General features: G+C 46.7%; 1 protein-coding gene across 4 annotated transcripts; it reads left to right on the forward strand.

The window, feature by feature from the left end:
* Positions 1–32,276: 32,276 nt before the first annotated feature.
* On the forward strand, positions 32,277–55,663 carry CHKA (choline kinase alpha). Of its 4 annotated transcripts, XM_086471965.1 has the most exons (13): positions 32,277–32,611; positions 36,594–36,718; positions 42,726–42,742; positions 43,750–43,803; positions 47,630–47,743; positions 48,366–48,499; positions 48,779–48,883; positions 49,258–49,316; positions 50,910–50,997; positions 51,926–52,034; positions 52,496–52,602; positions 52,940–53,021; positions 54,410–55,663. In XM_086471965.1, exons 1-13 carry the CDS (start codon positions 32,277–32,279, stop codon positions 54,467–54,469), a joined length of 1,389 nt encoding a protein of 462 aa, XP_086328091.1. In that variant the 3' UTR covers positions 54,470–55,663. The 4 variants fall into 4 exon arrangements, with proteins under 4 accessions (XP_086328091.1, XP_086328090.1, XP_086328093.1 ...); XM_086471964.1 differs by lacking the exon at positions 42,726–42,742 and having other exon boundaries at positions 36,594–36,705; XM_086471967.1 differs by lacking the exons at positions 42,726–42,742; positions 47,630–47,743 and having other exon boundaries at positions 36,594–36,705.
* The last annotated feature ends 14,955 nt before the right edge of the window (positions 55,664–70,618 follow it).

Below are 70,618 nucleotides of genomic sequence, written 5' to 3' on the forward strand. Positions count from 1 at the left end.
GGGATTGCTGTCGGCGGGTGAGAAGATGCAGGCTAGATAGGGGTGAGCTGGTTGCTTGCTCATGCCTGCTCACGTGTAACGCTTCTCTGTTAGGCTGGGCAGTAATCAGGCTCAGTAAAAGTGTTGTATTCGAATAGTGCAGGTTGTGTGTTAGGCTCATCAGTCATTAGTTCATACGTACATACCCCTTCTCACAGCTCTGTTGGGCAGAGCACGTGGATATCACATTGATGGCATCAAGCATCCCGTTAAATGGGATACTTCCCTGCTGGGAAATGTTTGGGTCATAGAGTCCTCCTGCTCCCTGCTTCCATTGGGGAATTGGGTTCCCACACCGCACTTCCATCCTGTGCAGCTGACCTGCGTGCAAGGTGCGGCTGCTGCACTGGAAGTGGCACATCTACAGAGGAGAGAGGAGTCTGGAGACGGGGAAAAATCACCCAACAGCTTGTTTCAAGGCCTGCAGAGCCAGCAGTCGGCAGGGGCCCTGAACGGTGCGCCCAGCAGGTGTTTGTGCCCACGCTGGTGTGGACAGTTGGCACCGAGCGTCAGCTTAGGGACCCCTGCCTCACTTGGACTGGGACCGTCACCCCTGGGCAGCTGCCGTGCGGTCGGGTCTCTCTGAGGCTGTACCGGCAGCACCGAAACAGTCAACTGGGAATTGAGATGGGCACCTCTTTGCTACTTCAGTGCTGAACGGGGGCACGTTGCTAACGGTGTTCATCTGTCCTGGTACGTTGGAGCTTGTGTGCTGCAGATGCCAGAGGAGGCAGGACTCTGGGAGAGGGAATGGAAGACAAATTTCAGCTCCGGTGGTGGCGTCTCTGCCTTCAGCACGCTGAAGTCTCAGCGGATGGTCCTCCCTCCCCTTCAGCATGCGGGGGTCGGTTCTGCCAAGAAGCTGAACGGCGCTCCCCTTGCCCACACGCAGTCGTGGTGGTTGATCGCTGGTGGGGAAAGTGAACCACCTGCCTCGCTTGGTCTGATTCAGCCCCGTGAGCCTGTACACAGAGGGTAACCTTCGTACGCCCCTCTGGTCCTGCTGCAGACAGAGGGACTGCTCAGATGCGTGGCGTTGGAACGACGCTTTGTGTAAGACTCTTTGGGGTAAGAACTGCTCTAACTGCGTTTCTGCAGCACAGTCAGATTTCTTCTGAACGTAACTTGAATTCTGGACATCCTGGATTTATCACTGTTGCTCTGAGAGAAAACAGTATTGTTCCTGTGGGACTTTAATACTTGGAGTACCTAGCCATAGTCTTAACCTCAAAATTCAGGTTACTGCATGCTTGATGGTGAGCAGTTTTCATGAACAGGATACTCACACCCTGTTCCTTTCCAAGGTGTTCGCAAAGGAATTCCTACCTTGCTACAGAAATATTTTTCAGAAGCTGCTTTTTTTTTCCTCTTAAGTTTGTGAAGAAACCCTGAAGCCAATAAAACTCAAAGCAATACTGTCTCCAAGCCAGCTTGCAAAAATATTCCATGTTATGAAAAGATTAAACCTAAATTGATCAACAGCAGTGCAAGATCTTTTAAACTGGCTTTGAAATGTATTTTCACACAGGAACAACCTCCCATTTTTGAGCAAACAAATATTTACATGAGGCTGACTCTGCTAAAGCCCTCCTAAAAGTCAGTGTAGAGAAGCAGGCATTTTCAGAAGTTCATTTGAGGCACTTTATATAATTTGACCGGATGAAACTTAATCCATCGTTCAAGTAAAAGCCTCAAAATGAACTTTAAAGAAACAAATAAAGAACTCAAACCCTGCTTTTCTTTTCCCCTAGCAAGCCAGCTGGCTTCTCTCACCTGCACGTTGGTTTAGGATAGCCGTATTTTGTGTTTTGCATTTGGAAATTGCTCTGGTTCATCTTCCACGCCTGTGTTACTGACCGGCTTCTCTGTTGCAAACCAGGCTCCAGCGTGGATGTCGGCAACGCTCCGCAGTTTTACTGTCTGAGGTGACACCTTGTTTCTCCCTGGACTTGTCTCTGCCTGGGACAGAGCTGACACCTCCGGCTGTAGCTGTCATGGCGCGCTTACAGCTGAGGTCTGACCTGCCCGGGGAAGGTTTTGTGCTGCTGCGTGGGGTCAGAGTGTATCTGCAACGAGCTGCTTGCTGTAGCCCACCTGGCCCTTCAAAAAGCAGAATCTACGCTGCAGCAGGACCTTTGAGAGTGATGCTGGTTGGTACCAGGAGGAAAGATCTCCAAACACCAAAACACTAATGCAGCCTTGCTCCAAAGATGGTTTCTTGTCCCCCTTTCCTCATTTGCTTCTCTGGGCAAGTTGGTGTTTCTCCGTTGATTGTTACCGTTCCCAGCACAAGGTGGCTCTCGCATTCAAGAGAGGGATTTCTCAGCCCTGCAGCCCCTGCTCCCTTTTAGAAACCAGTGTGTATTGGTTACAAGCTATTGGGCCATTTATTGCTTTTTCCTGTGTGGTAGCCCAGGAGTGCACCTGAATGATACCTGGGGGGAGAAAACAGCCAGCCATGACCTGGAGGGTTTGGAACCATCCAAGTGACGGAGCAAGGGGAATCGGGCAATGACTCGATGCTGCACGCGGCAGTGCCTTTGCTGGTTTTAATCCTTTTGCATTGCACCGGGAGGAGGTTCCCCCTTCAGCACTTTCCAGCCTTATCCATGCCTGTCCCTTGAGTTTCTGCTGTTTCCATCAGTCAGAACAACTCCTGCCGAGGGCAGGCAGGCTCTGTGGGCTGCTGGGCCTCGCACCCCACTGGTAGCTGCTTGCCACCCTGCTAAAGGTCCTCGGACAAGGGGAAGTACAGGAGGAACAGGGAGAAGGGTGCAGAGAGGCGAGCAGTGTAACATCCTCCTCTGTCCACTGAGTCTATAGGAATCCTTTCTTGGTCAAGATCCAGCGGTTAACACTTGTGTCAGGAATGCTGCACGCATTCTTGGGGGGGAGGGCTTGCTGGCTGGTCTCACAGCTCCCAAAATCAAGTGAGAACAAGTTGGCTGCTGCCTGTTCTGTTGCTATGCAGTGCTTTAAAATCAATATTTGCTCAGGGGTTGCACCTCCATGCTGTGTGCTATCAGCAGTAGGAAGATCCTGGCCATCTCGTTGCCATCTCTTTCTGGAATACTGTGCTCTCATGTTTGGTTTACTTTATAGTCTCCCCTGCACTGCAAGGTATTTATTACCTGAACTGACCTAGTAGCTTAGTTTGTGTGAAGTCTTAATGAAAACTGTGGAGGAATACAAATAATGAAGGATGCAGCCAAACACTGCCTGGTCTTCCTTCAGCCCAGGCTGTGGTGCTGTTTTTCTTTATTCTGTAGCCCTGGCTTGCTGCTCCCACAGAAAGCCTGGGATTAAGTCTCAGGACTCTTACTTTTTCACATGCCTTTTTTGGATCAAGAATTACCAAGAACAGTGCAGCAATAACCTACCACGTATCAGAATGTTCTATGAAGGAGATCAGAGTTACAGCGGCAACGAGATGGAGGCACTCACTGGGCCACAGAAACGTGAACTGGCTTCCTTAAGGGAACGCAGCAGAGAAGTGACGGACTCTAAAGTCACAGCACTGCTCTCCCAAACACTGCTTAAAGTGCAGAGAAAAGGCTTGATGCGTCACCTTCTGTGCAAGCTTAAGCATTCCCTGACGCTGATGGGCTAGTCCAGTGGGATGACAGTGGTCAAGGGTGCAGGAAATCTCAGTTGGGTATTAAAAGCTGTTTGTGTGCTCTTGAGCTGGGCCCCGGAATCCAGATTTTACTTCTGTAGAAAAAGAGAGCAGAACAATACCCAAATGTTGATCTGCTCTGAAAGTCTGGCTTAGGATGGGTGCTCCAGAAAGTCCAGTTGACACATAGAAAGGAAGGTGAGGAGATAGAAGGCTCTGCCAAATCTAAAGCACAGGTAGATGCTTTTAATCAGTGAAGTAGTCACAGGTATCAGTGGGAGATGAACTGATGAACTTTTGCAGAGCTCAGTGGGAGAAACGCCTCTGCCAGGCGCAGCAGGCCAAGGGCAGCAGAAGGGAACCTGCAGCCCCACCTCAGCCACCCGGTTTACGTACACGATCTCTGGCAGAGGTGGGTCGGGGACAAAGCACAGGGCTGTGCGCTGTGGGGTCCGAGGCACTGGCTCCATCCCGTGCCACAGCCCCCTCAGCAGAGATGGCCATCTGCAGGCAGGGAGCAGTTTGTTTGAGTGCCTGGGAATCAGACTGCTTGGCTGCTTTGGTCAGGGGAGGCTGCAATGGGTATTGGTTTTTTATAGTCTTGAACTTTTCCACCTTGTAGTTATTCCTTCTCCTGTTCCTGTGTGTCCTTCGCACTTGCCTTGCTTGTCACCAAAGCATTTGAAGTCTGGCTCCTGGTCTGTGTTCTGTCTGTAAAACAGGGATGACGCTACCTGTCACCTAATAAAGCCTATCAGTCTAATAAAGCTCTAAACTCCTCAGGGCAAGGACTCTTCCTAGTTATGCAAACTTTTATGTACGTATGTCACGGTTTGAGGCTGGGCCAGGCACTAACAAATGACAGACACTCTTTATTAACCCCTCTCCCCTCCTGAGAGGGAAAGGGAAAGAGAACAAGAGAGAGAGACTTTATGGTTTGGAAAAGAAAACTGAAACAATAACAGTAAAAGGAAAGATGATAAGAATAAGGAAATAATGAAATAGATAAATAGATACAAAACCAATACCAAACCCAGCTCCCCCCACCCTGATGACGTCACGTCACCACCACGCTGCAGGGCTGGCACTGGGGCAGTCCCAGGCTGGACTGGGCAGCTGACAGGGATGGGATGCAGGAGCTGGACTCAGGCACTGGATTCAGGGATGCACGGATTGGGATCGACGACAGAAGAACAGACAGAGTCCTCCTCAGACGTCGGCCGTCGAAGAAGAGAGATTGACCCTCGTGACCCCTCAGCTTTACACTGACCATGACATCTGTGGGGTGGAACACTCTGTGGGTCAGGTTTGGGTCACCTATCCGGTTCGCTTCTCCCTGCAGGGGCGACCTTTTTCGTGCTTGTAACCCTTTTCACTCCTGGCACCCCAACATGGGGTACAAGATTCAGTAGTGACCTTGATCACTATAAGACCAAGTACAAGCCAGGGCCTCTCTGCATCCCATTCCTTGGTGCTGGCTGTAAACATCAGGGGTTATCACTGCTGGGAGCAGTCGCTGTCTGGAAAAACGTGTTGCTGTTTCAGAAAGTGCCGTTAGTTAGAGGAGACTTGACTGAAAATTTAAAGCATTAAACCAAAATTAGTTCTGGTTTAGCCCAAACCAGGACAATGTATTATAAGTCTTGAATTAGGTAGCCATAACTCCAATGGTTAGAACGGTAAGATAATTAAAATTAAATTAATTTCCTTTTTTATCTTGTAGGCAACATAGGGCAACAGTAACTTTCCTCCATTCCTTGTCATCTTTTGGAAAAGGTCCCCCCTGCCCCAGCCTGGCATATCAGTAAAAGTGAGACTTGCACCCCTTTTGTGTTGCCAAGCAGCCGCAGTCAGTACGAATCTATTCAGGTTCATTAGATTTTGCAGATCCATTGTGGTTGTCTTGCTGGTGCCTGTAGACAGCAGACTGGTGTGCTGTGCCTGACCGCTGCGGCAGGGCTTCCCGGTCGCAGCAAGCAGGAGCGCTGCTGCACTTGACTGCAGGGTGGTGTAAGAAGGAGGAGTCTTGGCTCTGGCAAGCGGCTGTAAAGCCAAGAGGAATGGCTGTGCATCTTGTGACCTTTGCTGATGGCGTGATTGCCCAACGTGCTATCACATGATGACTCTCATAGATTATTAAGGATCAGGCAAGGCTTTTTTTTTCATCCTTGCATCACCAGGATGAAAGCTTCCACAAAGCTGGCGTAGCACGTGCAACTAGACAAGGTGGATGACTTGGGTCAAACTCCAGGGATTTGGAAGGTGTTGGGTTTTTTCACAGCCCTGCTACTGCTTCCTGCTTACAGGCAAACCTTTCCCCCTTTCCCCTCTGTAAAATTGAAATAATCCTTCTCTCATTTTCAATTGTGTGTATTTAAATCATAACTTTTCTACAGCAGAGGTCATCAACTGGGCGAGGATTTAGAAGGAAGAGGCTAAAGGCTCATTAGTTGTACACCAGTATCAGCCAGTACGGTATCTGCGCACAAGCTGTAAAGCTCAGCAGAGCCTTTTGCTTCTCCAGCGCTGCTTCACGTTGATATTTACTGGCTGCTGTAACGTGCTGGTTTTCACCAGCTGGTTCCAATTGCAAGCTCTCTGAGCTAGCTTCATTGTAAAGGGTGGGTAGGTGGTGAATATTTCTCACCGTTTTCCTTGCTCACAGACTCTGGAATGTATTTCTGTGGCTAAAAATGTCAGCCCGTACCAGCGCTCCTGACTGGAACTGATGATCTCTGTCCAGTTCCCAGAAAAGCAGTGTTTCCGCTCCAGCATTCACTGCAGAGTGCTTGCTGGTTCCTGGATCCCGGCCTATTGAGCCGCTGGGTAACTCCGCTGGTTTGAGAGTGGAGGATGGTCTGGGTGGTGCTTGGCAGCAGTGCCAGCGTAGGGAGAAGACAGTGTTCCTGTTGTCTGCAGGCCGGAGCGGTGCTTAGCTCTGCACCCGAGCCTGGAGGTTACAGCTTGCTTGACCCCCCTGGGCTCCTCTAGCCAAGACAGAGCCCCACTGGGAGGGCAGCAGGGGCGTCTTGCGCCCTGCCCTCTCCAACTGGAACCTGCAAGTGTGGGGGCTGCCTGCCTGTGAGCTCTGTGGGTGCGTTGTGTGTTTGAAGAAATGGTTTGGGTTGTGATTATTGTTATTTTTTTGGTAAGTTTTCCCCAGGAGAGGGAGCAGTCCACACAAGTGATGTCAAGGGGAATGAATCAGCTTCTCCAGTGAGGCTGCATTTGCTGCGGTGCTGTGGACGCCTTCTTCTTTCACACTCCTCATCTTCAACCGCTCTTCCTTCACCACCTGACTCGTCTCGTAACACTGCAGCGCCTTTGTCTATGCTGGCCCTTGGAGGCTGGTGTTCAGTGAAGGCGCTTGCACCTCTTCCCTTTCCAAACTGCCTTTCCCACTGCAGCGCACGCCAAGGCCGCTCCCAGCGCCCCGTTCCATCACAGCCCGCATCTCCATCGCTGGTCCCTGAGTTCAAGGCTGTTCCTTCCCAGCGCTGCGTCCTGGTCACCTCTGGCCCGCGATGGCCCAGCAGCAGCTCCCACGGTCACCGTGGTGACAGTGACGGGGTAAAAAAGGACGCAGGAATTTGGAGCTGCTTTGGTGAAAATCTCCTTTCGATCCGAGCAATAATTTCAGGAGGCTTGCTGCCACTTAGGTATCTACTTGGAGGTTAACTGTTTCCCTAGCAGTCCATTATATTTCCAGTGACACATGCATAGAAAACCAGAGGAAAATTAGGGATTGGGGAGTTCAAACCCACTGCTGCCAAAGTTCCTGTCTTCATGATGTCTTTTGTTATATCAGGAAAAGTTCCAAAAAACGGTAGCCTGGTTACCACTTAAGGAAGGGTTTGCAGTTTCTTGCCGACGACTTCTTTCTTTCTTTATTCCTTCCTTTCTTTGATTTTTTTTTTTTAATAACCAAGAGGGGATATAACAGAGTTAAGCTTGTGCTAATTAAGCCTCTGCTGCATTGTATCTGCATCAGTACATCTGATACAAAAATATACTGACATGTGCTGTGATTCTTCGTGCTGCTGTAAGTTGAACTGCTCTGGGAAAATTTCCAAGGAAAAATGGGCAGAATTCTCAAGGACAACATGAGGAGGATAGCACAAGGTATCTGTTCAACAGCAGTGCTGGGAAACTAGTGCGGAAGGGAGGCTGTCGTAGCAGTGACTGGCATGAATAATAGTGTTACTCTTTGTCTTGATGTGCCAGCGGAAGGATTTAAGAGATTTTGTGCATGGATAACCCTCAAATTACGGGCAAGACTTGAGTAGCGGGTTTTGCAGCAGACTTGAAGTTATACAGCTGTTAGGGGAATAAACTGTTTTTGCTGCAGTGAGCTCTGCAGCTGTCTGTATGGAGGTGGTCATCTCTGGTAAAGACATACTCTGAGACAGAAGTGGGCTTTTAAGAGCATAGCTGCGACAATGACATCTCTGCTGTGTGCTGCCTCTGAATGTTTGGTACAAAGAAGTCCACAGGCACACACTGTGATTTCTAATGCTGCTGTCAGCTGAACCACTCTGGGAAATTTTCTAGGGAGCATCGGGTAGAGTTCTGAAGAACGGATGGAGAACAGCACAAGGTATCGGTGCGAACAGCCATCCTAGGAGACTGCTGCGCTAGGAACATCGCCTGAAAAGGGGTGAACTCTTAAGTGTGTGGCTGCTTTGAAGTTAGTTCAAGCAGGCGCCATCAAGCGCTTGCCAACAGCTTGTGTTACGAGCAGCCCCCAGTGCTCCCGTTGATCAGTATTGAGGCCTGTGCTCAAGCCCCCTTTTCTGTACATACGTGGGATTTCAGTTACAAAGCTGTGTGCGTGGCCTTTCTTTGGGCAGAGGAGTGTATTACAGCTGAGCAGTGTTGCCATGCACAAGGCGGTAGTTGGAGTACGACAGTTTACTTCTCTGGTGTTGTTCTGTCGGCTGTTAGTGAGTGTTATCTGAGCCCATCAGACCATGGAGTTCATGTTGATTTTGGAGCCTGGTGGGTGATACTACCCAGTGGTCGGGGTAAACAGCTGCAGCCAAAGTTCACTCTAGCAAGTCTGAGTTGTCATCTTGGCTTCCAGTTTGCATTGACAAAATGGTGTCACAAAGGGAGGGGGTTAGTGGAAGTGGGTGAGGCAGTTTAACTCACATTGTTGATGTGTCCATTCAAAGGGCAACATCGGAGTCAGCTGAGCATGAGTAAATTCCCATTTACAAGGGCCTGACCTTAGACTCTGGACCTCCACAGTTGAAGAATCACTAAAGGGCTGCAGAATTACATGTCCACTGAAACAAGGATGACTTGAACTTCAGTAAAAATGCTATGTCCACCTCAGCTTTGTAACGTGCTCCAAGATAACAGTATGTCTTACTTCAGAGGAATCCATTTTGCCATCTCACATCAGACCTATTGGCTGGTACCATCCAAGGGCCAGTGCTCTTACAGAGCTTATCATCTCCAGGACTTTCTGTTCAGAAGACATGCCTAGGCCAGGAATTCCTGCTTCCTGCTAAGGCTGGCTGTGCAGCAGACTTTGTCTGTTGACATTGGCAAGTCTCTTCAGGCTTCATTTTAGTGTCTTTCTAGCTCTTTGCTTGAATGTCTCATTACTTCAGTTGTGTGTCTTAAGTTTTACAATTCTTTTCAGATGGTCTTTCTACCTGCTGGCACTGCACTGCCTGGATACGGCTGTATCTGGAGGCTCAATAGCAACACTTGAACTGTGGTAGTCACACACAGCAGGTCTCCTGGGATTTTGATTTCATTACTTTTTGCTTGAGTCTGGGCACCTATTTAAACAAGGCGAAAAGCTACCAAACAGAGTAAGCTGTTGTGAGGAGCTAAGCTCAGCTGAAGTTTTGGATGAGGTGAGGCCTTAGCTGGCTTCTGACAACTAGTGGGCTCTCTGACTTCAACTTGGATGCAGCTCTACATAGAGAAAAAGTTTCTGTTTAAAGGGTTGTGATTTTGTTCCTTTGTGGGAGTCTGGTTAAAGGGCAGATCTCAAAGTGCTGTTAGGGAGAAAATGGGATTTGTCTGGATAGCTCTTCTCCACTGCCCGTCCTCTCCATGGGGCTGTGGATGAAAGAAGTTTTCAATTCTACTGTGGGATAGAGAAAGCGGCTCAAGTTCACAGAGTCCAGGGGTGGCATTTTTCAACAGTACCAGCTGCCGTGTAAGCCAATGGCAGAGTTGTCCCTGACCTCCACGGCGGCGGCACTGGGCCAACATTGTGTGCTCCAGCAAATCATCCCCTCTGGCGCTGTAAATCCTCTGCCATTGTCCTGCTTCTGGAGCAGCAAGAGGACGCCCTGTGTCACTCACGCTCTGAGAGCAAACTTGGCAGCGACGGTGGCAACAGTGCTTTCAGCTGCTGAACTGGGTGGGCAGGGATGGGGCGGAATCCCTGACTGGGAAGGACCAATGACAGACACTGCCAGCGAGCGGGTGTCACATCCCTGGTTTGGTGTCTGCAGAAGCGTGTGCTGCCGCTCCAGCTGCCGAACACGGGGCTGTGGAAAACAGGGGTTTCCTGACCCGTTAATCAGAGAGAGAAATACAGCAGCTGACAATATGGGCTACCCTCAGCCTTGGTTGGAAATACTATTTGCTGTGGTTCAAGCTGAGCACAGCCTCCCAACCCTTTCTGCTCTGTCTCTCATCTCCTGTTACGTTTGGTGTGCCCAAGCTTTTTCGTTTGAATGGAGGCACTCTGTGAGAACACAATGTCTTCACCCAGAGCAGGTGTGCCCACCCAGAGAGGGCAACAAGTCTTTTTGCAGTGATTTCCACTTACAAGGGACAGCAAAAGCATTGGTGCTGTAGCCAGGTTTGAGGGATTTGGTTTCTTCAGCTTCTACCAATTTCCTTCTCTTTCAGATGCTCTGGAAATGGACCAAGACTCTATGAGTTAGCAAATGAGACGACAGAGAGGCTGAGTGGCACTTGCGTGAAAGATGGCAACAGGAGGAGGGGGTAGGTGGAATGAATGGGACAAGAACAGAGGTAAGAGTGACCTTGACAGGAGAGAATAACAGGCAGTGATGGCCCAGGAAATGGAAGTGAAAAAGGGGGGACCTTGGAAAGATTAACGAGACTAAGCTGTACTGAGGTGGAGGGACCTTGCACTGAGATTTCCAGGCAGCTGTACAAGCATTATCTCACACAGTGAAGGAGATAAACACGCGCACCACGTAGTAGAAAGCAGAAATCAAAGAATAAGGGATTTTTCTGTTTCCTCCCCCAATTTTGTGAAAAAGTTTGCCCTTTATCTAGAGTTGCTGATTTCTCTTCTAGAAGCTACTTCTTCAGAAGGCAGGGTAAATTTTGCAGTTCCCCAGAGTGTGGATTTTACTTACACATTAGTATGATGTTTGGAGAAGTGTTGCGCAAAACCAGAAGTCTACCTTTTTCACAGCTGGTAGAGAAATAATGATTGAAAGGAAATTCCTCTCTCTGTACGAGTCAAGGCATGCCAAATTCAGCCCTCCCCTGAAGCTTGTGTCACTGTCCACACAAGTGAGGCAACTAGTCTGAGCAGGTGACATTTCTCATCCGCTTTCGAGTCAGTGGCACATCAGACCCACCAAGGGACTGAGTGAAATCTCTCCTCCCAGCTCTTAGCAGGTTCACAGAAGACAGCAGGGTGGATGTCACTGCGCTGTGGTTAGTCAGACCTTGGAACTGCCCTAATTTTGCTGGTTTCATTCTGTCTCGGGCCCCAGAAGTGGCACGCAAGAGCTCAGGTGGCTGTTGCTTACCTTTTTCCTCAAGGTCACTCCAGTGCATGTGGAGGACTGGCCCTATGTTCCCTCTCACCATCTAGGAAGTGCCCCATCACTCAGCTTTGATTCAGCAAAGAGTTGAGAAGAGGGATTCTATTGCCTGCAGGAGCACAGAAGCAACATGAAGCAGCTGGACTGGATGCTGGTCACTGTCCATATCCAACATCATCTTCAATTGTATTTACAATCAGTCCCTGCATTGCAAGAGCTTGAGGGCAGGTTGACAGAGCCAGAAGAAAGCTGGGGTTCGTGCTAGTGCCTTCCTGCAGGAGGTGTTCCACACAGGTAACGGCAGCAGCTCTCAGCTTGCTCTGGTCTACGTGACACATACTGGCCACAAGCCCAATCCAAGATTTGCAACTTTTAGGCTGCCTTTGGCCAGATGCTTCTCAGAAGTAAGATCAGGAGGCGGCTTGTTGGATCAGAGTGACCTCGGCAAAGGCCTCTTAGCACTCAGAACAGACAGGCCCTCGGGCTGAAGAGCCTTGGCAGATGCTCCTGCTTTCACGTTCGCTTACTTTGTGCAAGAGGGGCTGCTTAAAAGAAGAGTTAAAAACCTGGCACTCTAGACAAGGTGCTTCTGATGCTGATTGCTTTGACCTTATTAGAAAGCTCTTTTCCCCCAAATCACGGAGGACTACCCCTGACTTCTTATATCCTCTCTCCTGAGTTTTGGGCTTACTTCAGACCTTGGAAGTCAGTAGGAAGGTTCCTGTTAATTTGAATGATTGCTAGATCAGGCCTTTTGCTGTTCAATGCCCAGTGCGCCCTAATCTACCGAAAGAGAACCACTGATGGAGGGTGCACTTGGCTGAAGAGGGATGAAGAGCTGGAATCCAGGCACTGCTGATCACCACAGGCTCTGAGAAAACTTGGCTGTGAATTGTCAAGTTGTGAGCACGAAAGAATAACATTGGCCTGACCTGCTGAAACTCACTCAAGTATTGTAGAGGAGCCCAGGACCTGAGGGGACCCTTAACACTCCACAGCATTGGCTGCAGGGAAAGTCATAAGTGCATGATGAAGTGTACATAGGATTCAGCACGGGACGATTAGGATTCTCCCTTTCTTATGCTGAATTGCACCAGAAGAGTGAGTTGGGTCTCTAGTACAGGATGTCAGAGCCCTGGGATACTTTGGGAAATAGCACAGGAAAGGGGGCTAGAGAAGGAAAGGCTGGAATGAAATGGTCTCCAAAGAGCAGACAAAACAAGGAAGGGGAAGACCTGCTCTAGGGCACAGAGAGATCAGTAAGCACTAAGGTGTGTGTGTTTTGGGTGAGGGGAGTTGCCTCACTCCTCTCAGCTGAGACCATGGAAGAAAAACAGCAAGAGAGTGGAGTAAAGAGTGGGACACTGGGAGAGAAAAAAATAGGGAAGCAATTGTACTCTGTAGGGCAGTACGGGAGGGTTGAAGGGCATACAGCAGCAGTGTGTAATCACAGCTAAACTGCTTTCGTCAGGCAGGTCATCTGCTTTCAGCCTGCTTTTGTTTTTCATCTCACTGTTTTCTTCCTCCCCCAGGTCTTGGGGTGGATGTTCTGTTTACAGAAGTGGATGTTTCCTCAATAAGAAGTGCGAAAGCTGCACATCGCTTTTCCTGGGTGCTCCCCTGTCCTTGTGCATTTGTTTAAGAGCAGCAAACACTTTTCATTTAGAGGTGCTGCTGTAGTTTAGAGTTTCTCTGGATGGGTCCTTGGCAGATGGATTTCCCCGTTTGCTCAGGACTTGTGTGTGACATTGGGTCCCAGAAAAGCAGCACCTGCACAGCCGTAGTCTTCTCTGTGCAGGGCATGCTCTGTATAGTCTGTCTCTGGGCACGCAGCAGTTGAGAAATGTGGCCAAGGCAGCTTGCACGGCATGCTGCAGTCCTAGATGTCCCAGCTGGAAGCAGCACCCCACCTCTCGCCGTCGTTGGGGCTGCAGCTTTGGTACATGGGCTCCTAGGCTGAGGCTGGGAGCTTTGGCTGCCTCACTGACACTGCTGTTCTTGAAGATCCCTGGTCCAGTTCCTTTGTCAGAGTCCCTTTCATTCTGAGCCCCAAGAAGTAGCAGCTTGCCTTAGGATGGGTTTCATCATACAGAAATGGAGGCATCCTGTCCGAAAAGCCTTCCTGTGCTCTGCACACCCGGGATGGATTGAGCTGCCCTCTGCCAGCGCCATTGATTGGCAGTGAAGATGAGTGGTTTGAAGACTGGAGGAGTTGCTCCTTTGAACGCTGAGGAGACTAGCTTTTAGTAGATTCCCAGCACAAAGACGACTTGCGTTAAATGAATTTATTTCTTTCCTCCTCTCATATTTGTGTGTTGAATTAGTATTTTCTATTCAGCAAGCCAATTAGCTGGGCCTGCCACTGTGCAAGAAACATTGGAGTTGAAGTATTCTTTCGGAAAGATCAGTTTATCCTGTCTGTATGCAAGGTGTCTGCCTGCGGCTCGCTTAGGGGACCTCGATGTGCGTGCAGTGACTGTAACGTATTTTGGAATAGCTGGTTGTTTGTCCCTGGTAGTGTGTTCCTAACACAAACCTCATGACTGGGGTGGACAGTGGGTGTAAACACTCTTTCAGAACTTTCAAGCGTTTGGTTTGGTTGATGGCATCTTGTCTTATGCGACACAAGTGAACTCAGAGACAAGAAAGGAGACGTTATTGACTGGTGTGTTCCCAGAGGTTTACACCACTGGGCTGGAAATTAGCCCTGCTTTCCCCTCCTGCCCCCAAACTGACACATCTACACTTCATGTCAATTTTAATGCCAGCTACAGCCATTTAGTTTTCCCTTCCAGAAGTGAAGTATCTTAACCAATTATAAACAAGCAAAAGATGTTTCTTGCCAGTTATTTTCTCTGTCCCAAAGTGGTAAGAATTAATCTGATGGACAGAGGTATTTCACACTTAGAACAGTTTGGGAATCTTGCAAGGAGATGTTTTCTGAGGAAAATACATGTCTTTGGGGGGATGATATTAAACAGGGCTCCAGACGGTATCTCCATCTTTCCCAGAATAGCCGTAGACACTGGAGTGCAAGTCCTTGCTGTTCTTGGTGGTACTGGTGGTGAGTGCAGGGCGGGTGGTTGGGGTGGTAGGGACAGCCGTTTTTTACCAAGCATTGCTTTGCAGAGGTGGGAAGTTTAAAAGACATGGAAAATCAGGAAAGCACTTGTCAGAAAATTGTACTTGTAATGTCTCCAAGGTGTTTCAGTGTTGAAGAGGTGGAAGAAGGTGAGGACAGCATAGGGATGATTATTACAAAACCAGAGATGATCGTCTTTAAAACGATGGCAGTTCCACCTGTGTCAAACAGGCAGATCAGCAGCTTCTTTTTCTGGCTCTTGGAAGCTGCTCAGCTGATGGGCTGCAGGCATTTGGCCTCGCTGCTGTGGAGGAGACCATCCTCTGAAAGCAGCCTGCCTTCCAGGGCCGTAGCCAGACCCACAGCATGTTTGGAAAGGCGCTGGTATTTGCTGATTTGTGGAATTTCCCTTTCCTGTGATGATTTGGCCGCAGAAAGGGGAGCTGGGGTTAAGGCTGGAGCTGGAGGGATTTTGATTTCTGTGGGGATGGCGGGGAGAAGAGGGGGACTGTTTTGGTGAGAAGTGCAGGCGTTTCCTCGAGCAGGCTGGCTGGAGTACCTGCTGGCTGAAGCATTCCTGGCATTCCTGTGCTCTGCTGCTAAGCTCAGGCTGCAGCAGCCTGGCCTTGGCAAGCAGTTCTCACCCAGTCACGGATGCTCAAATCCACTGCTCTAATTAGTAAATTTGCTCTGTGGAGTAGCGCTGCAAGCTGGGAATTTGCAGCTGTGAGAGAAGATGGATGTGACTTTAGCATGTTGCTGTTATGAACAGCCCTGCCAGAAGCAGGTGGAAGGACTTGCGGTGGGCTACCCACCACAGAGGTTTCTCCTAAATTTTCTTGGGTGCTTTTATGCCAGTTCTCCATAGCCCTTACCCCACCCGTAGTTGCTGTGTCAACTTGTGTTTACACCTACTATAAAGGGCAGAGATTCACACCATCTGAGTGTCAACAAGCTTGTAAATCATCTACTTAATATATTGTCACAGGTAAGATAACATATTAAATGCTAAAGGCACTAAGAAATCCTTCCTACCTCGCTCACCCTCCCCACCAAGTACTGAATCTTGTCCAAAGCTGCACAAACAGGATTCTAAGATAAAGACCTTGGGTAAGAATTACTAAAACAAACAGAGCGTGGAGCGATTTGTTAAGGGATTGGCCTTCTCAAGGCCAAAGGGTGGGTGTGGAAGAACACACCTTACCGAAGGAAAGCTAGGAATGTTAATAAAAATACATCTTGGAACAAACAAAGCCTTGCCGAGAAGTCTGTAATAGTTTAATTAAATTGATGTAGCATGGGAGGAGAATCATATAAGTACCATGCGCTCCATGCGAAGGATATTGTCTGGGATTTCAGCGACCAGCAGCACAAAAACTTTCTGGGAGCAGAGGGATCCTATTCTGCTTAGCACATTGCAGTGCAGCAGAGTTATTCAGAGTTAATGCAGCTCTAGCTCAGAGACTACATGCTCCACACGACATTTCTGTCTTTCCTTTTGTGCTGGTTTTGGCTGGGATAAAGTTAATTTTCTCCATAGCAGCTCGTATGGGGCTGTGTTTTGGATTTATGACCAAAACAGTGTTGATAACTCAGGGATGTTTTCCTTATCACTGGGCAGAGCTTGCACAGAGCCAAGGCCTTTCCTGCGCCTCACCTCACCCCACCAGCGAGCAGGCTGGGGGGGCACAAGGAGTCGGGAGGGGACACGGCCGGGACAGCTGACCCCAACTGCCCCAAGGGATATCCCAGACCGTGTGGCCTCGTGCTCGGCATAGAAAGCCGGGGAAGAAGAAGGAAGGGGGGACGTTTGGAGTGATGGGGTTTGTCTTCCCAAGTCACTGTTGTGCGTGATGGAGCCCTGCTCTCCTGGGGATGGCTGAGCACCCGCCGGCGATGGGAAGTGGGGAATGAATTCCTTGTTCTGCTTCGCTTGTGCACGTGGCTTTTGCTCTACCTGTTACACTGTTTTTGTCTCAACTGTTGTGGTTTAACCCCAGCCTACAACTCAGCCCCACACAGCCGCTCACTCACTCATCCCTGGTGGGATAGGGGAGAGATTGGAAGGGTAAAAGTGAGAAAACTCGTGGGTCTGGGATATCCCCTGGGGCCATTGGGGTCAGCTGTCCCGGACGTGTCCCCTCCCGACTCCTTGTGCCCCCCCAGCCTGCTCGCTGGCGGGGTGGGGTGAGGCGCAGGAAAGGCCTTGGCTCTGTGCAAGCTCTGCCCAGAGATAAGGAAAACATCCCTGAGTTATCAACGCTGTTTTGGTCACAAATCCAAAACACAGCCCCATACGAGCTGCTATGGAGAAAATTAACTTTATCCCAGCCAAAACCAACACACCTGTAAAAGTGCTTTAAGAGAATTTATCGATCATCTGCAAACTGCCTGACTGTGAAGACAGAGAAGAGCAGAAATTTGCCAGGTTACCTCTTCCCTTCTCTGCCATATGCCACAAACCCTGCTTTAGCAGTACAGTTCCTGGGGGCGCGTTAGTTCAGTCACCGTGTGGTGCCTGTCTATTGATGACTGGCTTGGTGTCAGGGTTTTCTTTCCTATTTTTGTTGCTGCATGGATGAAATCCACTGTTAGAGCCTTATCTGCTATTGATGGCGGCTACATTCCGATTTAAAGGCAAAAAACTCCAAATCTGTGGTTTTGCTAGCCTGTGATCAGGACCTGGGGGAGATATTTGTAGGTGGAACATGATGGACCACAGGACTGTAGTTTTGTGTCAGTAACGCCTCAAAACCTGTTCGTTTTGCAGTTTTTTCCCTAGAAGACTTTGTGTTCTATAGCTTTAGTCAGTGCGTAGGGGTAATGGCTCCATCCCCTTGACTTAAGGCTTGTTTAACTTTCCGATGCTGCTGCAGAGCTATTGTTGGTTTGCAGATAAAGGCAAGTGTTATCATTTTAGCACAGCCTAAAAGAAAAGGATAGGAGGGAGCTATTAGATTCTCCGCTGCATTATTCTCTGCCTGGTGGCAGGGTTGTCCTTCACACTGATCTCTCGAATGTGGTAATAACAGTAAAACTTTGTTTTTACTGGTTATCAGCCAAAAGCAATAGCTAGGCTAAGCCAGAAAATATCATCCCTTCTGCCTTTGCAGCCCATCTGCTGAACTGTTGTGCTGACGCTCTGGTACTTCTCTAGGTCTTTCCTGAGGAGACAAAGGGACACGGAGACCTTCATCCCTCCCCAAACAACCTGGCCTACCTGATCTTGGCCACCATCTAAGAACAGCCCTCCTGCCCTCTTCCCAGCAGGCTGACACTCTCCCGCCCCCACAGTGCAAATCAGCAACACCTCCCTTCGCCTCGATCTTGCTTTTGCTGTTAAGACATGGCAGGTTTTTTACAGCTGCCTCTAGCCATTGCTACCTCTTCTTCCTCTGTGTGTGCATGACAGTCTTCTGTCTTTTCAAGGGGGCCCTATCACAAACAAGTTGCCAAGTTTGAAACCAAGGAAGAGAAAGACCAAAAAGAGCCAGAACTGAGAAAATGCATGGACTGATGCTCGTGTGGGCAGTTTCTGGAGTGCAGATGCTCTTTAAGGATATAGCAGAGACTCTCTCACCCAAGGTGTTGAGGACTACACTGAATTTAGGGGAATCTAATCTCATTGGTTTGTGGAGTGGCTGTAAGGAAAGAGGCCCTGCTGCAAAGGTTCAAAGCAAAGGAAGTCTGGCTCTCCTGCTGGAAAGAAGAACGTGCTCCTGGCATGCTGACAGTGCATGGCTTCGCTTCCCCTTTGTTTGTGTGAACAGTGGGAAAATAATCAGGAGGTAAATCCTGTTCAGACAGAATTCAGAGTCAATTTGAATGGTGTTCATCTTCATTCTATATACCTGCAAAGTAGATGTGTACACCCAAGCTGCCCGGTCTGGGTTCCTTTAACAGCCGAAGGAAAGAAATCAGCACTCGTTTGTAAGTGAACCTTGCCTGTGGTGCTACTGACTGTACACAAGAGTTTGGGCTGAGCTGGGACGCAGCTCTCTGTGGTGAAATCCCACCCTGGGTGTAATAAAATCTTGGAGGAGATCCTGGGACCCAAGTTGTTCTGCACTGTGAAAGGAAGATGTGGAGCACAGGAAGATGGTAAACGAACAATCTATTAAGAAAAAGAAAGTCCTGTTAAGGCTGTGATGCTTTTTTACACGGAGATGCAAGTTTACATGGAGATGGATGGGTTCTGAATAGGGAAAAAGAAGTGTAACAGACCCTATAGACTCCAATATGGGGGACAAAACACCGCAGACAGCAAGTCATCCATTTTGGGGCTAGCTTGCTGGAGGGTGTAGCCTTAGGACGCTGACGGAAAGCCCCGGGAGGGCTTGCCAGCAAGTGTGAATGATGGAAATGGGATTTTCTAGGAAGGCAGGTGGTGAATGAATAGCACTTCTATTTTTGGTTTTTGAGGTCACTATTTGTTTTGAAGTCATCCTAATTCAGGGTTGGAAGGGGGCAGGAGTGGGGTTTTTGACCACAAACTTGGTTTGAACTTTAACTGAGCGGCTCCTTTCTGTGACAGCCACACAGCCACGAGGAAGGGTTGGAAGGGCAGTAAGAGGCAACATTGTCAGCGACCCTCGGCCTGTGCTGACAGACCGGTCATGCACAAGTGCCAGAATGGCCTGACCCAGGCAGGGGCCATCACTGCCGAGCCTCTGCCTCCCACTGCCCCTGGATAACAGGATAACTGTGCCAGGGAACACCTACTGCCAGGCAGGTGTGGGGACACTGGCATGCGTACTGTCTAAGGACAAATGCACAAAGTCCCACGCCAGACAGGCTAACAGGGAAGAGATGGCCTAGCTCCACTCCTCTGTTGGCCTGCTCCATGGTCGTGTTTTTATCTGTCAGGTCCTTGACAGCGGGCCTCTGGGAGGAGGGGAAGGGTCAGTCACAAGACAAGGGGGTCAGCAGTACGCTTCACAACATCTGCGTGGGGAGCATCTTACCGAGATCCTGCCCACTCTGCTTGTCTGTGTGCCGGGCAAGTTACTCTCATGAAGGCTTAAGTGGGCCTTTTCATCCATTCCCCAAGGAAAAGGTTTCTTGTCCACTAGCTCCCTGCTCAGCAGAAACGGTGGTTTCAAAGTGCCTTGCAAAACCATGTCTGGCAAAAGCTACGATACAGGAGTAAGAAAAGAAATTCTTGTGCTTGGAAAAGCTTATTCTTGTTTGAATGCTCTGTAAGACAGTCTCCTGAAGACCTCAGAGTGACAGTAATCTTACAGATATTGTGCTTGGAGTCACAATTAAGTTGGATTTTTTTTTTTTTCTGTTAATGTGGAGGCTTGTAATCACAATGATTTTTCATTTACATGGTTGACCAGCTAGAATTATCTCTCATAGCAGAGCCAATTGCTGAGATAGAGATATATTTTGGTGTTTTCTATCTCAAGCATGCCCAGAAAGCACACATCTTAACTCTTGTGTTATTATTTAGAAGCTGGGAGAAAATCCTCTAAACACAGTACTGGCTGTGACACTGGTACAAAATTGCCCCCTTTCCCTGAACCCAGCAGGAGAGAAGGGCTGAGAGGGAATTGCACAATAATTGACCACACTGGGCTTACAATACTTTCTCTGCTCTGGTGTTGCACTGAGAACTGCAAAGTGGCTGAGATCTTTTTTTTCTGAGCAGGAAAGGTGCAGACTGGGTCCAGAGCAGTGGTCCTCGAAGTTAGTTCCTAAATTAGTCAGTTCAGGGTATGACTGATGTAGCTGTCATTCTGCTGGGTACCACCCAGCTCTGGTTCCCCAAGCTGATGTTCACTGCTGCTGAATTTGCTACTGGCATTTCTCTGAACAGCAGCACAAGCTTGCCCAGGCAGCAGGGGTGCAGACCCCATAGTAACGCGCGAAAGAACAAGTGCTGTGGCCACTCTCATCCTGCCCCAATGCAGCAATGAGTCACCGTGTGCATTATCTGATGGCTGGCTGGGGGGCGTGCCACACTTCAGTGGGGTACATGGCTGAGATCTCTGATGTGCCACTGGAAGTCACATCAGAGAGGTCCCACATGCTGCTGGAGGTCCCGTGCTCTTTCAGGGTGGGTAGATTTGCCAGGCCCATGTCAGAGCCTGCAGAGAAGCTGAGGCAGATCTCCAGCCTGCCAAATCCTGTCCCGAAAACGAGGCTCCATTTGAAGAGGACTGGCAAACTGCATTCTTGGGCAGGTAAGGCAGCTTCTGCAGGGCAAAAAAAATGCAGTTAAAGACCAGTCGGGAACCAACAGAAGTTTGTTTCAGCTGCAGCAGCTAGATTGCGATAGCAAAAAAGGTCCTTAACACTAACTCGTTTGTCAGCCAGCAGACAAAAGAATTTCTTGCACAATGCAGAGCAATATGAGAGCTAACTCATATGTAAGGAAAGGGTTTAAAATTGCACAACATGCTGAGGAATGATACAAGTGGGGATTTGGTCTCACAGCTATTGGCAGTTAGAAGGAACGGAGAGATAACTGAGTTCGCTATGTCCTTCCTTCCTGGGAGCACAGGGAGGCTCAACCACAGCAGATACCGCAGGCCAAAAGTACTCAGCTGCGCACGCATGGGATGTGTCCGCGGCAAGGAGAGTCTGCCCAAAGCAGTGATCTTCCGCACGTGCTGTGGCATTGTGGGAAGCATACCGCAGTACAGGTGTCACTTGGAAAAATTTTTGGGGGACAAATTGGATATTAGGAAAAAGTTCTTTGCTGAGGGGGTGGTCAAGCATGGGAGCAAGCTCCCCGGGCAAGCGGTCATGGCACCAAGCCCGTCAGTGTTCAAGAAGCATTTGGATATCACCCTGAGATCCATGGTTTAGCTTTTGGGTTGCCTGGGGTGCCATCAGAAGTTGGGCTCAATGATCCTCATGGGTCCCTCCCAGCTGAGATTATTCTATGATTCCAATCACTCTGAATTCAGTGACTAACTAGGTATTGGTTATTTGCTTCCAAACTTTTATGATTTATGTCATGGCTCATGCGGTGTGATGCTCTAAGCTTTGATTCCAACAACCCCTCTTACAAATACTAAGAAAGCAGTGTTACTCTGAAAGCTAAGATGATGCATAGATTTATTTTATGTGCCTTTAAAAAAGAAAAGCAATGAGCTAATCTAAAAGATAAAGGTATGCCAGGCTTCCTACATGTAAAAGGCTGATCTCTTTTGATGTAAATGTACTTATCTTAACTTGCTCAAAACAGGAACTTCATTTCTGCGATGGAAACTTTTTTCTTAACAATTTGCTTAGTGAATATAGCAATTACAGAGCCACTTTTAGAAGTGAATATGCACAAGACTTGGGTATCCACGCTGGCTTGTGTTTTTCACAGTCCACTTATGCAGACTGGTTGGAATGGAGCATGCACGCTCTTCTCTCCAGTTGCTGGCTTAGGACTTGCTCAGACAGAAGTGCCCAGGAGATTTGGGGGAAACTCATTCTTGTTCAGATCTGTAACTGAGATGTATCCAGAAGGATCTATGTTCACCCTACTCAGAAGAACAATTGGGATCCAAGGCTAAGTGGAGGAGATATCTATATTGCAGTAGAAGGGTGGGTTGCCAGTGTGGATGTGGCTCACAATGCCTCTTGGTAGTGTGAAAACAAAGGGGATGGGGCACTCCTTTTCCCTTGAGCTTCCTCCAGCTGATGAGAGCCTCCTGTTTTCCAAAGTGTGGAAGACAGCTTTTCATTTTGTCATGGATTGTTTCCTTCACCTCAAATTCCTTCTTCTGGATTTTTGGGTAGCAGTTGTTATAGCATCTGTACGTCAGGAAAAAACCTGCGTGTCCCCCTCTCCTCTTGCTTTCAGTGCCCATAAAAAAATAACTTCTTGTGACTCACTCGCCACTTCCCAGATGTTACATCTATCTGTAATGTGAATAACTGAACAACTTAGTGCTTACGCACGATGTGATACCTTTGATTTTAGAGCAAAAATAAATTCTGATATGGTGTCAATATAAAAAGTGAAGGAAAATGCTCTGTTCCCTTGAATTCAAAGCGATGTGAGCACTTTGATGTGAATCTCAGATGAACATGGAGGGAGTGGTCCTCTCTAAAGTAGTTCAGCCAGCACCTGTAGCCTGTTAAACTGCAGTCATACCTCTCATGTGAATCAATATTTGAACCAATATTTACTTAAGACTCAGGCATGATTTATATGGGAGCCTTGGTATTGCAGCAACCGCTGTTACTCAATCAGATTCCCAGATGACTGGTTAATACATAACAAGCCAGATTTGTAAATTCAGTTGGCACAAGTTATCATCAGAATGGAAAGGAGACATTCATGATATCATATGGTATTTAATTCAGAAATCTATTACATACCTGTAATGGAGTACAACGTGCTCCGGTTAAAGAGGCAATGGGTTTCATTCTGTTGTCAGAGGGTTTCTAATCCAGATTAATTGCTCGGTTACCATGTTCTCGTTATCACAAGTAATTGTGTTATTCCCCTGTGTCAAAATGGAGACAAAGTAGGATTGAATCAGTTAATTACAAATGTTACAGTAAAAAACTCTATAGTGTGCAACACTATTCTGGTAACAATTAACACTGAGCTTAATTCTGGGGTCAAAAAACAGTCCCTAGCTTTGATGTTTAGGTATATCACAAAATCACTTTGACTGTATATAAAGTTACCGTCACCTCCTGGGCATTATCAATGTTTGTTTCTGAATGCAGGCCGTCAGTCTGGATGATGTGGAGTGTTTCCCAGAAAACTCTATTCCACTCCTTTTTTGCCATTATGGCAATAAAAACATTATTGAAAGTCTAAAGGCCTGTACAATAACCAGATATTGGTAGTCAAAGATGCTAGAGCAAAGGACCAACTTTGCAAATGCTCTTTGATCTTTTGGAAGAGGCTTTTAAAAAATATATATGATAAAATAAATCAGCACAGGAAGTTGAGAGTGATGTGTTTCCTCCTATAAACGGAAATGATGAGTTAAAACTCTTTGGACAGGCTAAGACGTCCTCAGCGTCTGTGTCAAACAGACACGACCTATTGTTGCCAGGTTTCAGGCTAGAACACTTGGAAATCATTATGTGTGTGTGTGCATGTCAGGAAGAAGAACACAGCCAGCTCCCTGAAATGCTTCAACTTCGCCCCACTGATCCTCCTCTGTTTATTACCCTGTCTGCTCTTCAGCACGTGTGTGCTCCAAGTCCAGTGACCACTTCTTTGTCAGGCACTTCCCCATGAGTAATCATACTGCTGCATATTTGGAAACGTTCTCTATCTTAATGACCTTTCTCTAACCTCAGGCTGGTAGCTGTTATCGCTGGGAAGGCTCAAATGCGTCTGAGCCAGGTGGATAGCTGCAGCTATTGCCCACGACGTGTACCCTGCCCCAGGCTCTGCCAGCAGAGTCCCACCACTGCCGCTGCTGCAGGCTTGGCTCCCCCAAGATTCGGACATTTCTCCCTGCCACCTCCTTACTCTGATTGTGCCCTTGACGGAGGTTTATCAGCCCACGAGGAAATAACCAGCTGGAAACAATTATTTGGCTTAAACGATAAATTCTGCCAGGATGCCATAAAAATTATGCCAATGACTTCAGTACAATCAGTGCCTGAGTCAAAACAACAGTGGCTGGAATCCATATCTGGAATCCACCCTTTTACAGCCTAATGTAGGAAAAAACTGCAGCATGCTTGAATAACCAGTAGTACTGGAGTTGCAAGTTCCATCACAAATCAGTTATTTCAGCTCGGTGTTAGTCCATTGCTATGCATGCTTAGCATAGCAAATTGTTGCATAATGAGCAAAAGGGGAGGAAAAAAAAAGATATTTTAGAAGTTGAAGTGTTTTTAAGATTAGTCTGTGATCTACCTCATTATTTGGGTCAATACTGGATTTTGAAATGCTTTAGAAATGTACGCACGTTTTTATTTTACTACGGGCTGTTGTTCAAGCAACCTGTTGATGTGGGTGTGCTCTTGGATCTTTTTATTGTGTTGCATTTAAATACAGAGCATTTACTACCATGTTAATGGCAGCTACATGAACAGAAGAAGGAAGTCTTCTAGTTGGCTTTGCTCCTGCTCTGTCCGTCCAAGTGCCCAGTGAATGCTCTCGGGTTCTCCCCAGCACACAGGCTCTGAGCATTTAACACAAGCAGTGACAGTGCCCGATGCCTTGTCAGGGCATGTTACCAGCTTTGCCCTACATGATTCTCTGCAGCATTTTATTTGTGACCATTATTACCTCCATGATAATTAATTCTGTGGCTTTTTTCCCCCCTCCCTAGTCACCACATCATACCCACCTCATGCTAGTCCCCTTGCTGTCAGGGGAACATGCCCCAGCTTGCACGGGCGATTTGCCTGTGCTGCACACCCGAAACAGCTAGAGGTGGCTCCAGCATGCTCTTCCTTAGAGCAGGTTTCTTTGGCTCCCAGCTACAGACTTCCACAGTGGAATTCATAAGGCAGAAAACTGTTAGTTCAAGGCATGGCCAGGGTAGACATATTGGAAAAGATGATATTTAGCACAGTTTAGAACTTTCTGAGTGTTTTCAGTGATTATTGTGGTCACTTTGAACCCTTGGAAGAGTTGCAAAAATGTGCTATCACTGAATAGAGACTGTATCCAGTTTCTTTTTTCCACGAGCAGGCTGAAATCTATCCCAGCGAGGCTGCAAGGGATCTGTAAGTGAGCCTACCTACGGACCAGTGGCAGGTCTGCTCTCGGGAGGACAGCAGTGGGGCTGCAAGAAGGTGAAGCAAAGAGCCTGTTCCTCTGCAGCTTGGGTGGTTGTCGCAACACAACAGCAGTGGCAGCCCTCATGCAGGCCATCCTCCAGCAGGCGAAGGAGCAAGCAAGGACCGCCAGATGGATGAGGACCCCCGGTGCCTTCCACGCACTCCTCCAGTCGGCAGAACCGAGCACAGCCCTGACAAGCTGCTTCTTGCCCAGAACTTACTAAAACCAGAGCAGATGAAGAGGGAAGAGGGAGAGGGTTCAGTGCAGGTAGAGAGCTGGTTCCTATAGCAACTGTTTTCTTCTTTGAGCAGAGCTGGGGAGGACTCCCTTGCGAGGGGCCTTCTGCGCAGTCCCCAGGCTGGGAGGGGAGGTCGCTTCAAGAATCTCGTTCGACAAAGGCTGCGTGGCTGCACTGTTGAACTCTGCTGGGGACTGGGGGGAGCTGGGGTAGGGCTGGAGAAGGGTTTGACACTCGTCCAAAAATAAAACAGATGTTGAAGCGCCTGAACTCACAGGAGAGATTCCTGAAGTGGAACTGTATTAAAAGCAATATGCACTTCATGGTGGGTTGTTCCGTGGGCTGCAGCTACATCTGAAGCTGTCGCTGTACCACAGTACCCCACACAAGCAGGAGTTTCACAGCCGGAGTTTCCAAAAGAAAGAATATTTAGCTAATTTCTATTGGATTTTTAAATCTCCCTGAGGTCCCGAGACCCAGCTGGGTTTCTTCAATGAGATGAAATCGGTACAGAGTAAGAAATCAAATAACTTGTAATATTACAAAGGCTTGGTCAGTCTGACTCCAAGAAAAGTCATTCCCTGGGACCCGGGCCAGGTAATGTTATCTTAGCATACTGCTTGGAGTACCTGGCACTGTACGAGCTCTGGGTCTTTGTGGTTATCTCAGACCAACAGAGGAAATGAATGAGTATATTATCCTTTCAGCAGGGCTGCTTTCTGGTGTGGCAGTTCCCTTGCATTCACAGGAGCCATATAAATACCAAGTCAGTGCCTAGGGTAAGGCCTTCGTCTTTAGCCCTTGTTAACCCTGTGTGCTCTGGCAGATATGCTTCAGGGGCCACAGTTGCACCTTGGTTTTTTGCTGGTGTTTTGTGCTGGAAACTAAACAAACACAGAAAGAAAAAAAAAAAAACAACCTCTGATCATCTCAAAATTTAGTCCTGAAATTCTTAGGGTTAAAGCACAGAAGACATTGCAAATTGTCTTGATAAGGGATGAGCAAAGGAGGCTTTGGGTGAAATACTCGGCTCCCCTGTTCTCCCTAGGCTGCTTATTGTCTGGTTTTCCATGCGGTATTGTTGCTGGAGACATGGATCTAGAACATTGCCCGCCATGATCCCACTACCCTTCCTGTCACTGAGGAAGAGGAAGAGGGGACAGCTGTGCAGCCTCTCTCTTGCAGCTGCATTTTGCCTAGGTGGCTAACACAACTTCAAACCTTCATAATCCCTGGCTTTCAGAGTAGCATCTTTTTGGCCTTTGATGCAATGCAGGGAATAAGAAACAGCAGCTTTAATATTTCTTTAAAATTCAGCAAGGGTCTTACTGGATGTAGAACCGAGGAGTCAAAAGGTGAAAGCAGGCTCCTTGCTCCAAGTACTCTGCCCTGGTGAGACCCCATCTGGAATGCTGCGTCCAGTTCTGGGCCCCTCAGTTCAAGGACAGGGAACTGCTGGAAAGAGTCCAGCGCAGAGCCACAGAGGTGATGAAGGGGGTGGAACATCTCCCTCATGAGGAAAGGCTGAGGGAGGTGGGTCTCTTGAGCTTGGAGGAGACTGATGGGTGACCTCATCAATGTTTATAAATATGTAAAGGGCGAGTGTCAGGAGGATGGAGCCGGGCTCTTCTCGGTGATGGCCAGTGACAGGACAAGGGGCAACGGGTGCAAGCTGGAGCACAGGAGGTTCCACATGAACATAAAGGAAAACTTTTTCACTGTGGGGGTGACAGAGCACCAGAACAGGCTGCCCAGAGAGGTTGTGGAGTGTCCTTCCCTGCAGACATTCAAAACCCACCTGGAGGCGTTCCTGTGTGACCTGCTCTAGGTGGTCCTGCCCTGGCAGGGGGGGTTGGACTAGATGGTCTTTCGAGGTCCCTCCCAACCCCTGACATTCTGTAATTCTGTGTGATTCTGTGACTTGAAGGCAGGACTAGGCTGAGAGTATTTTGCAATCGCAAAAATGCTCCCCTGTGAGCAGGACGCTGAGGAGGTGAGCCAAGGGGCTGAGGGACTCAAGGACAGCCCTGAACTCTCACCCATGCTTGTAATGACCACACGGTTGCTGTGCCAAAGTCTCCAGCCTCAGCCTAGTTTCAGAAATGGGATCACAAACTCAACAGCAACCTGCTACTGGTCCTAAAGAATGTTTATTGGCAACGGGAGTCTGAAAGCTTTTCAGATGAAATAAATATCTGCATCCCTCTACAAAAGTGTCATTCTCTCTGTGCCATGTGGCAGATCTGGCCTTAGCTGGCATCTGATCTTGCCAGTAAAATCTGCTGCTGCTTGGTACAACAGCAAAAAAGGCTCGTGAAAGAAAATTAAGTGCGTGCTTTATGAGTCAGAATTCTAGACTTAGCTTTTTTGTGAGCAATAAACAATTTCTGCTGCACCAATGCAATCAGGGTGAATAAAATCATGCAGCAATGCAACTGCAGCTCCCTTTGCTGCAGATAGACAAGTATTACAGAAAGCTGGGAAAAAATATTCTAATAAGCTTTAGTAAATCATGCAAATTAATAAATTAACAAATGCTTCATATTATACTGTCGCAGAAAAGAGACATGCCCTCCCCTGACTGAATACATGATTAAGACTGCATTGAGAACCAGTGAAAAGAAGAAATTTCCGTGAAGACTTGGTGAAGAACCATCTCCATTACTTCAAAGGAAGTAGTGGACTTGCTGACCATATTCTGTTCAGCCACTGAAGTAATAGATTACATAGTCATGGTATGGGGTTGAGGGAAAAGTAAATTACAGAGGAAAAAAAGTTGGTTTTTACTGTCTGAGGGGAAGGAGATTTCTGTGACAAGTAGTTTTGTCCCCCTCCATACTGACAGCAGAGGACATACAAACTCTCAAGCCTCTGCTCACCCCAGAAGAGGGGATCTTATCCCAGATTGTACCTTGCTTACAGCATAATTAGCCACTATATGTTTTGTCTGTGCCCTAACCCTATTTATCTCACTGTTACTTCCGTCACAGGCTTTAAAGCGAGGTTATCCAGGGGATACAGGCAGCCGAAGAATTATTCTCTTAATGAGTCTCGTTCAGTAGATTAACCTATCAGACGGAACCAGAAAGTGAACATAGATACGGAACCCATGTCTGCTATCTGCAAAAAAAAAAGGTGTGCTAACGCAGCTGGGTTGCTATGGTGTCATACCTGACACCAGGAACACGAAGACACGTTTGCCTTTTTCCCGTTACTTAAGGAGACAGCCAGTTGATTGACTAATCCATTGGGTAGGGTGTTGCATTGTCACCCGACAACGAGGTGCTTCTAGCGCATGAGACATGGAAAGAGGGGTCAGTCGCTGCTGAGAACATCATCCAGTTTCTCAAGTCTGAGTCCAGTATTTTAACCGTTCAGTCTCGGAGTGTTTGAGCCAATAATTCAGTACTTAATTCCCTTCTTTGAGTTTTTCCCTAATGTCTTTCAGGTTTCACTGTATTCTGATGTTAGCAGAAGCCATAGTTTTGTTGAATTTGACTATATGCATTATTTAAGTGTAATAGACTGCTCCTTAGGAGCGCAAAAAAAGTCTTTTTTCTGATTGTTTTATTTGAATGTGGACTTAAAACTTATGAAAAGTACCATCTCAGTAGCTCTAGAATGAGAACCTTCCTGTTTATCCATTTAAAATCCACTGCACAAAAAACAGCAGTATCAGTTTCTCACACATCTCTCCTCCCGCATACTTTGAGCCGAACCAGGGGAGTTCTTGGGTAAGGGCAGAAAATGATTGATGTTCACGTTTAGTGAAACCAGTACCTGGCTTTCCACAGGCTCCGCTGGATTTTGCATCAAGCCTTCAGACCATTCACCACTGGCACTGCTGCCTGGGCTTTCGGCGAGACCGCGCTCACACCGCTGCTGCCACATGGCTTCCTGCCCATTCAGAGCAACTGTGGCAGTGGGATAACATGGCCGAAAGCACTACAACCCACGATTGAAAGGCGCAAGTTGTCTTAACCAGTAATGAATTCCCTAACCAACGTTTACTTTCTGGGAATCATGAAAGAAAAAGAACTTTGGCAAGTAACATATTGACATGCCTTCTTATCAATGAAACCCGCAAGCCCCTGTGATTGCTCACTGTCATTTCTGCCAGGAGTTCCTTGGCCGCTTTGTCTCGCTGTTACTGCACCGCACATGCTTGTGGCTCCCCATGGTTGTCGTCAAACACCCCGAATGGTTTTCAAGTGAGTTACGCCCTTTTTGTAAACTGATCAATAAATTACAACGAGTTACTAATAAAACATTACAACAATAAATGGGGTAATGAGCAGAACAATATGGGTATGGGCTCCATATGGATCCAGGACACTTATCAAGACGGAAGCCGTGACGGGGCTGAAACCCAAGCTAGGCTCACACCAAGACAGGCTGTGTTGTAACCAAAAGGATATAAAACAAATAGACCCATAATTTTCCTATCTCCTTCTAAATTCTCTGAGGCTTTGAAAGAGATTTTGAGGTTTTGAAGCAAAGCTCATGACTCAGGATGAACAAATTTCAGTGAAATGGCCAGCATCAACAAGTTGGAGCTTTCCTGGCTAGTAAAAGTGGATGAAATTCTTTCTACTCAGGAAACACAAATCTTTTATTTCTCTGACTTTTCTGCCTTCTCTTTCCACACTAGTAGCAACCTGGAAAAAAAATCAGTCAAATAATTCTAATTAGGAAAAAAGTTGTCCTGTTCCTCATGCTATGAGAAAGTGGTGTTGAAGCTTGAGCACTTAGAAAACAGAAGGCCCAGTCTGAAAGGCGAATTTTGCTGGTATTTTCACCACTTCTTCCCATGTGTAGAGACATCATCAGCACTTGCTGCAGAATGAGCTTTCTACCCATAGAACTGTTTTTTGGTATTCAGCTATTCACCATCAACGGTGTTGTTGGGCGCTTCAGCAGAGACCTGTGAAAGAACAGGCTTCCCTGCAGCCCTGTTCCCAGCAGCCACAGCACATCCCCTAACCTGTGCTCGGATTAAGGGATTTTATTTCATAAATGAAGAGCTGAGACACAAAGGGGAGAAAAGAGAATCTGTGTCTCTTCTGTTCCGGTTCGGCATCCCCAACCCCTACATCACTCACGCTCTAACCTAGGGCCTGGTAATGCCTCAGCCAGCACAGTTTCAGTTGTGCTGAAGCTGCTTTGCCAGCACAAAGCCATCCTGAAGGCAGTTCTGGAGCTTTCCTGTCACTTCTCAGAAAACCCCAGGGCTATTTGGGGGGTTTCCAGCAGTGGAGTGCTGAAGCAAAGCGCGCACATAAAATGAGGGAGCAGCCCCAGGCAGTGAAATAGTTTGGGGAAGGGATGAGGGAAGGAGCGTACCAAGAAGTCTCTCGCAACCCAGCCGTCCCCAGCTATTAACAACAACCGCCAAAATAATGTTATTAAGAGACCACAAGCTTCTCTTACATACAGTGAAGACCATTGAGGAAGAACACCTGGAAGAGGCAAAAATCAGGGAAGGGCAAAGGTAGTTCAAAGTTTCAAGGTGATTTATTCATGTACTGACCATTTATGAGGGGGCAATGCAACATTCAAGGCACCATTGTCACCCCCTCACTGCAGGAGGGCCAGGGGGGCTGCAGCTCCTTCCAGCCGGCTGTGACGCCAGCGCCCCGACGCTCCTCCTGGGCTGTGAAGGACCGGAAAGCCGCTGTTGACGTTTCCCGTAAGAGGAGAACGTCTTTCTGCTGCCAAAACCAACGAAGAAACTCAACTTGGAAGTGCTGCCAGTGGAAATAATTTTTCTTCTTGCTGCCCACCTTTCTGTCCAGGTGTGGTTTTCTCCTGAGCCAACAGACCCATTTCCCGCCTGCGCACGAGGCAGCTCTTGCACACGACAACCAGGGCACTTCATAACTTTTAGTGAGAAGCGCAGTTCAATTAAATGTGCTGTTGATCGCTCTGGTCCACTTTGGGCAGCGCAGGGGCGTCCCACGTGTTGCCGTGGCAAGTCACGGGAGGGAGCCAGGAGGCCTCGGCACGGCCCGCCCGAGTGACCGCCAGCTCACGCCGACTCCTGCAACCAAACCTGCCGCCAAGGCGGCGGATCCCCTGCACAGCGCGCTGCGGGGTGACCCGCGCCCAGTGCCCACCCCGGGCTCAGCCCCCACCCCGGCCGGGCCCCCGCTGGGGCCCGAACCTCCCCCGAGCGGCAGTGGGGGGCCGGGCCCCCGGCGGCGGGGGTAGGGGGCTCTGGCGGGGGCTCTGAGGGGGCCAGGGGGCTCTGAGGGGGGCAGGGGGCTCTCCCGAGCCTGGTCGCGCCACCACCGCTGTGGGGATCGGGGGAGGGGCGGAGTCAACCTCGCGCTGCGCCACCGCCCCCCACTCCCCACCCGCAAGCTGCGCGCGCCGGTCACCGGGACAACAGGGGGGCCGGCCAATCGGCGTGCTCCGTGCCCGCCCCTCGCGCACAGGAGGGGGGCCCGACAGAGTGGGCGCGATCGAGTGAGCGCCTCGTGCCGCCTCGCGCGCCAATCGGCAGGCGCTCCGGGAGCTGGGAGAAGGCGCGCGCGCGCTCCTCGCGCTCGCTCGCCCGCCGCCTCTCCCCTCCTCCTCACCCCCCGCTCCCGGCTGAAGCCGAGAGGCGGCAGCCAATCAGCGCACGGGAACGAACCGTGAGGCGAGCGGTCCCGCGTGCCGGGCTGCCTATAAAAGAGGGGGCCGGGAACGAGCGCGCTGCTCATCCGCTGCTGGCGCTGCGGGCGGAAGGACGCACACGAGGTGAGGGAGCGAAAGCGCGCGAGCCGTCCCGCCCGCTCTTCGCCCGCACGGCCGCCGCGCCCCGCGCCATGAAGACCAAGTTCTGTAACGGCGAGACCGACCCCTCCCCGCTCGGGCTCCTCCTCGGCTGCAGCTCCGGCGGGGGCGGTGTCGTCCTCCCCGCCGCCGGGCAGCCCCCCTCGCCGCTGGCTCACGCCGACCCCGACGGGAAAGACCCCGTAGCGGCGGGCAGAGGCGGGGGCGCCACGACCCCGCCCTCCGCGCTGCTGCTGCCGCCGCCGGCTGAGGAGGAGCCGCCGCTCGACCCCCGGACGCGGCGCAAGGCGTATCTGTGGTGTAAGGAGTTCCTGCCCGGGGCCTGGCGGGGGCTGCGGGAGGAGCAGCTGCGCATCAGCCCCATCAGGTCAGCGCGCGGGGGGGGGGGGGTGGGGGTGGGGCTGGTCCCTGCGGGGGGCGGGCGGGGCCTCTGGGAGCCCGAGACGCTTCCTGACGCGGGGGGGGAGGATCTGTCTCTTGTAGTCTTTTTTTTGTTGTTTTTTTTTTTCCTTTAAAAATAAATTCTTCCTCAGTGTGCGTTTCTGGGCGGAGGAGAGCTGGAGGGGGCGGCTGCACCTCCGCCGTCCGCAGTGGCGGCGGGGCTGGGCGGGGGCGTGAGGTGGGGAGAGGCGGCCGGGCCCACCGCCTCGGCGCGGGGGAGGTCGTCCGGGGGGTGTGGGGGTGTGGAAGGCCCTAGGTGCGCCGCGCCAGCCCCCTCCCGGCGGAGCGGGGGAGCTGGTGCTGCAGCGCCGCGGCCCCGGGCCGGGGGAGGGGCCCCGGACGTCGACGGCGCGAGTGTTGGAGCGGGTAGAAACAGCTGCGCTGGGCACGGAGCTCCATCCTGAGAAAAATAAGTGCCTTTTTTGGCGTGGCCCTGGCCGTTCTGAACCGCAGAAGTGTGCAGGTAAATGCGGTGTATTGATGATGTGAGTCATCTTTTATATATATAGTAACAAGTGCTTGTGACTCAGCACGTTGGCAGCAGAAATACGTACATTGGGGATGTTCTGGAAGCAGTATGTAATGTGCGTGAGATCCTCGCTGCCTCTGCGGAATTAGTCTCTTATGTATCAGTCCTATGTGCTGGTTAAACCCGTGTTAGTTTTACAGACTGCTTTTCCAGTGTCTCAGTGCTTGATCATTCTACCTGATCAAATGTAGGGTTGCGTACAGTTTCAAAGGATGTGGTTGTCAGCTGCTCCCCTTGAGTCCTGAGTTTCCTTTCCTGGTGTTTCTACTTTTGTTGAAACACAAAATACCTGTGGATCTACCCCCAGTTAGTCAAGAGAGGATAAACTGTTGGCAAAGCTCTGATACATAGAAGTATAATCAAACCCCATCGTGTTCATTTCTAAATGTGTTTTAAAGGCCTTAGTCAAAACAAGCAACTTGTTGAAAGCCAGTGCAGATAATATTTGAATTTTTAGATGATTTCTTCTCACTTGACATGACTATACTAAGTTCATAAAAGGAGAGAATTTTTAGAAGGCTGTTCCTGGACAGTGGACTAGTCTGATATGTCTGTAATCTGACTTGCTTAATTCTGTTTTCATCCTTATTAGTGTGTACTGCTGACTTTAGTACTTATTTTCTAAAGCCTTAACTTTTAGCACAGTTATTCTTGCATTTCTTGGGAACTTTCCCTCTCAGACACCACTTAAAAATGCCTTGATAGTTTCCAGATTGGGATGAAGAGAGGGTGGGCTGAAACATAAGAATGTGTAAAACTGTGCTGATGGGCAGTTGCATTTATCTTGGCAAAAGCCTTCTCCCCACTTCTGTCTACAGAGAATGCAGCACCCTGTTGGTTTGCTGGTTGTGGTTTCACGCCAGTGAGGCACCTGGTGTGGGTTCCCCGGTGGTCTGGCAGTACGGCCATTTTGACTGTACTGGTGTGGGTGCTGTTTGGTGCTTGGTACTGCAGGATGAAGGGGTCCAGCCTTGTTGTTTGAGAGCAAAGAAATGGGTTCGTATTTCATCCAAATGCAGGTGCATAAAGACATTTAACTGCTGTGGCTGTGATTTGGGCAGAGCTGGGGGAAGCTTTTGAACAGGTGACCCTTTGGAAGGGCTTACCTGTAGGTGATTTGTAGCAGCAGACTAACCCATAGCTTTATCTGTATAAGAGTGAGATATGCCCTCTTGACCCTTAAACAAGCTGCTGAGTCTACTGATCTTTCAGGAGAACAATACCTTTTATTAGACTCCCCGTATGGACTTCCTTGATTACAGGTAACTTTTGAAGTCTTAAGTGCCTAAAACTGTAGTGAAACTTCTGTTTAGTGGAGTTCACCCTCGGTAAGACACTCCCGCTTGGCTGGAGAGGTATAAGAAAGTCTCTGGTTTCATGCAGTGTGTGCAGGCTGAGCATGTGTTTAAATAAGTAACATAACTGTGCAGGATTTTGAGCTCTAGTCTGGTATTTTTTGTAAAGTGGGTTTCAATGTCTTTAGTTCTATTTCAGTATTGTTAGTTTCACCGAAGTCTGTCAGAGGCTTAGAAAAGGTGGCGAGTGGTTTTGTTTGTTTGCTTTTTAAAAAAAAAAGTCTAGCACAGTTTAAATGGAGCCAGAAACGTAACTGGTACAGCTAACCAGTATTCTGACTGCATCTGGATAGTCTGGCTTTGCTCTTTGTTTGAGATCCTTTCCATCTGTCTGTGTCTTCTACCTGGTCACCTGCATGGTTCAAAGTTACCTCCTATCTCTGTCTCTAAACATCCTTTTCTGGATGCCTGCCAAGTACCTGGTTCTCTTCTGTCGTCTTTCCTGAGCATATTGTGCAAGTGCTGTTTTATACCCCATTTTCTTTAGATTTCTTTTTTCCTTCTCAGTCACTGGCTTTGAGTGTGTAGGGCAGCCCTTCTCTGCATCAGCTCCCAGTAAATACATACAGGTCCTCTACTTCTCAGTCAGCTTTTTCTCCAGAAAGTCTTTACGACTTCCCCACTGTGTGGTAAGAGAACTCAGAAAAATATTTGAAAAAGCACAAAGAGGGGTGTCAGGTTAGTATTAAGAACTGCGTTTTAGCCCCTGCATCTTGGATCTGCCATGGATTCCTGGGATCAAAGCTCACTGCAAGGTAATACTGAGTACTTCTGTTTTGGACATTATGAAAAACTGTTACTTTATGAAGGAAGTCACAACAGAGGTACTACTATTTAAATTCTAGAGTTCCAGCAGTAAGTTATGTAGCATGCTGCAAGTAAAATTACTCCTTTTTAAAATCTGCTGCCTCATCAGTTTACTACTAGCTACTGTATTTGGATTGTATCTGGTTTTGAAAGCTGTTTCTTTAATAGCAAGATGGACAACTTTTCTCAGTTGAGCTGATTTGCATTTGTTTTGCAAGTAAACAAGAAGTTTCAGTACTCTTTCCTCTTATAGTAGAGGAAGAAATAATAGGGAAAATTGATTGCAGAAGGGAAATTTCAAAACTTAGTAATGAACATACTGATAATGGAGGGGATGCAGAAAGACAATGTAGTAAAGCAAATGTAGGCTGAGTGTCTACTCAGTCTTGCTGTTCTTAGTGGGCTGCTAGAAATCAGGGAACTTAAATACTAGATTAGAGAATCCAGCTTGATGAACCTGTAGAAAACAAACACTGTCACTTTCCTGTAAGAATACTGTTGTAAAACACTAACTCTGAAAGCCAGTGTGCTTGTGCAACCCCTGTGTGACTGCAGCCTGGGGCTCCCTGGTTTGTGCCTTACCTGGTAAGGTTCTGAGGGTGACTTGAGCTTGTGACAAGGACATGAGCAATTTCTTTAAAATAAAGCACTGCTTTAATGGTAAGTTTCAAAATGGAAAATGGGTCCCTAAGAGTGATAGCAGGAGTAGGGCTTGCATCAGTGATGCTGTAGCACAGGTGTTCAGGTTAAATCTTCATAGCTGCCAACCTGGCAATACCAGCTCTGCACTCAGACTTGGGGATTTATACTCACTGCATGGTTTTAAGCTGATTCTGCTGTTTTGCTTGTTTGGGCCACCAAGTCTATCTGACAAGACTCCAGCATCACTTTCTGGAAGTCATGGAAATACTAAAGTGAAGAGAAGTCCACACCTTGTCTTAGTTGGCTGTTACGTGTTATGTCAGTTTGTTCATGGCTTGGGCTGTAACTTGGATCAGTAGGTCTCGATGGTGAACGGTACATGAAGAAGCACGAAGCTGCCAGGTTTTTTATTGAAGCTTTGTGTTATGAGTTACTGGTACTGTTGGAAAATCGTTCCTCATGTTAGAGTGGATTGGTTAATTGTACTGAAAGGGTGATTAGTGCGCCTTTAATTTGCAGCAAACAAAACATATGTGCTCATCCGAGTCAGCTGATCACTTACCTTTCTCTGATAGAGGTGGCCTCAGCAACATGCTGTTTCAGTGCTCACTACCCGATGCCATCGAGACAGTGGCAGATGAACCACGGAAGGTTCTCCTGCGCTTATATGGTGCAATCCTGCAGATGGTGAGTACGGGGAGTGCTTTGGGAGTGGGAGGGTTTCTGTAGCTTAAGTGTAATGTGTTTGGAGGTCGTAATTTGTGACACACTGCACGCGTGTGCTGCTCTGGCCTTTTGGGGGTGTGTCCTAGCAGTAGCAGGGTAGAAGGCTAGCTTAAAGCCATTTTCTTTGTAGTTTGTTGTTGTCTAGAACTTACACTCCTCTCTGTACAGATCCTGACTGGCATGTATCAGCAGAAGGCTCATTTGCTCTCCATTTGATCAGTAATATTTTGTTTATGGTGTTAAGTTTGGACTGTGGTGTTTCAGAGAAGTTAAAGTTTGTTCTTGTACAGTGTGTAGGACTTCGGCATAACTAGCAAGATTGCAAGAGACTAAACTGCTTAATTTTAACCTTGGTAGTACCTATATGAGTCTTGGAGATTAAAGTTGAAGGTTTTGTCAGCACTCGGCGCTCAAGTATTTTATTAGATCTCATGGGTAATTGTGTTGCTGGAAAATTTGCTCTGTAGCGTTAGAACGAAAATGAAGCACAAACATCAATACTGTACAGCCATCTCATTCCAAAACATGCTTTCCTAAATGTGTGATGTGCCTCATAGCTGGCATAGAAGCTTAAGCAGATGTTTGTCAAACTTTTAATGTTATTTTTTTTATTTGGTTAGTAAAAGATCAATAGCATTGAAATTTGTCAGACCTTAAGAGAAATGGTTGGCAAGTTTCAAAATTCTTGATTTTAAGCCTGACAATATTTCATAAAGGTGACCTCTTCTAAAGCGTACAGGCTGTTACCATGGGACTGTACCGCAGATCTTCTCTTACCCATCCCTCCTAGACACTTGATTATATTGTAAATAAATAATCATAATGTGTTTAACCTTATGAAAAATTGCACCTTCATAAAAATACATTTGGATGTTGGCAGTTGTTGCTATTTGACTTAGAGGGTCTGGTTTTATTATCCATTAATTTGATATTTTTCTGGTACTCAGTCACTTGCTTTGAATAACTGATCCAATATCTGCAGGACATTGGCTGTTCCTGAGATTCCGGCCCATTCTTCTGCTGCCTTGACCAAACTTACTATTAAAACTCTCATTGGATACTGTCACTTAACTGGCTTTAAAGTGTTTGTTCGTTATACTATGCAAGGTATTAACTTTCCCATGGTAGAGAACTTTACCAGAAATACGTAAAAGATTCCAGTGGCTTGCAACGGCATGAAATGCTTGGCTGCACCACTGCGTGTGTGTTGGGAAAGTTAAACTATTAAACAAGAAAAGCGTGTAGAAGTTCATTAAATGAAGCTTAAATAATCTTGCCTTTAGTTTAAGAGAAACAAAAAGCAAAGTGAAAAAAAAATGGTGGTGAGAAACTTCGCTTTTGAAATGACTCCTAGGGTTGATGCTGAGAATTTTTTTCCAGAATTAATGGCTTTAATGCAATGCTGACTTAATATGTAGAAGGCTTGAGTAGGAACCTGGGCTGTAAAACTGCTGTGGTGGTAGAACTTCTGTTGCCCAAGAGCTGTGAAGGAATGTGGCTTTTCCCTTATATTTCAAAGGAAAAGTAAAGTAGGCTCTAGAATCTGGTTGCCCTCCTCTTCCCTCAGGGTGTTTTTTTAACTTGCCTTTTCTGTGCCCCTATCCACTGAAGAAATCAAAATAAAATTTTGGGCTCTACAATCAGAACTAATTTGGTTTGAAAATTGAAAGTGTGTTCATAACTTTCTAACCTTTCTACTCTTGGTGTTGAAGGATCTTTTGAGATGTCTAACTTCCTTTATTTCCGTAGTGGCAGTGAAATGACTGCTCTTGTTGGTGCAGTTCACTAAAGGTTAAGTAAGCAGAGAAAGTCCCAAGGTAAAACTTTCAGATTGCATTGAGGTTCACAATTTTTGTCGACAAACATTTGTCTCTTCCAGCCCCTCTACCTTAAATGCAAGTTAAAATATAAGCAAACTGTTTTATTGGGGTATTTTGAAAACCTCACTTAGGATTCTTCTGAATTTCTGGGTGGCATAAGCAGAATGTTATGACAAGCCTGTCAAGAGGGAGTAATTTGATATTTTTTAGTAATGTTGCTTACGTTTAAAACCCTGTAGAAATTAAGGGACACTGCTTAAATAAGTTGAGTTTTGAGACTTTATGCTAAAATCAGAGCTTAATTCTCGATGAGTTAATTGTACCTGCCACTGGGTATTAGTAGTTACCACTTGTTTGTTTGAGCTGTTGTAGCATGTTTTAACTCTTGTCCATTTTACTTCCTGTTGAAATTGAAGCACAAACCAATGATAATACTTCTTATTTACTGTAAATACCCTAGATCTGTAGCAATCTGCACCAAATTGTTCTATGTACAGAAGACAAGTTTAAGTTAAAATCTTGAATAGAAGTGAAAAATGGATACCTGATACTAACTAAAGAATGAAGGATACTGGCACCATAATTCTTTGAGCCACCTCTTTAAAGGAACCTTTTTTGCAGTTTGAAAATAGCCCCAGTTTGCTTATTATGACTCTTGGAAGACACAAATGTCAGTACATGAAACTCATCCAATATAAACCATGCCAGCTGGCTAAAGCTGCCACACAGGGAAGGCTTTGTGCCTTCCTCTGTCATAGCTGATATGTTTAAGCAAATTTTTTGTGTGCATGACTGTTTCGGGGGGAGTTGGGGGGGAGATGAACTGAGCTGGCTCGGCCATTGTTATGAATGGTCACACTGGCATGGATGTTTAAAAATCAAGGACTTCTCTTGAGTGTATCCTTGAGCAGAACATTTTTAAGACAAATATTTGTGCTTGTGACAGGTTAAAGTACTAACCACATTAAAACTCAAATGTTTGAGGCACAATGCAGATATGTTCTACATTGAAAAAAGGGGAAATGTCTTACTCTGCTTCACTTATTCTTGCTCCAGCTTAGTTGCTAAATTTAAAGGGGAGCATTGAAACCTCATGATGAAATGTCTTTAACTGTTGGCTATGTAAGTGTTAAAAACAATGGAAACAAGAGGTTTTCCAACAATATGCTGTTTCATGTCCAGACTTTAAGACTGGATTTCACATGCAGATCGTTGTGATATTTCTACTTAAATTCAGAACAACCAAAACTCCCCACATCTCAGAAAACACTGACAGGATTTCAATAAGATAGCATCAACAAAAAAAAACAACCCTCAAATTAAGGTGAATTTCTTCAAAGTTCACCTATCAAAAGGTAACTTGGGGATTGATTCCCATTCTTGTACACATGTCAAAAGAACCTTGAACTCTGATTCACTGGGGCTCTGTTACTTTGCACCAGCCAAAACAAAATCTATGAATGAGGAAAACCAAACCAGTATAGCTAATGTTCTACTCTGGTCTCTCAATTTGTATGTGAACAGACACAAAATAAGTATAAATGGTTGCCACAGTTCTGTGGTAAATCTTTTTCCATACCTGCCTTGCTGCCTTTTATTTTTGTAACTAAATAAAATGCAGACTGCTGTGTAACTGTAATTATCAACGTCTTCTGTGGTTGTTGGTGTCCATGTCTGTTTGTAGCATGGAGTAACTACAAATCCCTGGCACTGGCAGACGGCTTGAAAGAAACCAAGCACCTTACGGGGATATGTTTGTGTTGGGTGGCATTAAGGGTGTTCTGGGGGTAATGTACCACTTTAGTTGTATATGCATGTGTTCTCTGCTGCAGGCTTGCCCATGCGATCGTGCCTAGAGCACTCTGGTTTCCAGGTGACAGACACGATTCACGGTATAGTATGAGATCTCTGAAGTTGGAGCATTCTCTACAGCTTTCATTTTCTTTAGTACTGGATTTCATTGTTTAAAAGTAAGGCTTAAGTAGCACCAGCTACTGTCTGTGCATCTGAATGTTTACAGCAGTAACAAAATACCAAAGTACTGCCCCTTCCTTTCCTCTGCTCCCTCATAAGAGAATGGTAACTTGAAATGAAGAGGATTAGAGATGTCTTTGTGGCTTTTGTAGGGCTTGAACTGGGAGTTACTCTTCACACACTAGAGTCTAGGACTTCAGAAAATTGGTATCGGTTCCTTCAGGTCTGGCAGGCATCAGTGATCAACGGCAGATTCTTAGAAGCAGAAATAGTTACTGCAGAATCTAAACCTGTTTGTGTTCCTGTCCCTTGAAGTTCAAATTGAGCTCTTCCGCCAGCTTTTCCAATTAAGGAAAGTTTCCCCTGCATAGGTTGCCTCTAACTTCTCAGGCAGTTCCATGTAATGTTGCAATTCCTTGGGATCTGAATTTCTAGGAATTTGTCTAAATCAAAATATTACAGTATTTTGAAGTCTGGAAAACAACTAAAGCTGACTAAACTCAGAAAAGTGGATTTAAATTTGTGAGGAGAGCTAAGAGTTATTTGGGGGGAAAAATGTTGCAAGTTCCTTCTCTCTACAGAATTCTGCCAAGCCTCATTTGGGATTTTTGATACAGAGCTCATCTCCCAGCTATGGGAGAAATAAATTTGGGACAGTAAGGAGAAAATTAAGAAGAATTCAATTTTATGTGTCAAACTGCCAGATGTATAAATGCTGTCTGGTCATCTTCTGATCACAGATCAGATAATCTGCAATGTCCCCTGTTCTAGGACTTTCATCTTGTACCTGGAGCTTCCTGCCTTAAAATCAATTTACATGATCACAAAGTGGACTCTGTAACGACTTTTGTTGTCTCTGTGCATATAGCTGTCCTCCCTTACGAAAATTGCAGTGGGCTTTCTTAGTCTGCTTTGAGAATAAACCTTTCCACAATAAAAGCACCGAACAAATATTTAAAGAAATCTTAAAGATGTAGACCATGTGTCCGTTTCTAGGTAATATTTCCATAGGGCAATTAGAAACCTCCAGCAGTTCTTCAGTTATGCTCTTATTTGGGTAATTAAAATCTCCTTGTTTCTGTTGGAGTCAAAAGCTCCCAGAATTGGACATAAGTTGGAGTGAGCTATTGGAGTTCATGGAAAAATTGAAGTTTTGACTGGTTTAGCTAAGAACACATAAGCTGAATGTGTGGATCAAATGGCCCATGGTATGAGATGTTTCACTCTGAGCCACTGTTCTCATAGGTGGTTGTGCAGTCAGAAACCAATCAAATCCCACCATCTGTTAAACTCTTAAACTCTTGAACTTCAATTACATGAAATTGCATCCTGCTTACTTTGTTCCCTGTGACCACACATGCTGGAGACTTTCCTAATTGTAGGCTGGGGACATGGCCACTTGTGAAGACTGATCCTCTCCAAGCTCCCATTCGTATTTACAAGTTATTTACAAATTATTTTGCATTTATTCTCCCCTGGACACTAATGCTCCATGCTGAGGGAACAGAAAAGAGGAAGGGATGCCGCAGAAGTCTCCTTTTCTGATGACTCTGCAATACACGTCCCGAACTGTCTCTTTCTAGTGGCACAGCAGGTGCCATTAGGCATCTCCAACACTGATTTGAGGTGGACTCTTAGAACTGGCTAGCTTTTTATACAGTATGACTTCTGGAAAGCAGATGCCAGTTCAGGTTTTAGGGAAAAGCCTAATCTGCTTACCTTCTGATGAACTGAACCATTCTGAGAGCACCATTAATCAGGAAAGACTCCTGGATGGTGAGTAACTTTCTGACTGTTCAAGAAAATTCTGTAAGATGCGAGAGTGGTATTGATGTAGGACATGCTTGTTCAGAGAAGCCATCTGTAAATGACTTTAATGCTGTTGAGTAGTTATGCATTTAGCTTTAGTGAATACGTTTTGAATTTAATAATTTCCTTGAAAAGAATATAAACTAATAGTAGTTTTCATATTGTCTTGTTTTAAACTTACTGTCCTATAGTGGAATGGGAACTACTTGCTGAAAGACCATCGATTCACGTTAACTATACTTCTTCTGTAGCTTCTGAAATATTGTAACTGCATAGCTTGTGTAAATCATTAGCTTGTTGTATTGTACTGAAGGCAGCTGGTGTGGCTTAACTGTATTCATTAAGTTCATATTTCCACCCTTGCTTTGGACATGTTAGAGCTTTGGAACAGAAAGGTATGCACCCGGTTTATGCTCACATGGTTTTGTTCAGAAGGTGGAGATGCAGGCTACCTTTATGGGCCTCTAAGGCCAGTCTGGTTTTTAAACAGTCAGTGGTGGAATTGCAACATAAATAGCAGCCACAAACTGTCGCTAGTTCTAAGCAAATACTTGCTTTCTCTTCTCCTTACCTTCAAGCCCTTTAGAGGACAAGGGTTTTATTACATCTTGAATTTTAAATGTGCAGCTCTATTAAAAGCATGTGCCACTGAGGGTTCAGTTGCTGAGGGTATGGTTTGATACTCTGCAACTGCTTTATAATGACTGTTAACAATCCCAGCACAATACATTATGCATGGAATTTGTTAAAGTTTTGCCAGTATACCACAGTTCTTACGGAGACATCTTTAGTTTATGTGGACAGTTCATTTGAAGAAAAATCTTGGATTTGCACAACCAGTGGTACATTGCACATGTAGCCTAGACAGCATACTGTAAGTAAGGAAATTCTAGTCACAAGAAATATGGAAAAAAGAGAATAGAAAAAAGCAAGCGCTTTGCAAGCATCATAACGTGCCTCTTCTGATAGTCCTTCTAAGGCTTTTTTGTCATCTCTGTAAGGTGTCTCTTTGCTTTAGCTGCAGGAAGAATATCGTTCCAGATGTCATGCAGAGGGACTTAATTTTCTCTTAATTAAAAATGTTCCTCTGATCTTATGATACATTGACATCTTGTTTTGAAATGCTGGCAAACAATAAAAACGTAGTTGAAAATTAGCTCTCTGGCTCTTGACAGGAGTGACTTGGTCTCAGTGGCACATCCTTTTGAAAGATTTTGGATTGTTGCAATAGCGTGGTGGTCAGAGGTGAGATGGATGCTAGTGTTGTAGCTGTCACAGATCAAGACAGTGTTGAGGCACCTAGTTAATTGTAGCTGGCACTTCTGTTCCCTTTGTTCTGGTGGTTGCAGGTTGATCATGTTAAATTTCATCTTCTCATTGTGTTTCCTTTTCTCATTCATAGAGGTCCTGTAATAAAGGAGAGTCTGTACAGTCTCAGAAGGAAAATGACTTGCAAGTGAGTAATTAAATTTGCCTGTTTGACAGAATTTTATAGATGTCTGAGATGTGGTGATTCTCCTTGTTGTAAACAAAGTTCCTCCACCAGGTGTCCCGGCTGTGTCTCTAGAAACTGTAAACAGCAATGGAGAAAATAAATCTGGTTGCTTATAGAAGTAACACTGTAACATCAGTGTCTGTACATAGTTTGGAAAGTTTTAAGCATTCCCTGTTAACAAGAAACACCCTCCCCGATTGCACCCTAAATGCTTTCTTACCATTTCTAACATCGGTGTCGGCTGTTTCTCATACCGGGCTCTTCTTTCTTGAGCAGAGGGAGGTCAGTGCTTGGTGTTACCTAACCTCTGCTTTGGAACATGTTGATGAGCCCTTCTGAGGCAAGTGTATGGGGCTGGAGAGAACTTTCCCTTGACCACGAAGTGTTTCTGATTAGCATTGTGCTTGGATCATCTGTGTTCTGCAGACTTTAAAGTTGTTGCATTTGGAACCATTTCCGCTCATGCAGCGTGATGGTTAGCTGAGTGTAATTTTTCATAAAAGTCATCTGAACAGAATTTGGTAGTTTGGGTTTCTACCCTGGCAGTATTTTTTTTTGGAAAGGGATAACATTGCAGCATGTTAGCCAGATGCTTTGCTTGTTAGGTACTGTCAGTTTTCAGCTCTGTAATGGTTTTGGCAGTGATTAGGGAGAAGTACGTTTTACTTGTTCAATCAGTGCTGCTTTTCTCCCCTTGTATTTTCTGCCTTCTGGAAATGCCATCTGAAACAGTTCAAGCATTTGTTTTTTTTCTAGTGAATCAAAACAAGGTTTTAAAATTTTTTGTTGCTGAATGACTGCTTTTGAAGTTTTGTTGAACTTTCAGTTAAGTTTACTGGAACAGTTTCAATCAATCGAACCAAGACCAAACTGCAAAATGTACTGGTTTGGTTCCTCAGCTTTCTTCAGATATTCTTACGTTGCTGCTTTTAGATAGTATTTGCCTGTGCTTTTTAACCTTGAAGCAGCTCTTCCATGGGGACATGCAGCCAGCCTTGTTAACGCTGCTGACAGAGAACTGAAAAAAGTACTGGTTTGATTCATCAGTTTTCTTCAGAGATGAAAAAAGGAGGTGGCTTGATTTCTCCCCTGCCCCAATCCAGTAAAAAAAAAGTTCCTGAAGTTATACAAGAAAACAAAAGTCCAAACAAGCCCTGCTCTGGTGCCAGCACCTCAGAAGTTTTGCAGTACAGGAAGGAATGGTCTTCATTTGTTGCCTGAAAACAGTGATTCTGTGCTGGTGGGTTACTGTTTTCTGCTATTAATCTCATAGTGCTGCAACTTCACTGTTGGATTCTCCTTGCCCGAATGGGAGTTGCATACTGGAAAGATCTTGTAAAGAGTGTTTATAATTCTTAGGTTTGACGTGCAACATTCAGCTCTAAGGATTCATTTAAAAGTGTGAGTGGTCAGATCTTCTCCAGAAGCTTGTTTTAAATACAAGTGCTGGTGGTTACATCTGTTTGATTAAAATTGAGAGTTTCAGAGCTTAAAACAGCAGGTGCAAGTCTATTGCAAAGTATTTGAAGGCATTGAGATACTTGGTAATGATGCTTGAACCTTTAAAACAGCGATCAGGTGACCATTTAACTGAAGAGGTTAATCTGTGTCCAGATTGAAGTATGCTGTAGAATTTTCGAACATCCTTCAGTAGTTTATTTCCACACCTATGCTTGACAGTGGTGTGTGGGGTGGACACTTGGTAAAAGGTCCATCAAGTAGGAGAAGCCTTTGTGCCTGAGATAGGTATAGATGGTATTATTGCAGAGCGCCTGTTGGACTTGGTCCCAAGTGACTATTCTGTTACAGCAGAGGAGGTTGGGGTTTTTTGTATCAAGAGTCAGGCACTAGAGCACTCAAACCTGAATATTCTTACATTGCTGCTTTTAGGTAATATTTGCCTGTACTTTTTAACCCTGAAGCAGATCTTCCATGGGGACATGCAGCCAGCCTTGTTAATGTTGCTGACACAGGGTTACAAACTCGCAGTCGTGGAGTTGTGGATTATCTGAAGGTTCCAGATTTTTAAGCGTAACTTAAAAGACGAGGGCTAGGCAGATGCAGGGTGGAAGTAACCCAGAAGTACACTGTGGAGTAATTGGAAGTGTCACGCTTCCTGGTTGTCACTTCTGATACATTAAGGGACGTCTTAATGAAGAACATTTCCTTGGCACTTGCTATCCAAGTATCAGAAGTTGTTTTTTTCAGTAAGATGTTAAAACAGGGAGCTGACATCTTAATGGGAGCAGCCAACAGGACTGCTGTAAGCAGACTCTGAAACACCCTGGTGTCATACCAGGCACAGATGCAGCACCGACTGGTAATGGAGTAGACCTTCAGTAACTTGCATCTAACTTGCTTTTTTGCTGCTTGGCCTTAGGCTTCAGACCAGAACTGAAAAGTTCAGATCTGTGATGGTGAGAGCGTGTGAAATGATTAAGTACATATTTTTGGTGCATTAGTTCTGCTTTGAGGAGTTGAGGTGGAAAAACAGTGGCAGACATGGATGCACATTCACATGCAAATCATCTTAAACTCCCAGTTGGTGTTCTTGATGACTCTTTCACTTTTTATTGAAGTTAATGCTTCAGAACACGGTTATACGAGTCCTTCCTACGCTTCAGTATGAAATGCTAGGATTTCTTGAAGGTGCCAGAATAATGTGTGGGTCAGTAATAAAAATAACTTGTCAGTGGAACTGCCTGGAGCATCCTCAAGAGTGGAACTTTACAGAAGGAGATCCTGTCTGAGACTGCAGTGACTACGGTAACACACAAGGCTCTGTGGTCCAAAATCTCTGCGAGCTTTCTTAATTTTGTGTGCTCAGTTCTGATGCTTTTAAAAGTGTCTTTTGGACTGACTTTGAGATGAGTTGCTCAAAAGGAGGCAGAGGCTTAGCAGGTGTCTAGGATTTGAGTACAGCTGGATTCTGGGTAACATCACTGCTAGAAGTGGTGATTTATGCTGAGGTGTCTGTGTTTACTTATAGCTAATCTTACCCATCAAGGAAGCCATACTTCAGTGATTTTTCACTGTATTTTTGAGACTCATTTCATGTTTCTATCAGTTTTTGAACATTCCTATTAAAAAGCTGTCTGCTTGTGGCTGTTACGGACTGAGTTTACTGATGCAAGGAAAACCTTGAAGAAAAGTTACTGAAACCTGAGGCATGTTTGGAGGTACAAAAGGAAGAATGTTTATTCACACATACATGTTCCTTAGGAATTTAAATTGTTCTCTCAAAACCACACCAAATACCAAACAAACAAAAGCCCTAAAGTGTGCTTAACAGAAACAAATCCAAAGTCATTCTTCTAAAAGAAAAATGAGTTCAGTTGTTCACTTTATTCACTTGCAGAGTTAAAATGTCCTTTTGTGAGGCAGTGTTCTGAAATGTGTTAAAATAGCCAAGGATAATATTTACAGTTCCTGTGCTGTGCTTCAGCAGGATAAACTCCTTCAGGAAATGAAGTTGCAGAGTTCCCACAGGTTAGGGAGGAGAGGGTATTTTGGTTTTTGCATAATTTTCCTTTGACCTGGCCCCCAGCAGTACCTGTAAGTAATACAGATTTTCTTCCCCAGCTTTGAACTTGAAAGCAAAATATTTGTACTGCTCCCACACTAATGATGAGTTGTTATTAGTTGAGAAACTTTGGTTATTAAAACATTGTTGTTTTAAAGCTAACTGTAAAATTTCTCACTCCGTAGTGGTTTAGCTATTGTGCACACCTACATTAATGTCTGTGCAAGCACCAACTAATGATTTAAATGTCTGTGTTTTTTGTAGGGGGCAGAAGCCATGGTTCTGGAAAGTGTTATGTTTGCCATTCTTGCAGAGAGAGCTCTTGGCCCAAAGCTGTATGGAATCTTTCCACAAGGGCGACTGGAGGAGTTCATTCCCGTAAGTCCTGTTTATGGTTAGTTAGTGGGCTGCTGGTAGCTACTTTAATTGATCATGACAAGGAGGTCTCTGGACTGCCCAGGAAAGCAAGGATGTGGGAATGACACTTGGCAGCCCATAGTAATTGCTAGCTGTAACATGATACAGCTGTAGTGGGTGTTGGAGAGCCCAATTATAGCTCTTGCCAGGGAGAGATATCTAAAAACTCTTCAGCTGTAGCAGACACTAATAAATGAAGATAAAAAGCCTGTTAAATACCAAACATAGCACTGGAAGCTGTGGAGTAACACTTTCCTTTAAAGGCAACAAGAGCAGATGCTTTTGATGGTCTTAAATATTTAAGACCAATCTGCTTTGAAGATATTCTTAGTGCGAGATGTGATATTCCCCAGGTCTTGGTCTAGAAGAGAACTGATACCAAGCTGTAAGGAAGCTAGGCTGGCTAGCACGGCTTTTCTGAAGAGGGCAATTTTGTAAGTTTACTTGGGATGAAAAAAGTGTATTGCTTGAGAACTGTGCTAGTGTTTAATACTGTACTATATAGAGACTAATGCTAATGTTTGTAATTAATCACACTTTTGTAATTAATCAATTAACTTAAGACTACTGTATTTTATTACAGAGCAGGAAACTAAGTACTGAAGAACTAAGCTTACCTGACATATCTGCTGAAATAGCTGAGAAGATGGCCCGATTTCATGGAATGAAAATGCCATTTAATAAAGAACCGAAGTGGCTTTTTGGAACAATGGAAAAGTAAGTTATGCAATACTTCAAAGCATGGAAAAAAGGTGACCTGTGGCACTGTTGATAAGCAGATCATTCTTCTGAATGACTGAGAGCACAAGCTCTCTACCCAGAAACTGTTTGATAGTTACCTGAGGAACTTAAATTAACTTGAAAGAATAGTAACCTTTTCTTTAGTAACTCTTTTTTTTTAAACTTTTTGGATTTTAGCATAAATGGTGTCTTAGCATGGGAAGGCTAGCATACTTATTGTCACAAGTGCTGTACTGTTGTCTCTGTTTTTAACAGGTATCTAAATCAAGTGCTGAGGATTAAATTTACCAGAGAATCTAAAACTCAAAAACTGAACAAACTCCTCAGTTACAATCTTCCGCAGGAAATGAAAAATCTAAGGTAGGCTGATTTTTTGCCTACTGTTGTCTTCCCGTTAGCACAGTTTCAGTAGGAACTTGTGCAGTTGCTCAAACACATTATACAGTATAATACCCCGTATTCATTTTACTTCACAAACTGGGGATTGGTTTTGGTTCTGTAACCAGCCTGAGTATCATATGACTAACAAATTGATACAATCAATTGCTGATCTGACTTGCTGATGAGTGAAGTCCAACTTCATGGTCCTGATCTGGGGCTTCTAACAGAAAATAGGGTCTTACTAGAAATGAGCAGTGCTTCAGATGCTTACCACAAAATCCATTCTTTACCTGGAAAGTGGAACTGAATGCAGCGCTCTGGTTCTTACATGATCCTATACTGCTGTTTTCCAGAGCTATGCTTGAAGCTACTTCATCACCAGTTGTGTTTTGCCACAATGACTGTCAAGAAGGTAAGCTGCTACTATTTCATGACCTTGTTGTGTGATGCAGTATTAAGCCTTTTCTGGTCACTTGTTTGCTTTCTGAGAGGTAGTTGCATTGTCAAGGTGCCAGCCTCGCAGCTGGCCTGGAACAGCAGCCTGTGCACTCCCAGGGGGCCACAGTTGTAAAGTCAAGTGCATTGGCTTCAGCAGCCCTTCAGGCTAATTAACAGAACATCGATGTCATAACTGGATTAAGCCAAGTGTGTACACACGCTCTGTCAGTTCAGGTCAGCTGATGATGGGAGCCTTGGGTGTTTGCTGTTAAGACCAGGCCTGTCTTAGCTGCCTGCAGTATACATGGTCAGGGTAGGAGGTACTTTGGTCCTTGTGAAAGAAAGATACTGAAAAAGCACAGTGAATGGTGAAAATGGAGACTAGGGTAGTTTGACTTAGCAGTTCTCAGCTTGTACTGGTAAGAAGCTTTAGGAAAACCATATCTGCATTTTTTTAGTGCTCTGTCTGGGAGTCCTTGAGGGAAGAATAATTTTTCTGAGCCAGTTATCTAAAGAGATGGAAAAGAGGCAGGGCTGAAGGTGCTGGGTATGCTGTGTCTGTGCTCCCTGTCACATGTACAGTGGGTGGGCTGAGCTGGAAGGATGCTGCACCAGGACCGTACGCAGGGCTGCCTTGTTGTCAGGAGTGTCAGCCTTGTTAGCCAAGGCTGAGGAGTTGGCCGGGAGGAGGATTGCCCTGGAGGGATGGGCAGCACGAGGGGGGAAAAGCCACTGATCTGAGGTCAGCAGAGCTAGCTCAATAGTGGTGGAGCTCAGGGTCTCGTTGCTGGTGTGGCGAGGTGCAGTGCTGGAGCAGTTGGAGTGTGATAGGGCTGGGGCAAGCTTGGGAACCTAAATTTCCAAGGTGGGGGGAATACTGTGCTTGTTCTGTTGGTGCAAGAGTATGGCATAGAGAACAGATGCACCTGTGGAGAGGGGACAAACTATTGCGGAAATTGAAATCACTCCAGATTTATTTGCTAGTTGGCACTTGACAGAGGCAGACTTGATGCCTTTCAGATGAATTACAGTGACAGAGGGAATGGAAGGACAAATAAAGCCATCTCCTTTTTACAGAGCAAAAGGCTGAGCTTTTTTTCTAGGTACTGGTTGTGCCACGTTAGTAGAATAGCAAAGTGATCAGTCTGTGGCTCTTGAGCCGCTGAAAAGCGATTCCTGTCCCAAGTGTTGTGTGATCCAGGATGGTGCTACACGGGTATGAGAGAGGCTGCATCGTATAGGTCTCAAGTTTGGAAAGGAACGATTCCACAAGGGCTGCAAAGGCTGATGGTGTCACCTGAGTTGGCTGCAGGCTCACTGGGGAAGCAGGACCCTCTGTCTGTACAGAAGAAAACTTTCTTGCTTTCAGCTTTACAAGGTTTATGGGTTGTATCTCAACTTCCAGTGAGCTGCTGTACAGCCAGTGCAGCTTGGCTTTTCCTGTCATTCTTCTGCTCAGATATAAGGGGTAACTGGGATTACCTAAAGTGTTTCTTAAGGTACAGTGTTGCTTTTCTGTGACTTTCCTGTGACTATAGAATATACTGTATTATCTTAAATCTTTCAGGTAATGTCTTGCTTCTGGAAGGCAGAGAGAATTTGGAAAACCAAAAGCTGATGCTCATTGATTTTGAATACAGCAGCTATAACTACCGGTAAATCACTTTGGTTTTTGTTCAGCAGGAAGGTGTGTTACTTTCTACATGCTACAGCGAGAGCAGGAGCTGCACTGCTGGTTATCTGGCTGTTGTAGTGCACTATGCTCTGCCCTTAGTGCTGGGCAGCAATTAGCACTAGTCACAGCAGCTCTGGTTCCGGTGACGTTGGGCGTAGGCAGAGTCAGAGTTGTTAGAGCTCCCTGGCTGCCCAGACTAGGGGGCTTTTCTGCACAAATGGCTTCTTGCCTGCATGTCAAAGTTTCTTTCTAATTGGGAGATGAGGAGGATAGTTAGATGGTGGGTGTACTTATCTATGCAGGGTGAGTTTGCTTTTGTGAGGTTTTTAGTCAGTCCTGTCAAACGGCTTTCTCAGCTGTGCAGATGAGAGTAATCCCAGGTTTTTCACTCCATGGTTGCACAAATGCTTTCTGGTCTTACCTCAGGCATCTGGTACCTGTGTTTAAGAGTGATCTAAGTGTGTTGAGTCACTGGGAACATTAAACATTAGGATGACTGGAGCATAATGGAACCAGATAATGTAAAAGTGGGACATGTTAAACACTTTGAGTATGATCTCTTTGCCAGCGATAATCCTAACATTGAAGATGGGTCTGATCTTGTGCTGAGATGCCTGCAGTGTATATTCAAGTATCTTGGCCATCTCCATTGCCATAAACCTTGGTAGCAAAGGCTAGTGTATCATGTAGCTGGTAGCTTTCATTCTTAACTGCCTGTCTTGACTAACTGATTTGTAATAACTTGCAAAAAAGCTCTATTCTAGTAATCAATCCTCTACCTTGTTTAGCAAAACTGCAGTAAGTTCTAAATAGCCTTGTGCTTTTAAACTTGATTTTAGGTTTGTTTAAGCAAAACTAGACTGCTAATATGCAAATATTGAAGTAGTCGGTCTTTATCTCTTTTTCAGAGGATTTGATATTGGAAATCACTTCTGTGAATGGATGTATGATTACACATACGAGAAGTACCCTTTCTTCAAAGCTAGTGTTCTTAAGTATCCTTCAAAGAAGCAACAGGTAGGCACATAAGATGTAATTAATAAAATGCCACTGTCCAGAATCTTCAAATTTTAACTCTTTTTTCCAATTCTGTTTTGGACTTACTCCCTTAAATATAACACTTCCTGTAATCCTGACTACCTTTGCTTTAAAAATCACAGAAACTTGGTAATAGTTACTTGGGATAGAATATTTACTGTGTGCCACATAGCCGTCTACTGCAGAAAGTCCAGCAGTTGTGGACTGCAGCTGTGACATCAGCTGGCAGTAGCAAAATGTTGTCTGTTGTCCTGATATTATGGCTTTTCTTAAAGCAGACTTTCAAGCATTAGTAGAACCACCCTTAATCTTAAGGCTAACTTCAGTACTGTCGATGTTTGGAAAAAATAAATGACCTGTTACTAAAAGGCCTGCCTAATTCTGAAAGAAGCAAGTATGTCTTGAGACAGAGTTGTAACTGTTGTTTCCTTGCCTTCCAGCTTCATTTTATCTCCAGTTACCTGTCTGCATTCCATGATGGCTTTGAAAATCTGAGCAACGAAGACAAGTCCAAACTAGAAGAAGAAGTGTTGATAGAAGTTAACAGGTAACTTGTCTTTCACAGCTATATCTTGAAACTTCCACTGTAATACCTCTAATTGTGTGCTCACTGGGTGGGGAAACTTCAGCCAGGGGAGTTTATAAGCTATTTGCAATGGACAGGTTTCTCATTGCCCCACCTAACCTTTAGATATGTGGTGTGCACTGTTAGTGGAGAAAACGAAATGCTACTTGCTGGGGAAGCCAATAGAATTATTTTTATAATGTCATGCTTGAAGAAAAGGTGTGGACATCCCTGAAGTAGGGAATGCTGTTCTAACAGGGAGTGCAATAAGGTGGTGTGCCTTAGCTGGGTACTTCAGTAAACAGCCTTGTAATTTCAGGTTTGCCCTTGCATCACACTTCTTCTGGGGTCTGTGGTCCATTATACAAGCAAAGATCTCATCCATTGAGTTTGGCTACCTGGTAAGTTACTTAATCGTAGTTTCATGTAACTAAAAATGTGTACTCTTACGTGGCATATTGTTGGAAAGTAAATGAAATGTCCTCTTACAGCAACTGATACGTTCTAAGTGGAGTAAAACTTTAAAATCGATCCATTACTAGTTTGTGCTCTTTCCTTTCGAGTGTAAAGAACACCTTAGATGGTAAAAACTTTAAAAGTCTTCCCGTTGTAACGTAGGGAGACTGTAGCCTTCTGTGTCATGCTCTGCAGTGGGCTGGTGCCTTGCAGTGAGGTGGTTCTGCAGTGTGAGATCCCGTGCGGGAGGGAGGCTGGCGTGCAGCAAGTGTGGCTGGGGCAGTCGAGCAGTCAGAGTGCACCTGTAACCAAAGTGCATGTTGGTATTTGGTGGGCAACAGCAGCAGTGCTAGGAGGCTCTTCTTTGGGATCAGTCCCACCCTGGATACGTGTTCAGTGTCCTGTAAAGGGATACAGCATTCAGGTACATGGGATGTCCCGCAGGAAGTGTGGCAGAAGCCATCCTTTTTGGTGGAATTCTGAATTTTTTAGCTCCTGGTTTGGTTTTGTTTTTTTTTTCTGACTTGCTGGCAGCAGCGATCTTGTTAGAGTTGAAATGAGATTGGAGGAAATGACATTGTGGCTTGTGTTAGGAAGAGTGTGGCCAGCAGGACTAGGGAGGTGATTGTCCCCCTGTTCTTGGTGTTGGTGAGGCCCCACCTCAGTTTTGGGCCCCTCACTACGAGAAGGACATGGAGGTGCTGGAGAGAGTGCAGAGGAGGGCAACCAAGCTGGTGAAGGCCTAGAGAATGAGTCTTATGAAGAGTGGCTGAGGGAACTGGGGCTGTTTCGTCTTAAGCAAAGGAGGCAGAGGGGAGACCTTACTGCTCTCTACAACTGCCTGAGAGGACCTGTAGAGAGGCAGGTACTGGTCTCTTCTCACAGGTGACTAATGACAGAACAAGAGGGAACGGGCTGAAGCTGCACCAGGGTAGGTTTAGGCTTGACATCAGGAAAAAATGTTTTCACTGAAAGGGTTGTCAGACATTGGGACAGGCTGCTAGGGAGGTGGTGAGTCACCATCCCTTAATGTGTTTAAAGGTCATTTAGATGTGGTGCTTGGAGATACGGTTTAGGGGTGCGCTTGGTGTAGAGTAGGGTTGGTGGTTGGACTCTATCTCAAAGGTTTTTTCCAACCTGAATGATTCTATGAAATTTTAAGAGGTCAGAACACCTCTGGAGAGACTATCCTTCCCCAATAGAGCTAATTAACATGTTGAGATGATGGATTAGGAAGGTAAACCAGTTAATACCTTCATTATGCTTCACCATCCCAATTAAGAACCGTCATCTGTTTGCTGTATTGAGTACAAGATGTCCTTTATTTCTCCAGGAATACGCATTATCCAGATTCGATGTGTACTTTGATCAGAAGAGGAAGCTGAAGGTGTGAATGTGGGAGGAGTGGCCTGTTGGTTACTGTACAAAGAGGGCAGCTGGACAGAACTTACACTGTGCTTAGGCTACTGTATCTAACGAAGGTGTCACTGAATTCCAGTTCCTTGGAACGCAGGTGTACAGGACTGAAGACTATAAAAAGGACTTATTTACAGTTGCATAAATACTTGGGATGAGATTGGGAGACAAAAGTAAAATACAACAGTGCAATATCTTTAAATCTTTTTGATCTAGAAGGTATTTTATATTACTGGAGAAGCTTACAATTAAGTGTCCATACCACATGCACCAGAGCAAACAGTGTTACTGTGAGTACATTGTCTAGGGGGGTGTTGGTGTTATGGTTGATGTTGTGAGTGGAACAGCTGTAAAAGGTGATTCATTTATGTACTGCCTCATAATGAGAAGAAGCGAAGGAGACAACTTAAAACTGTGAAGTAGGTTTAAAATCTTACTGTGAGATGAAGTTCAACACGCCCCATGAACACTATCTTCAAAGCTGCTGATACATTACACCACTCTAACCATAAAGCAACCCAGCACGCTGGAGTGGTGCGCTTCAGAGCGTTACCTGCCTAGCCTGAATGTTTCTCCTCAACTGGTGTGCCTGTGAAGTGCGAATGAACCTTGAACTGGACATTCTGAAGGGCTTTGGCTTGAAATCTTCATTCCATGTCCTTCAAGAGCATACTTTAGCCCAGCCTGGTTGTCTCTTAAAACGCTGTGTCCTGCACAGGGGGTTCTGTGGGCTGGCAGCACTGGGAAGAGTGCCTTGACTTGCTCCCGCAGCCCCCCTCAACTGGATTGGCATTGACAGACATACCATTGGAGCCCGTCTTCTTGTGTTGCCACAGTGTCTGGCTGTGAGAAATGGTAGAGCCAAAGCCTGCAGGGAACACTTCAGGAAATGGCTGTTCTGCCCATCCGGCACGTAACAGGGCTGGGGAGGTGCTTTTCTTGCACCTTCCGTTTTCATCACGTTCCAGCAATCCAGTGAAGTGGAGCGTGTTGTGGGGAACAGCAGTGTGTACATCGGAACTCGTGTAATCTGTGTACATGTCATCTAAAGACTTTGGATCTTTGGGAGCTTGTTTGTTTTGAATGTTACTTGTTTGTACTTTCTAACACACTGTATTATAAATAATAAACTTCTAAGTCTCCCCTTTTTCACTTGTATAGCAAATACTGTTTCAAGCAGCTAAAATACTGCAGCATTTCATGTACTGTATAGCATAACTTGTAAAAGCTGTCATTTTATTCTCTAGTATAGAGAATTGTTTTCCATAAGCTCAATTATTAATATTTTATAATAAATATAAAGCACTTAAAACATCATAGTTGATATTCTTAAGTCTCTGTTATATTTGCAGGGTAAAACACGTGCTGTTTCTGGCCTTAATCTATGCTGGAAGTACTTTCTTGCTTACCTTCAAGGGCAGGCTCAGTGCTGTGGGATATACCTTCTCCTTAAGTGTCTTTTGCATTTCTGGTGTACCAGCAGCAGTCAAAAGTGTGGGCAAGAAAGGTGGTTAAAGTGTGTGATGAGATACAGTGAAGTGCTTAAACCTAAACCTTTCCCCACCTCTAAAACTAGTATCTGTCCTGTTAAGGACCCTAAAAGCCAAGGTGAAAGTTAGCAGCATGGATTGGGTGTTGCTGGCACACCAGGTGGGTGGAGTACCTGGCCCATGAATTGCCTGGTGATTTCTCTTGGCTACCAAAGGCTTGGTTTAACTGGCCTGATTGCACACAGTAAAGTGGGGGGTGGCAGTGTAACAGAAGGGTGGAAACAGCTCAGACTGATGCTGTGCAGCTGCCTGGGAAGGGCTGATGGGCCAAGGGGTGTCTGGTTTCTGCAGGAAGCCTGGACCTGCGCTCCAAGGGTAAGTTCGAGTTCTCAGGAAACCCCTGGAGACTGTCCTCGGGCTCAGCTGTCACAGTTACCGGGTGGGGAAGGAGACTTGCCACAGCAACACTGCCTGAGGGGAGGTTGCCTCAAAGGGGAAGCCCTTGTTGGGGTTGGGGTGGGGTTTGTTAAACAAATTCTGAGAGGCAACTTCCCTGGCAAGACTGCTTTATATGGCCCAGAACAGCTGCACTCCAGCACGACTACTGGGATGTGAGGGGAGGGAAAGCATGCTCCGTCTTGTGCCTCGAGGGTGGTAAATCTGCTTGGAAGAGGGTGGGATCCCCCAGGGTTGTGTGTGGCAGGCTTAGTGGGCACATGAGGAAACCAAAACTTGTCTTGTCTTGGTATGACTTTTTTTTTTTGGTGTAGATTTGCCTATTAAGGTCAAGTCCTTTTAGGTTTTCTTGGGGAACTTGCACCAGAGAAACAGGAACTGGAGCAGAGTCATGGAGTGCTAAAGCTGACTTTTGTGGCTATTTGAATGTACTGGCACTTCTGTAACAGGACGTGTCTTGTGAAGCTGTAGTCTTAAGACTCACTATAAATGTAGTTAAATGTTTCTTACGTTCCATATGCTCCATAACTATTTTGAAGTTAATCTGATTTGGTTTTCATAAAGGCAGTTTAAAACTACTGACTAATCCTCCTTTCAGTTGATTTGTAAATACAACCTGTGTTTGAGCTCTTCCTTGAAACCTTGAAAACTGGTTTATTTCCAGTTTTGAGAGTTCTTGTCTTGGTGTCCATGTTGCCTCACAAGTTGGTGGTGAAAAGACCTGCTTGTTACCTGGTGAAAATGCAAATTTTGGTTAAGAATTAAAAAGCCACAGCCACAATGCAACCACCTTTTACTTCTGAAGGAGCTCTCCCTTGTCTAGCCAGGCAGCTGGGCTTAGCCGCCATTCATAGGTGACTCAGTGGGTCATGGGCACAGTCTCAGGCATCCCCCTCCATCGCTCCTACAGCCATTGATGCGTGCTCAGACTTCAGGAAAATGCCCCGCTAAGCTCATGAAGGATCTAATGCTGCAAAACTCAGCCTGTGCAGTCTCAGGGCTGTGTCAGACATACGGCCTTCTCTTTAACCAAAACAGGTATTTTGGGTCTGAGCTGGATGCAATCTCTTCATAAATTAAACCTCTTTTGTAGTGGTGATGCCACTGAACAGAATGAGACTATTATATTTTTGGAGTTGCTCTTCTCTTGATAATTGATTAGGGAGAAAATTTGTTCCCAGCCCTGCCCTCAGGGGACACCCTGCAAGGAGCAGCGATGGTGAAAAGCAAGAGCAGCCTTTACTCTTGGTGTAATGTGACTTGTGGTCTTTCCACCAAATGTACAGAGTTATTTGCTATACTGGGAAGAAGCTGGGATTACCAATATTTTGAGCAGTTACTTTGAGGACTGGGGTGGGTTTCCACTGCTAGGCTGCTTCATTAAGGATCAGAGGCAACCTTGGAAAATCCCTGTTCCCCAGCACTGAAGGTGCTAACAGGAAAAACAACCCATGGCTGGCTGGCATTCCTCTCTGAAGTGGCTTTGAGGTGTGATAGTGTTCTGAAAAGTGATTACCTGAAAATGTTACTTTGCAGATCAACTCCCTCCCTTTGTGCCTCGATCTCAAATCGGTAAGAAGTTCTGCTTTTTCCTCCTGACTAACTTGGCTGAGGTTTTACTACAGCTTAAATGGAATGAGCTGGGTTTCACTCCTTCAGATGGATATAATTATTTATTCTAGGTGATTACGGCTGTGGGAATCCCCTGGGCATCAGGGCTTGCAGCCATGTTGTCCAGGGACCTAAATTGTCCTGTGGTTCACTGACTAGACATGATATTGGAAGGAACCTGGCTTAATTCTGCGGGAGTCTGTAGAGCTGTGAACTGAAGAACGCATCCTCTGGCTTGCAAACAGAGAAGGAAAAAGCAAATAAATCAATTCACAGAATGAAGAGAATTGCCCACACCTCACGTATTCTGCTTTACCGCTGCAGGGCTGTGGGCTCCTGAGTTTCAGCAGACGAGTGACACTGTGTTAAATCTCAGTGACTGAACCTGCCAATGCCTCAAGGTACCAGTTTGTCTTCTCTGTAGACCACATCTTCAGCAAGTCAGCACAGCTTCTTGGCATTAGTAAAACCATGAGCCCAGCAGGCAGAAGCCGCAGATCCTGATGCTGTTGCTCGGCCGCAGTTTAGCTGTCCCAGAAAGGCACAGCCGGGGCAAGGAGCTGCCGGGCAGCCCAGCCCCATGCTGTTTCGGTGGCTTACAGAGACGCAGACAGGTAGAAGAAGCGCTGGTTGCTGAGCCTTACGAGGACAATAAGGCTTTCAGGAATTCAAACCCTCCCTTGAAAGATCCTTGAGGCAGCAGCCTTGAGTGAGCTCCCTCAATGCAGGCAGGATTGTCTCTGATGCCAGCCTGGGTCCACGTGAAGCAGCAAATGGAGCATTTCACCGGAGATGAATAAATAGCTGTAATGGTGCTGGGCTGAAATAAAACACAGCGTGCGCTTACAGGGCCCTGGCAGGGAGCAAAAAGGAGCTACTGTACTTGCTACCCAGGCAACAAAGCTGATCACTAGCAAACCAGCTACTTACTTTTTCCTAATGTGAAATTCCCTTTTTATGGCTTTCATTTTCAAAGTATGCAGGGCTCCTACTGACTCAGTGTTAAGTGTAATTCTATTATAATATGTGTGTGTGTGTGTGTGTATGATTTGTATTTACCAGTCTCATTAAACAGGGATCAACCAATAAAATCTGAATGCAGTCCCGTCTGCCTTTCGTGAATACACTGAACCCTGCCTCAGGAGAAAGCATCCTGACCAGGAGTCGGTGGGAGTCTCGCAGTGGTGTAGCACTGAGGTCCTTATCTGAGGACCAGTGCTAGAAAGGGTAGGAGGGTAGGTGGAGGCAATGGGATCAATTGCAGGTCACAGGCAGTCTCTGGCAGTGCCAGGAACAGCACGCAGTGGTTGGGCTGCAGCCCTGGGTGCTGGACTAAATATCTTCCCAGAAAGCCTTACAAATGCTGCCCCTGCTGCCACTCTTAGGGAATGTAACTTTTATTCATTGTTCCTTCTCAGGGAAATAAAACATGACTTGGGAATCGGACGATAACTTTGAGGTGCTGTAAAGTCAGGGCTGGCAACTGCTGTCTAAGGTGGCCCAGTGGCAGAGTTTAAATGGCTCAGGAGCTCCAGCATTCTGTAAGGGCATCCATGTGAAGCTCCCAGATCTCACCAAATTGGGAAAACAGCAGAGCCAAAAGGTGCAGCCTTGAACAGGGCTGAGATATTACTGGTTGCTTGTATCCTGCCTTGGGGACAGAAATCTTCCTGCCTAGCAGGACACTTAACCTCTGGTTGGATAGAGAAAAAGCACTGCCTGCAATCACCTCAAACATTTGCTGATCTCTGCTCTGGTGTTTGCCATCTGGAAACTCTCAGGGTTTCCTCTGCACATGGGTTTTTCTCCCTGCCACTGCACTTCCTCCAATGGCCCGTGAGGAAGTTACCGTGCTTTTTGTCTTGGCTGCGTATGCTGAAGGAAAAGGCATTGCAGCTTCTGTGTTCGAAACCCCAGTCTTCCATGCTGAATGGTCCCACTGAGCCCATGTTCTTCTCCCTTCTCACTGCGTCTTACCGAATCATGGTCAGCTGGAAGTCAGCAGAGACTGTGGCCCTGTGAGCCTCATGCAGACGTAAATAAAGAGAACGAGGAATGGAGAGGAGGAAGGAAGCCTGCTGTAATTACTCAACACAAAGGCTATTAAATAATACAATAATTTCATCAGGAAGAGATTATAGAGGATTGTGTGTAATGTCTCAGGTCTGAAGGGCTTAAAATTTCACCTTAGAACAAAAATCTAATTAGCAGGCTACAGCTGTAAAGAAAAATGTTTATTTCATTAATCTCTCATTAGAGTTGTTTGGAAAAATACCAGTTTCTCTTTTGGAATAAAATAAATCAAACCGCTCATTTGCATTGCGTTATGTTTTGAATGAAGACTCAAGACAAACTTCAGGTCTTTGAAATTCACTTTGGTCTTTTCATTCCAGTTTGAAAGTGTGAACAACCTAAAGTAAAATGAAAGTTTTCTGTAACATCTTAATTTGTTTTTCCTTCTGGCCTTTCCCAGCTAGTTTTGATTTTTTACATTTTTTTTCCTAGGTTTATGTATAAATATGCAGGCTTTTATAAAATATTAGAGTGAGAGAGTTGGGGTTGCTCAGCCTGGAGAAGAGAAGGCTCCAGGTAGAACTTAGAGCAGCCTTCCAGTACCTGAAGGGGGCCTATAGGAAAGCTGGGGAAGGGACTCCTGATCAGGGAGTGTGGTGATAGGACACGGGGTAATTGTTTCAGACTGAAAGAGGGGAGATTTAGATTAGGTATTGGGAAGAAATTCTTCCCTGTGAGGGCGGCGAGGCACTGGCAGAGGTTGCCTAAGGAGGCTGTGGCTGCCCCCTCCCTGGCAGTGCTCAAGGCCAGGCTGGATGGGGCTTGGAGCAACTTGGTCTGGTGGGAGGTGTCCCTGCCCATGGCAGGGGGTTGGAACTAGATGGTCTTTGAGGTCCCTTCCAACCCAAACCAGTCTGTGATTCTATGAAATAGGTATTCATACACCTCTAAAAGCACTGAGTAACTGTTTCCTGAGGAGCAGGTGGATCTCATGGTTATGGGCCTTTCTACTGTTCAGTTTAACCAAAAGAAGACAAAATAAGAAATATTAAGTCATACCTAAGCGGCAGTTTCCATGGCTGCATGCTCCAACTGTGTTCTATATGAAGCCACTGTTTGTGCCACAATTTGTGTTCTCACTTCCCAAGAAAGTAAATATGACCCCAAAAGAGGAACGGATGGAAAAGAAAGACGAAATTGGAGACGCTGTAGATAGCAGTTGTACAAATGCCCCTGTTGCACAAGTCACTGGTTCTCACCGGGCATCACTTGCTCTGCCATGGCCCCTCCAGGCCACCAGCACCAGGGCAAGGTGGCAACAACAGCAGTGTGGACCGTCCAGGGAAGGGTTTCCCCCATCTCCACCTCACGTTGCTTCTGCCTTTGCCTGGCTGGTTCACGGCTTGCAGCCTCCTAGCCTTCGAGCTTTGCCCTGTGCGAGAGCTGGCAACAAAAGAGAGGGGTTTCAAACAGACCTGCGATGCTGGCGTGGGGATCTCGAGCAGAGATCCTCTAGGCAGGAAGGCCCTGAGGAGGGGGATGCCAGCATCCTCGCTGTCTTCGGACACCCAAACTAGGCTTCTTGCTTTCACTTGCTGCTAGATGATAATACAGAATCCAGAGGAACTAACAAAAATATGGTCTCACACTGAAACATTTAACAGTTGCAAAGAGTTTATATCTCAGATCTCAGACTTGCTGGTAATGTTCCCTTTTTGTCTTCATGTGTGGGAAAGACTCTAGCTTTCAGAGTTCAACTATGAGTTGAAGTCTTTGGATATAGTTTTTTCAGTTGGACTCATCTCTGCTTCCAGCATGGGTTTGCATTGGGCAGCACACATGTTTTAGCATCTCTGCCTTAGCACAACAAGCGGGTTCATCCTGCCTTGAGGACCTTACGCTCTTCTCACGTCAAGTCTTAGGCGTTTCACATTAAGTCTAAGTCATCTCTGAACTGTGCAATGTGCCAGAAATCTTGGCATGGATTTGATCAAATCTGCAAGGTAATCACTTTCTGTTCTCACTGAATATTTTGCTCTAGGAGTAACCTTAGCTCCATCCAGCATACTTGTGTGTCATGGATTCCTTCAGTGGTAGAACAGCGTGAACCTGCCAACATGCATATATTAAACTAGCTTTATTTTGAAAAGCTGCTAGTATTGCATCACCGTACAGTCTGGCAAAACTGAATGTTCTGTGAGTACAGCCTTGCTGACCTCTGAGAAGTGTAATGTGTTGATGTGTTGGGCTCAAGATACATATGTAAAGTTTGCAAAGGCCCTGGGCAGGAGATATGGGAAGTGTGGGCTTTAAAATCCTATTTCCAGTGAGTCAACGGAGCCTAGAGATGATCCTGTGGATCTTGGTATGCTTCCAGCTGAAGCAGCGGTGGATGGTGATGCTTAAAGAAGCTATTTTAACACCTGTAACTGGTGCTCATCAGAACCTGACCTAGGGGAGCAGGACTCAGGATCCTCAGTATTCCTACATGGTTTATCCCCTCGTTGTAATTTGAGTTCAGTGGGTCAAACACTTACTCACACTTTTTTGTCCCAGAAATTGCAAGATAGCTTTGCCTATCCTGATTCTGCTGCTTCCCCAGGGGAACATTTGGGCTTAAGCTCTGCCTACAGTTCCTGGCTGCTTTTGGGTCCCAGGGAATGAATTCAGTGGTTTTCCCTGTGTCCTCCCTGAAGGATGAAGGGCCGAGCCTCAGGAGCAGGCAGCTCGCGCGAAGGCCAGCTGCCCTGCGTGTAGGATTTCTAACCCCACTGCAGAAGATGAGGATGTCACTCGGAAGTGAAAAGGTCGTTTTTATAGTGCTTTCTCCTCAAGCTCTAGATAAATTATAGATCCTTTATTAAATTACAGCGCCTTTACCTCCCACCAATAGAAAGCAGAAGACTATATGCTCATCACCGCCCTTTTGATTAATGCATCCGTATTTTTATTATTTCGGGGTTTCTATGAAGACAGCAGGCACTGAGTAGTTACTGAGCTGCTGTTCAGCCCTGCCTCCTGTTTCTAGGAGAAAGTGATTTGGATTCTGCATGAAGGTATAGGGAAGAGACCACACAAGCTCTGCAAACAGATGAGAAAAGACAGAACATTTTTGGCCCAGTAACCTGAATCTGGTCTTCATTCAGCTCCCCTGTGCCTGGCGATGACTGCAGACTTTGCCTTTGTTCGGTGCCAGTTTTCCCCTCCTGCTCCTGGGAACTTTCAGTTGATGGCACCAGTTTGTTTGCAGAGCTGGCTTGATGCGTCCTGTGTACACACACACATACACATTAAAAAACCTCTCTTTCCAGGCCATTTGGATCCTGGATGTCCTGCGCAGCAACCGATTTTGGCTTCAGTATTTGAAAGCAAATATTCTGGGTGTGCAGCAAGAGTGACAGACTGGAGGGCAGGCTGTTTGTGGGGCAGCTGATAAAGATGCTGGGCTGACATGGGAGACGATCAATCCACGGGGTAGTGTCCTTGAAAGGGAAACCACCAGCGTGGCTTCAGTGCTTCCAGCTCTCACTGGCTCCCTTGTCCTCAGCCTTAAGAAAATCAAAGCAAGCTCTGCCTTCCAGGGTCACGTCTTCGTTTCGTTTGTTTAACAAGATGCAGCTAGCTGGCACTTGCACAAGGCTGTCTGAATGTCTGGATACATAAAAAATAGAAAAAAAATTGGCTGTGGGATGCCTTGATTAAAAACTTCATGTTTTTTTGTGAGCCCAGTTGCTCATTTGGGGGTTGATGTGAACCCTCCCTCCTGCGTATAAAATCATGGTGAGGGCAGATGTGAAAACTACCTGAACGTGAGACCTGCTCATCCAACTCTGGATGCTTTTCGTTGAAATGGGACAGTGAGAGGAATCTATGAGTAGTAAAGAGACCAACCCAGAGTCCTCATGGGTTGGATACAGAGTCCTGTCCTGTCCTCGCTGGGTGGAGAAAAACACCTTCAGGCCATGAAAAACACCTTCAGGGGATGAAAAACACCTTCAGGGGATGAAAGGGACGCACCAATGGGCTGTGAGCCGTCCCTGCTCACCGCTCTCCCCGCATGCTGGGAATGGGCACGTATCCTGATGGCCTTTAAGGTTATCTCCATCTAAACCCCTCCTTTCTAAACTGCAGGGAAATCTCGTATTTTATGGTTAATGATTAAGACGTTCTTCTGGGAGCCGTGACTTTGCTTGGAGGAACTGACTTGTTCATTAACATGTGTTTAAAACCAGATGTCAAGGACATTCTCCAGAAGGCAACTGTTTAGTGTGGTTTTGACCCAAAACTGTAAGTCTCTTTTCCTCTTAGGGAAGGAATTGGTTCACTTCCTGTGAGTGAGAATAGCAAGTTTGCAGACTGCATGCTGAGGGTATTTTCTCAAAATCCCACAGTCTCTTGCACCACTTAGGATGATGGCCGTGCTGGGGACAGGTCGGTACAACACAGGGCTCTGGAAGAGACTGGGTTGGTGAGAGGGACCATCTCCAAAACATCAGCCCCAAGCACCCTTGAGTCCCCATGCAGAAAGCCTTAAAAAAGAAGGCAAAAAGGCACCATTTCCTCTTTAAACAACCTGGGGACTGGGATGAAAGAGCCTAATCTTAAGTAAACAAAGCAAAGCCATTACCTGAATTGGGCAACAAACAGTCTGGGGCACCAGCAGCCTAGTTCTTTCTAAAAGTGTAAGTAAAGGTCTTTATACAGCTGGGAGCATGGGGCTGACTGGGGTGCCACTGGGGCTTGCAGTCCCACTGCAACCTGGTTTAACCAGTGTCTGGTCACCCAGCCTTTTGAGCAGTGGGGGAGTGTAAAGTGTGGGGCAGCTCAGCTCTGGGCTGAGCTGAATCTTGGAGCTAGGTCTGGAATAGGTCTGAAACACTCAGTTCTTGAGCAGGGAGATGGTGAGCACCAAGAGTTTCTACAGAGTAAAATGTATTTTACAAAAAGGTATTTTAAAATCGGTGGTGATTTGGGCAGACTACTTATAGTCTGAATTTGGCATCTGGCCAGCTGGATTTTATTTTGTTTTGTGTTTTAGAAACTCCTTAGGCATGGAAGTGCTTTTGAAACATTTCTCCATTATCCAAATGCTTCAGGAAAACAATTTTTCTCTGTTTTGATGGTGTCTTCTGGGGAGCATGTTCTCCCATTTCATTCCTAGTTAGGGGGAATGGGTGAAGCCTTTCTCCTTGTTTTTAAAAACTGGGAGTTGAGGTAATAGGAAAGATTACCTCATTTTCTAAAGAGCTGTAAAGGGAGTTAAATCCCTCCCTTCTGAAAAGAAGCCTGGCCCTGACCAGAAGAGAGCCAACGCCATCACCTACTGGGTGTCCTCAGCAGCCTGTGTGAAATTAGAGAGAGAATTTAGGACTAATCTTGGAGCACCATTGTCAAAATGAATGCTGGGAAGGTCAGAATGGAGTTAGAGACCGAGATCTCCCGCTCACAGAGGGAGTTTCCTAGGGAGAATCTGTTGGAAGGGGAAACCCAGAAGAAATGACATTGCTCTGTCTCCTTGAAGGCTCTCTGCTGCTCAGGCTCTGGCTGGTTGCCCCACCGCTAGACAGTCATGCAAACACAGAACTACTGCGGGTTTTTTAATTTACAATCCAAGATTTATTCCAGTTAAAAAGCTCATGGTACTACTAAGCCGATGCTCTGGAACACATCCCCCTGCCTAGCTGGCCTTTGCGCCTCAGGGATGGCTTTTTTTTTGGACTAGCTGCTTTCTCAGAGTGTTTCACACACTGGGGCTGGAGGAGTTTGCTTCCCATCCACAGCTGTTCCTGTAGCACGAACCCTGTGTACACCCAGGGCACGCTGCAGTCTGCGCCAGCTGAATTAATTCCAGGACTCTTCTTATCAATATCTCTTAATGCTCACTTCAATGTATTTTTCCAGCTGTCAATCTTGCTTAACTAAAATAAAAGTGTTAGATTGCTGTCCTTGGAGATAAGGCTCTGAGAAACATTTGCAGGCTTCTTTTGAGTGAGAATATGAGAAACTCAGCATGCATGAGGGTTGCTGAGCTGCTGGAGTACGGGTGCGGGAGAGTGAACCCAGCGGGAGCCCCATGCCCTGCGGCGTAAGGTTGTGTGCAGACGAGGTGTGAGCTATCCCACGGAGTTCTGCCCCTGTAACCCAAATCTGTCCCACGGGTGAGAAACTCAGTTGTCATTCAGTGCAAAAAAATGGCTTATTTTTGCCTCATAGGGCTGTAATTGTCTGGAGACCGCAAGGGGCTGCCCCCAAGGCAACACTCTGCTTTGAAGCTAGATGCTGGGTTATGTCCCCAGCGCATCGGGGCCAGAGCCCGAGACAGCTTCGTGGTGTCTCTCCAGGCTTCCCTTTATGGACTAGAAAGTCTCCACACTGTTACAAAGCCATGACAGAAATAGGCTGCCTGGACCGCAGATGTCTTTTGTGTCTGTGCCAGATGCTTAAAACTGATAGTTATGGGGTTTGGGTGCCCAAACTTGCTGCTCCAGTGAGGTGTGAGTTTTCTGGGGTGTGGTCAGGCTTTGGGGGAAATGAGGTGCCTTTGAGATGTCAGGTTGGGCCTGCAACTGCTGGGGCACTAAAAAGCGCCCAGCGGGTTTAATTTTTTTCTCTTGCTCTTGCCCAGCTGCGTTTGAATGGCAAAGCCATCCCTGCAGGACCAGGGCTGGCTCCAGGAGAGGGCAACAGAAGGGTTCATTCCCAGGGCTCTTTGGGCCATGTGTGAACCAGTGTCTGTCTTTCTCTTCAAGGATCTAATGGAAGTTTGTGCTTGGCCGGCTCTCTGGTGCCTGAAGGAGGCCTCTCCCTGGAGCCTCATTTGGCTCGCCGTAACATTTCCTCCTTTTGCTTACACTGCTTCTTCCTCTCCCTGCCTCATCCCACACACACAAACCTTGTTTTCAGCGTGGTTTTTCCTGCCACGTCATTATCCTCGTCGTGACCACAGCAAGATATCGCTTGAGCCAGAAGTTGGACAGTGTGTGCCTTTGAGTCAGGAATTCCTCCCCTCTGGCCGGAGGACATGTTGTCCAACCTCCACTGTGCTCCCAGCAGCCAAGAAGAGGCAGCTGGAGGGCTCACAGGGCGCCGGGCGTCCCCTGCGTCAGCCAGAGAAGGGAGCTGCTAGGAGTGAGAGGGAGATCCTTCCTCCTACTGGGACAGAAAGCCAGGCTCAACTCTCAGGGGGATGCTCGTGAGGCACTAGCAGGTTCTCAGCAGGGAAAAGCTGAGCCTCAGCTCTCATCAGCTTTCTCCCTGGTGGGTAGGCAGGGAGACGGGGCTGCAGACAAAGCAAGGCGGATCAAATACATTGCCTTTGGCCCCTGTGCCAAAGCCCAGAGGCCTAAGAAGCTCAGACCTGTTTCTCCAAAGGATGCAATTGTATTACATCCCCCCGCCCTTTTCCCAACCTCCTATTTTTTTAAGAAAACTCATTTTAACCCAGGATGGCAAATATGGCGCTACTACCAGGCAGCAACCTGCATCTTCTCCATTCTGCCACAGCCACGGGGTGGTTAGACGAGACAGTCTCCTAACAGGCTTCTAGGAGTGAAATGGCTTATACGGGGTTCAGCTGCACTCCCACGTGGAATAAACCTTCTGTCCATGACTCACAAGCAAAACCAGGGCTCCGCAGATTTAGATTCTCTTCTTTTATAACAGGCTTTCTGTGTGATTTTGGTAAATGTGTCCCTATCTCTTCCGTGAGGTAACATTCACCTCCCAGCTAGTTTGTTGGAAAAGTTCAGTCAGTCATGAAGCCACTTAGATTTGGTGATGAGAGCCTTGGAAAAGGACACAAGTGGTGTGTGGGAAGTGGATGCTTATCTAGAGCAAAGCAGATCTTGGAGGTTCACGGGTCAAACTGATGCTGCTGTTCTGCTCTTGCCAGGGACTGGCTGCTCCTCCTTCGGCTGCCTGTTGTCTGGGTGATGCTGCCGTGGGCCCTGCCAGAGCAGACACAGTGACACAGAGCTGCTGACTGGTCCCCTGCTGGCTCCCTGCAGTCTGTTTTCTTAAACACATATTTGCATTTTGTTTATGTGGGTAAAGGCAGGGGGAAGGAAGCACAATTTCTCACTGCTGGCGGTTGGTACAAGCCCCTGCTCTGCTTGCCTGGAGAGGTGGACTGCTACCGCCTGATGGAGCTGGCCCAGGACCGTATGGCAGTGGTGCGACATCAGATGAGGCAGTCACGGAGCTGGCCCAAGCGCACACTACTTCTGTCCTCACAAGCACAGAAAAATCCTAAAATACACAGAATTGCTCCCAGGGGTTTCACATCCCTGTGCGAAGTGTGTGAGCAACGCATGGGGGCACACAGCTGGGTGCGGACAGGCACGGCCAGGGGTGCTTTCTGACTCCCTACTTCACACCTCCTAATGGATGTGATGGGTGAATCTCGCTCCAGGACTTCCAGTTGGGTGGGGTCTTGTCCACCATCAGGTCCTGCATGCTGGAGGCAAGGTTTGGGCAAGATCCTGGGCTTTCTGAAGGAGCGGGGCTCTGTCGGCAGTGCTGGGGAGGGGCAGCAGGGGCAGCAGGTTCCGTCCCAGGTCGTCAGGAACACTCCCGATGAGGGGTTGTTCTTTTCAGGACTGCTTTGGCCATGCCGATTAAGAACAATCACATGCTTGTTTTTTTTCCACAGAAGCCACAGCTCCTGGTTTTACCAGCATGCACGGAGGGGAGGGAGGGGGACAGACGGGTGGGCTGTTCCACTTCACCAGCAAACAGAGCACCAGAGCATCCTCACGATGATGCTCAGTCACTAGGATTATCATCATCCCTGATCTGATTTTTCCAGTCAAGTGCAAGGGAGAGGCACCATCCAGATGTGGCTCGGCCCTTGGGAGGTTTGAACTGCTCCTGAAGATGCCCACCCCTGCTGGGGGGGAGCTGCGGGTAGGCAAGCAGGGTGAGTCTCAGCATTTTTGGCTCCTACCTGTGACAGCCCATCCCAAACTGGCACTTTGCAAGTTCCCCACTCCCCCGCACCCCCAGTAGCTGCCACTGTCCCCACAGATGCAGCTGGGGAGGCCAGGAGGGGGCACCCCAGGAGGGCCATCTGGGGGGCACGAGCAGGGAGTTCTGCTGCCAGGCTGGCTGCTGTGGGCAGGGGAGGGAAGGCTCGCGCACAGGTGAGCTTTTGGGTGGCTTTTCCTCACCCAAAGAACCCATGTGGAGTGCAAGGACCATGGTCAGGCATGACTTTGGGGTCTTGGTGGGACAGCATGAGAGGGTCTGACAAAGGCCCAGCAGCACGGGAGCGTGGGAAAGGCCATGGGGATGCCCGGGCTTGATGCACAGTGCATGTTCAGGGCAGCTCCCTTTTGTCTCTTGCTTTGAGCTGAGGAGACATGTCTGAGGAATAGGACTTGCACCGCATGAAGATTGGGCCATCAGGGATGGCGAGAGGCAGGCGTCTGCTCCCCCCCTTGCTGCAGAACGCAGGTGCTTAGAGAGGAGGAGGGAGGGAAGGGTGGGCACGGGAGGTTTGCCAGGCACCAAAGCAGCTGGGAGCTCCTGGAGAGAAGACACATGGCACGTGTGGGCAGATTGACAAGCTGAGCCGCTCAGAGGCTTCTCAGCCCTGCACGCATGTGCCCAGGGCTGGCTGCCAGCACCTCTGAAATGATTTTTGCCCAGCCAGCAGCTGAAAGAAGGTGCTGTTCAACAGGGGCAAATTCATGATCATCTGAATTTTTGCTCCCACCAGCCAAGCCTTGGTTGCAGACTTTCCTGGCTGGGACCAAGACTGGGATGATAGAGCTCTCCAAGTGTCCAGTGGCACAGCCTAACTGCCTTCAGAGGCCTTCCCACCAGCTGAATGGCAGCAGAGCACTCGAAACTGTGGCTTAGGGGACTTGAGACTAAGTGCTGAACCGGTTGGGCCCTGAAATTTGTCTTCAGAGCTGAATCTGAGATCTGCCATAGTCTGGGGAGGTCTAACACATCCTGCTCTGAGCTTAGGCCAAATAAGACCCAAGTACTTTGGCGTCTCAGTGTGCTTGAATTGGATGTGCTTCTTCAAGTCCCCTTACACGCTGTTTTGCTGAAGCTACCCAAGCATTAAATAAAGACGGTGCCTCTAGGCCTGTTTGTGACAGAAAAGCAAAGCCTGTGACACTGTTGTCCCCCAGGCACTACAGGAGCTGCGTATGGCAGGGAGGACCACATCCCTGTTCCCCATCTGCCCCCTCCCGCTCCACCGTGAAACGTGAGTGAGCTCTGGGCCCACCACCACGTGCCTGGCATGGCTGTCCTCAAGTGCAAACTCCTCTGGGCTCAAGGAGAGAAATCCCCCTTCTTCAGCCCCTTCATCCCAGCCACATGTAGGGGAGAGCTTGTCTTCATTGCAGTGCATGATGCCCATGGGGCTAAGGACCTGAGCCCGCAGTCAACTTTCAGAGCTACCCCAGTCACACCCAAACCAGCTGAACACGGCCAACAGCCAGGACAGGCAATTGCACGGAAATGGGTCTCCAATTCACGTTAACAGCTCCAAACTGAAAGTTGCCAGAGGCTAACTAGAGAAGTTTTGAGAGTCTGAGTAA

Source organism: Leptosomus discolor, chromosome 12 (assembly GCF_034619465.1).
Source record: "Leptosomus discolor isolate bLepDis1 chromosome 12, bLepDis1.hap2, whole genome shotgun sequence".
NCBI lineage: Eukaryota > Metazoa > Chordata > Aves > Leptosomiformes > Leptosomidae > Leptosomus > Leptosomus discolor.

Coding starts and splice junctions, on each gene's coding strand:
- CHKA (XM_086471965.1), top strand. CDS start 32,277: ATGAAGACCAAGTTCTGTAACGGCGAGACCGACCCCTCCCCGCTCGGG. Junction 52,035..52,495: donor ATCCTTCAAAGAAGCAACAG/GTAGGCACATAA, acceptor CTTGCCTTCCAG/CTTCATTTTATCTCCAGTTA. Junction 52,603..52,939: donor GTGTTGATAGAAGTTAACAG/GTAACTTGTCTT, acceptor TTGTAATTTCAG/GTTTGCCCTTGCATCACACT.